At 43.5% G+C, this 68263-nt stretch overlaps 6 protein-coding genes and 1 pseudogene across 7 annotated transcripts; 3 read left to right on the top strand and 4 right to left on the bottom strand.

Annotated features, from left to right (window-relative positions):
* Positions 1–5369: 5369 nt before the first annotated feature.
* On the top strand, positions 5370–9025 carry LOC310787561 (uncharacterized protein). Its single transcript, XM_083649018.1, has 4 exons — positions 5370–5599; positions 6302–6895; positions 6994–7113; positions 7340–9025. The coding sequence occupies exons 1-4, from the start codon at positions 5535–5537 to the stop codon at positions 8358–8360; spliced, it is 1800 nt and encodes a 599-aa protein (XP_083505144.1). The 5' UTR covers positions 5370–5534; the 3' UTR covers positions 8361–9025.
* Positions 9026–12139: 3114 nt separating this feature from the next.
* LOC310788448 (uncharacterized protein) lies at positions 12140–16370 on the top strand (the record flags this gene model as incomplete). The annotated part of the gene is made up of 4 exons (XM_083650002.1): positions 12140–12198; positions 13615–14208; positions 14309–14428; positions 15470–16370. The coding sequence occupies 4 exons, from the start codon at positions 12140–12142 to the stop codon at positions 16368–16370; spliced, it is 1674 nt and encodes a 557-aa protein (XP_083506128.1).
* A 4372-nt stretch (positions 16371–20742) lies between these two features.
* sult3st1 (sulfotransferase family 3, cytosolic sulfotransferase 1) lies at positions 20743–25052 on the top strand. The gene is made up of 6 exons (XM_083649454.1): positions 20743–20915; positions 21611–21816; positions 22977–23103; positions 23753–23847; positions 23958–24129; positions 24203–25052. Exons 1-6 carry the CDS (start codon positions 20774–20776, stop codon positions 24334–24336), a joined length of 876 nt encoding a protein of 291 aa, XP_083505580.1. The 5' UTR covers positions 20743–20773; the 3' UTR covers positions 24337–25052.
* A 120-nt stretch (positions 25053–25172) lies between these two features.
* Positions 25173–40164, bottom strand: eif3d (eukaryotic translation initiation factor 3, subunit D). Its single transcript, XM_083649103.1, has 16 exons — positions 40063–40164; positions 39052–39177; positions 38905–38950; positions 37253–37389; positions 37053–37138; positions 33991–34063; positions 33629–33744; positions 33354–33486; positions 33074–33221; positions 32773–32903; positions 31427–31512; positions 28510–28639; positions 27911–28053; positions 26953–27145; positions 26359–26452; positions 25173–25279 (listed from the first exon to the last, which is right to left on the bottom strand). Exons 2-16 carry the CDS (start codon positions 39172–39174, stop codon positions 25266–25268), a joined length of 1653 nt encoding a protein of 550 aa, XP_083505229.1. The 5' UTR covers positions 39175–39177; positions 40063–40164; the 3' UTR covers positions 25173–25265.
* Positions 40165–40890: 726 nt separating this feature from the next.
* LOC310788449 (RNA guanine-N7 methyltransferase activating subunit-like) lies at positions 40891–41265 on the bottom strand (the record flags this gene model as incomplete). Its single annotated transcript, XM_083650003.1, has 1 exon — positions 40891–41265. The coding sequence occupies one exon, from the start codon at positions 41263–41265 to the stop codon at positions 40891–40893; it is 375 nt and encodes a 124-aa protein (XP_083506129.1).
* Positions 41266–53968: 12703 nt separating this feature from the next.
* On the bottom strand, positions 53969–55420 carry LOC310788450 (somatostatin receptor 3; the record flags this gene model as incomplete). The annotated part of the gene is made up of 1 exon (XM_083650004.1): positions 53969–55420. The coding sequence occupies one exon, from the start codon at positions 55418–55420 to the stop codon at positions 53969–53971; it is 1452 nt and encodes a 483-aa protein (XP_083506130.1).
* Positions 55421–58336: 2916 nt separating this feature from the next.
* Positions 58337–59440, bottom strand: LOC310788451 (somatostatin receptor type 5 pseudogene; annotated as a pseudogene). The gene has a single exon. The product of its transcript is annotated as a somatostatin receptor type 5 pseudogene (transcript).
* Positions 59441–68263: the final 8823 nt, after the last annotated feature.

Here is a 68263-nt window from a genome sequence, read left to right on the forward strand (position 1 = left end):
CATCTAGCTAGTGTTCATCCAACACATCCATTAAACACATTGCTCAGGAGGACACGATCAGCCTTGTCGCAGTGTCTGCTCTGGGCAATTCACAAAGACAAGTTGCGTTTGTTTTAGTCTGGGATGTGTGGTCTTAAAAATAAACCCAATTCAGCAAGACAGAGGAATTAATGGGTCTGGTTGGTTGGGTTTCGCTCATCTACTGTATCTTTGTTTCATTAACTGGAGGGAGCAGTGTCTTGCCCACAAGGACACATAAACTATTGCTGGGATTGAACCTGAAGCGTTCCACTTACAGAAAAGGCCCCTTAACCACTGGGCCACTGCCACATCAAACAGAAAAAGACGAATGACCTCAGTGTTTTTAAAATGTTTTGGTCAAAAAGGACACTTGAAGAGACACATGACAGTCCACACAGGAGAGAAACAATTTAATTGCTCAGTCTGTGGTAAAGGTTTTGGTCATAAAGGACAATTGAAGAAACACAATAGTCCACACAGGAGAGAAACAGTTTAGGTGCTCAGTCTGTGGTAAAGGTTTTTGCCATAAAAAAAACTTTGAATAGACACATGATAGTCCACACAGGAGAGAAGAAACAATTTAATTGTTCAGTCTGTGGTAAATGTTTTCGTCATCAAACAAGCTTGAAGTCACACATGATAGTCCACACAGGAGAGAAACAATTTAATTGTTTAGTCTGTGGTAAATGTTTTGGTCTTAAAAAAAGTTTGAAGACACACATGATGGTGCACACAGGAGAGAAACAATTTAATTGTTCACTCTGTGGTAAATGTTTTGGTTATAAAGGAGACTTGAAGAGACACATGATAGGCCACACAGGAGATAAACAATTTAATTGTTCAGTCTGTGGTAAAGGTTTTGCTCGTAAAGGATACTTGGAGTTACACATGAGAGTCCACACAGGAGAGAAACTATTTTTTTGCTCAGTCTGTGGTAAAGGTTTTGCTAATAAAGGAAACTTGAATAAACATGCGATAGTCCACACAGCAGAGAACCAATTTATTTGCTCAGTCTGTAGTAAAGGTTTTGGTCGTAAAGGACACTTGGAGTTACACATGATAGTCCACACAGGAGAGAAACAGTTTAATTGCTCAGTCTGTGGTAAAGGTTTTGGTCGTGAAACAAGCTTGAAGTCACACATGATAGTCCACACAGGAGAGAAACAATTTAATTGTTCAGTCTGTGGTAAATGTTTTGGTCAAAAAGGACACTTGAAGAGACACATGACAGTGCACACAAGATAGAAACAATTTAATTGCTCAGTCTGTGGTAAAGGTTTTGGTCATGAAGGACAACTGAAGGCACACATGAAAGTCCACACAGGAGAGTAAACATTGAATTGCTATCTGTGGTGGACGGGGGATTTTGAGTGTTTATGCATGCAAGTATGTACTGTGGATGTGTGTGTGTGTGTATATATATGTGTATGTATACACACTAGGGGTGGGGGGATTGATACAGCATATTGCGGTATTTTTGTGAAACATCGTATCACATGAATGCCAAGTATCGTGATATTTTATTATACAAATTGTCAAGTACATGCAACATTCATGACAGGATTTTATGACAGTGTTGGTCAGTCTGTCTGCTTGACAATCCCATTTGGCTGCAATAAAAATGATTGAAGTGAGATGAACAGACTGGAAACTTTATTTCATTAGATAAAACAGATGTTGACTTTTTTCCCCCTTTAGGGACATAATTTGGAGTTGAAAAAAGGTAATAAATCACAATATATCGCAATACGAGGGATCAGTGTTGGTCAACAAACGGCAGCTTATAATAGGACCCTATGGAGCCAGCCTTGAGTGTCTCGCGCTAGAAGGCTGTGCTTTTTATTAAATTCACTTCATTTTAAAAACTGCAACATTTCACACAACTTTAACACGACATACATATATTATATGTCAGCCCCTTGAGCTACTTCTGCTCTCACTCAGAATGTCAAAATATAACCGATGTGATGTAGGCTATAGTTTTTGAGATATTAACGTTTGGCACAACTCATAATACAAATTAAGTAACACTGCAGTTCCGTGTGGCATATTCGGGTATAGGGATGTCACGTTGATTCATCCTATCCTCAATATATCTATTAGCATATCGCAATACTATCGTATGGCGACTTAAGTATCAGAATCATCTTTATTGGCCAAGTATGTGCACATACAAGGAAATTGCCTCCGGTTCCCTTAACTCTCAATGTACTCACACACAAAAGAAAAATGTATGCTCAGGCTAAAACAAACAACAATAACAAACAAAAGATAATTAAACAATTTACATTAACTACTATATACAATTCAATAATAATAGGTGTAGGCTATGAAAAAAGCATCTATTTTGAATACGTATATGAAAGGAATGTATGTACAGTATATATAAATGTATATATGTAGGCCTATAAATAAGCTGTATACATGTATAAACAATCAGTATCTGGTATTGCAGTTATTTACCTTGAACGAGGCTTTGAGTCAGATATTGCACAGATATTACTCAGTAAAATGTATTTCAAATTGTATCATGATAAGATAATAATCGTGGGGCATCTGGTGCTTCCCACCCCTAATATATACTAGTCCGACCGACCGTAATCAGACCTCTTAGGATATAGAGAGCCAAAGTTGATGTCACTTCCTGCTTCAGCATGCATACCAAGGGATTTCATACGATTTCATATTATTACTTACTGGTCTGGACCACAATGCATTGCGCTGGCAAGCGCTCCTCACCTGCCCTTACGTCACGCGCCCCAGCCCTATAGGAATATTGCTGTTGTGGTCTTGTGGATAATGAGTGAGAACAAAGAATATGAACTTCGGTATCCCATTTTCTTTTCTAGTTCTTGTGGATTCACCCGCTATTAAACGCTCTGCCTCAACAATTAGATGACAAAACTGGCCTTAACACTATGAAAATGAACCCTCTCTCAACCAGAATCTGTTTCAAACACCAAGCCTGCTCCCTGAAGAGGGAACTTGAGCTCCGACTAAAGACTTCTGATTCTTCCCCTGTGCCAGGATTTGGAACCCCCATTGCTTTCATTAAACAATTAAACCTGACATGCAAGGGTGCACCAAGCAGGTCCCAGGCCTGCACCTGCACCGGTCCCATATGGACCACACCGGTCCCACATGGACTCTTCATGTCAATCTGACATGAACTCAGCTAGCTGCAAATCCAGCCCTAATTGGAGCCTTGTTAAAGCACCTGGGAGCATTGGCTGAAGGAACGCTTTGAGTCAATTGTGCTGGTGTAAAAGAGGTGGGAGGGAAGAAAAGATGGAGGCTCCCTTAAAGAAAGGTGGTAGGCCTTTGAACGCTCCTTTATATCCTCAGTAATTGAACCGGATTCGTCTCTGGGTGAGGATGCACCCGTGGGCCCTCTGGTCTCCGGGGTTGAATGTATTTTTCCCTCTGCTCTCTGAGAAGACTGGGAGAATAACTCACAGGAGTCTCTCGAGCATTTTACTGGGAAGGCAAGTTGGATTTGCACAATGCATGGAGTGGTTTTAACCAATATGGTTTTAACGATACAGAGATAACAATAACAATATTTTTGAAGCTGGTGATTGTGGATATTTTGCATTGGTATTCAGTATCTTTAATTCGGACCATTTTCATGCCAATTTTTTTTAAATCTGACAAAATCAGTAATTTGTGCTATGTTGGTGTGTGTTGTCGTGTTGTGCTGTGTTGGTGTGTGTTGTGCTGTGTCACTGTGTTGTGTTTTGTTGGTGTGTGTTGTGTTGTGCTGTGTTGGTGTGTGTTGTGTTGTGCTGTGTTGGTGTGTGTTGTGTTGTGCTGTGTTGGTGTGTTGTGTTGTGCTGTGTTGGTGTGTTTTGTGCAGATGTTCCGCTGCTGTCCTGCATGTGAGGCATGAGGCCCACACATTTCTTTATCCTGGGAAACTCCACCGAGTCGATCTGCAATATTTGGCATATATTATTGTACAATGTTTCATGTAGGCAGATTCGAAAATATTACAAGGGGGGGGGGGGGGGACAGGATGGGACAATAATATAATTCTCCACTGAAACCCACTGAAATGAAATAAGGTGGGTTAGCAGCTCCTTAAAGCAGGGAGAAGCAGATGCAAATGCAGCCAACTGAAATATGAGTCAAAGTTACAAGTCATGTTTTATTCCTGTTTAAATTTAGCAAAAGTTTGAGTTGTCTTTTGTTTCACATTCAGAGCATTTAGTGTATTTCGGAAAGTTGTTACTGTGCAGGTTTGTCTGTCTTTTTGGTCACAGATGAAAAGAGTCCTTCTGGTCTGAGTTTGTATTGACCACTGAACTACAAAATTGACCCATATTTTGGTTGACCACCGTCCTGAACCTAAAAACAGGGCTCGTCCGGGATTTGAACCCGGGACCTCTCGCACCCTAAGCGAGAATCATACCCCTAGACCAACGAGCCTTAGGCAATCTCCTCCTCTGTCTTCTACAGGCTGCAGTTGAACTGCTCAAACTGGTGATGTGGCAACTTGAAGCTTCAAAACTCATCTGGTCCAACAGCAGCACCCTCTGCTGGTCACATTTTCGATCACTACAGAAACTTTCTTCTGAACTGCAGTGTTCCCGAGCTGTGCTTCCATCCTTACTATTGTAACTTATTTTCAGGCCTCATATTCCAATAAAAGTAGGGATACATTTTCACCAGCTGCGACAGCGAGTTTTGAGTAGGCTACTTTGCCAGGTTTTTAAATATGTCTGTCTCAGTCTGTCTGTGGACAGATGTGAATGTGATAGCGTCACAACGGCAAAATGCTGTCACGAAACTTTCCAGGGACCAACGTTGGACCACCCCACCCCTCAGCCCTCTGGTGACCCCCTGCACTGCCCCAAAGACCGGCATGAAGCAAGTGTGTCCCCTGTCTCCAGACCCCATTTTGAGAACCACTGCTGTTGATGTAGCCGTTGAGTGCTCCTCGTAAACTCCAGCCTGATGTAGCCTTTGAGTGCTCCTCGTAAACTCCACCTTCTGCTTACAGAGTCGTAGCCAAGTCTTATATACCATAAGGTATAGGGTCGTAGCCGATACATTTAGTCTGCGCATTCAAGTGCTTTTCGGTAGGAAATAATAACAAAATAGGACGCTGTAACAAAAGTAACTTTTTGAGTGGCTGATGTTGCAATTTGTAAATCAAACGACACAGTTGTTTTGTGCTGCAGCGACAGAGTGGAGAGGCGGAAATGCGCCCCAGGCACAGCTCACAGCTGCTCCCTAAACGTCACATTTCCGCAACTCTGTACCGCTCACGAGTCGACCGTGCCATCAACATGACTGTGTGAGAGCTTTGAAGTTGAACGGGTTAGTTAGGTAACGTTTTAGACAGTCACAGGAGTAGGTGTGTTTAGAAGTTGACAAGAAACGAAACTCAATGCGCCTGTCGCCTGAGCTTTCACCCGTCAAGGTTTTCCCTGATACTTCTATGTTCAGTTCACTGTTCGTGTTTTGTAAGATTTCGAAACTCGATTAATTTGATCCACGCGGCTAATAAGATGAAGACACCACTAGAAGAAGACGACAGGAAACCAAATAGAGACGGACAGGTGTCTGCGGCGAGGTAAGCCATGTTTGACATTTTTAGACAGCTGTTGAGCCAGGATTAACAAGAAAATATGACGGAATTGGCAAATAAAGCCTATGTGGCTATGTTTTTGTTATGTTTAGCCTATTTGTTAGGTCTAGGTATGTGAACAGTGTCAGCACATTCAGTGTAGCATTTTTAAAACCACAAGTTTGTATCCAGTTGAGTTGACTCAATTTCCTAATTTCGCCTCAGAGATCAATAAAGTTATTCTGATTCTGATTCTAACCTTGGGCGCAACAATCTCTCATAATGGTAGCCTAATAATAAATCAATCAAGACAAAACATAAAACAATTGTTATAATAATATTAATAATCTAAATAAAATAAAGTATAAATCAATAAAATATGCAGTAATAAAGTAATGTAGAAGTGGACTTTATGCTCTCCCTCCCTCCCTCTCTCTCCCACACACACACACATGCACACACACACACACACACACACACACACACACACACAAACCTAGCTACCTTATGAGGCCGAAAAAATATGCAGTCCAAGTTAACTCATTGTTGAGCCGAGCAAGCAAGCAGCTCGAAGCAACTGGTGAGATTTTGGTCAGAATCAATCGGTTAGATAGAAAAACATGAGAAACAAGGCCCAGGTCAAAACTGGCCAGAGTCACATTTTAAAACTTAAAAAATGTAAATTCACAATGTTGTTTTGTGTTGCAGAGAGGAACTGCAGGAGGCTTTGTGCCGGTACGCCTCAGATACCCTCAGCCACATTGACACAGTGAGAGAATTCAGTGACATGCTCCCTAAATGGATTCTGCAGAGGGAGACAGAGGTGAACATGATGATGGACATCAAAGACAGGGATGACAGAATCGACCTGAGCTTCGACCATGTGAAGAAGTCTGAGAACACAGCTGAGGCCCTGTTAGAATACACAAAGAGCAAGCTGAGCCTGACTGCAGACAGCAGGCGAGAAGAGCTGGAGAAGGAGCTGGCTGTTGTGTTGAAGAATACTCTGGGAGGCTTGGAGAAGCTTGACTACTTCCTGGATGCTGTGGAGAGGCTGGCGGTCACCTCGCTGCATGTGTTTATGGAGAAGAACCAGGTCCTTCAGTTGCCCCGAAGGATCAGCCATGCCAGTGTTCAGGCTGTCATCACTGCTGCAAGGCTGATCTGCCCGCTGCTCCTCGAGTTTAAGAGAGATGCAAGTGTCTTCTTCCTGCCCAGCCTTCACAATGTGCAAGTGCTGGCATTTCAGTTGGACAAATACATATGCCTCACTCAGAAAATCTGTGACAAGATAGAGAAAAGGTAAGTTGACAGTTCATGCTTTGTTTTCCCTGAAATAATATACAAATTATACAAAAGAAACTACACAATATCTAGAAACGGTCTAATTCCATTCACAGCTCTATCAGTGACTTTTGGCAGAAGACGACTAATGAAACAGTGGTTCACCTAACTGAGGATTTGTCTGAAGATGACATGCAAAGTATGCTTTGTCATATCAATCAGCTTGTTGAAATCAGGTAAGCATTACTCATGTATGATCTGGTTGGGCCATCTTGTTCCAGCACAGTTATTCACAGTGCTATCATGCCTGCGCGAGGCAGCGAGGCATGCTAGGAATGAGTGCGCGAAGCATGCAATATTTCTAGTTTCAATAATGATATAAGTTTCTGTACATGTCAAAGCACTGGTATTGAATGAAATGAATGCCTGCCTTTCTCCTCCAATCTATTTTCTCTTTGTCAGGATGGACCAGGACTTTAGGCTTGTGTTCTTGTTCCAGGACGGGTCAGGTTCTGGCTTCATCAGTGAGTTCAGCCAGCGACAACCCAGGATGCTTGAGTTTCTAACCGACCTGGAGGAAAGCGCTGTCCAACTGGACAGGATGAAGATGGGGGCGAAGATCTCCAGTGTGGCAGGCAGCTCGGTGGGGGTGATTGGAGGTGTGCTTACCATCATTGGGCTGGCGTTAGCCCCCGTAACAGCTGGGGTGTCTTTAGCACTGACCATGACTGGGGTTGGACTGGGAATTACCAGCGGAGTCAACAGCGCAGTCACTGCAGGCACAGAGATTGGAGTCAATCGTAAACACCAAACGAAAGCCAGTGAAGTCTTTCAAAGCTTTATGGAGGATGTGCAGAGTCTCCAGGATCGTCTCGAGGAGGTGTCCAGTCAAACGGGCACCAGAGTGGAAGTGAGTAATGTGGATGTGGCCCTGGGTGTAGGCAAGGTGCTTACTAATGCTGGTGCTATTGGAAAAGGCATTGATGCCTTCGTTGATGGCGTCTCTGCTGTGAAGATGTTGAAAACTGAAGAGGTGATGATTACAAGTGCTAGCAAGGTGCTGGTCCAGGAAGGTAAAGCATTAAGTAACGTGCCCAAGGTAGCCTCAGACATCCCAGATATAGGACAGGCAGTGGCCAAAGGTCCTCTTGCCCTCTCCAAGTCAGCCAGAGTTGGTTTCATCACGCTCAATGCCCTTTTCATTGGCTTGGACATCTTCTTCATCTGCAAAGACAGCATCAGTCTGGCCAAAGGCAGCAAGAGTGATGTCTCACAGTGCATCAGAGCCAGAGCTGCACTTTGGCGCTCAGAGCTGGACTCATGGCAGAGGATCCATGACTCCCTGGGTGAAGGCGTGCTGACATCAGAGAAGAACCAAACTATTCTGGAGATGCCATTTTATCCAGAGGAGATGCAAAAACACAGCGTTAGGGGGTTAGGGTTAGGGTCTGATCCAGTGGAGGAGAAACTGAAAGAAAAATAGCTTTGCATTATACAGTAGCACAGTCGTTGATTAGATTATTGCTATCTCTGTTATTATTTGTGGCAACAATCACATTGTGCCTTTTTGCTACCTCTCAAATCATATTTAGACCAATCTGATGTTAACATGTGTGGCAATTCATTCATGCTTATACTTAGAAATCACTTAGGATAATCCGTTGTGGCATCAAAATGTCTCTGGGGAATTCTTCATTAACTTACCTGTGATTCTCATACATACCATAACCATTTTACTCAATTCACTCTAATGATCAAATGTCCATTGTATTTTTTCCTAATCTTATGTTATACTCCTTTTGTCATAATGAAGCTTGTTTCACTATATATGCCTTGTCATTCAATGATACAGTACATACTTTGACTGAGGATTGTACTCAGATGTGACAAATTGAAAAGTATTGGCTCTGAAACAGGTGAGCAACACAAAGTTGTAGCCTACATTAGCAGACTTTTGTATGTTTTTTGTACATATTTTATTCAAAGGTCATAATGTCGTAAAATTATGAGATCTCTCTTGATCATAAGTCACAGGAATAGGTACTACAGGTTATTATTGTGTACACTCACTCACTAGAGTTATACAGTACATGCCAATAGGGCTCACTATCACTGTCATTTTTATTTGAAACTATATGCCACATTAAATCAGCCACGTGCATCCTTGATATGATCCTTAATAAATTTCTTCAAGAGGTTATTAACACAGTTGGGGCACATTTTATCGGTTATTAGCTCTTTAGAGACATTTTTCCTATGTTTTTAAACATGTGATCCAACTTATTTTAAAGAAACCAAATCATCTCTCCATTCTTAACAATTTTAGGCCCATTTCTAAACTTCCATTTTTATCAAAGGTTTTGGAGCATGTATCAACCCTGCTTTTGTGTCAAAACATCTTTAAGAAATTTCAACTAGGTTTTAGAGCTTACATACAGAAGCTTCCCTCCTTAAAGGAACACTCGGCCGGTTTTCAAACCAGCTTTATATCATTAGATCATATCATTAGTAGTATATTATCAGAAAACTATAAACAGTTTTGAAGTCATTCATTTAGTTCGACAGTTATTGAGAGTTGATTTGAGTGAAGTTGTGGACTAGTGATGTCATTCATGCACAAATTATATCATTGGTCCACAACCTAACTCAAATCAACTCTCAACTGTATGACAGTTATACACTTTCTGTTATAAAACATCTAAAAGTAAAAATCCTATCAGATCGGGGACCCTGGGATAAAATCTGATCAAATCCTGGTCCATGGTCTTACTTTGTGTCAGTTTAGGGCTCCTTGACATGAAAAAGTTTGAGAGCCACTGCCCTAGGGTGCTCCTGGTCCTGTAAAATAACTCCCAGCAGATGGCGCCATACTGTACCATTACAGATCCACCACCATGTTTGGCAACAGACATTACATTATGGATTGATACCTTTGGCTTTCTCCAAACATAAACCTGATAAAAAGACCTATCTGGAAGTTATTAGTCTAGCATAGGTTCCCATGCACCGCGTGACAGTTTTTTTGTAACCTAGTTTTTTAGAACCAAATGGTGTATAGTTATGAATTTTTCATGTTGCCAAGGTCAAATAATGTCCCATGGGGGTCGTTTGGTGGCCATCTTGAATTGATGACGAAAAACGCAGATTTTCATAACTTCTGCACCAGACAACATATAAAGACAAATTAACCCACTTTTTCATATAATTTTGACACCAAAAATCAAATGGAAAGGTCATGGTACAACCACTCTTTATTGGTGAAAAACAGGAAAATAACAAATTTTAGGCTCATAATCTGATAATGCTAGCAAATTGAAAGCAAAGGTAATCAAAACCCGTTTCAATTATCATCATCGTCCATCTCATCATCAATCTCCACCTCATCATCTTCACTGATGACCCCAGCAGCCAGGGGCGGACTGGGATCCTAATTCAGGCCGGGCATTAGATACCAAGCAGGCCAGGCCGATACGGGTGGACGCGCGTGCCGGCATCCAAAGGGCGGCGGCGAAAAATTTGGGCCATTTGAAGCCCAATTTGGGCCGTTTCAAGCCCAATTTGGGCCATTTGAAGCCAGATTTGGGCCATTTGAAGCCCAATTTGGGTCGTTTGTAGCCAGATTTGGGCCGTTTGAAGCCCAATTTGGGCCGAGTCCAATTTTACAATGAGATGCACCCACTTTAACCCTGAATAAAGTAATAAAACCACTAGTAAACCAGTAGGCGGCGCCTGGCCTGCTGTTCAGTGAGTGGCCTGACTGCGAGCACCAATTTTTTTTTTTTTTTTTTTTTTTTTCAGGCCAGGCCAAGCCAGGCCACCGGGCATTTGCCCGACGTGCCCGATTATGCAGTCCGCGCCTGCCAGCAGCCAACAACACGTCAATGAGTGGGGCAGAATTGGACCACAAGACCAGACAGGCTCCAAAATCCTTCCTCCGTCTTCTCCCACCCCTCCCCTTTGTCAAAGGGTTTAGGCCTCCAAGATTGGCTCAGTAGCCCGCTTGTGGTCACTCTGTCTCACCTGCTGGATGTGGAGGGTGAGTGAACCTTGGCCTTGGCAGGCAGGCAGGTGATGAAAATCAACCCTTGACTTGTTGCTGAGTGTCTCGTCTCCTCCAACAATTTTTTTGAGCGTCTTGCTCCTGGCCAGGTTCATTGACGTCTCACATGCTTGCCCATACATACATCATACATGTGAAACCCTCCTGCTGTTCCTGCACTTCTGACTTCACCTTCCACTCAGTGCCCAGCTGACTGTAAAAAAACTGTTTGCTCTCTCAAAATCTTGCATTCTATTCAATATACATAACATGCCAACATATAGATTCAAATTCATCCACCAGTCTGAAAGCCTTTTGAAATGTCGGGTTCTTCTGCAGCTTTTTCAGCGGTGCTACCTTGCCCTTGAAGGCACTGGTACAATCCTCACCACTGAACACAGGGTGCTGGTCATACAGCTGCCCAACAGAGGTGGCCAGCTCTGTGACATTGACCAGCTGACGGTGCCTGCCCATGCCAGTGTCAAGGGAGATGACAAGGTTGATGGTGTCAGTGTGATGCAGTAGAATGAAGAATATGTCTGTGTCCGGGGTCCTCACTACTGCTGACTTGAATCCCAGCTTGACAGCATGATGTAGGGTGGCTGTGGCTCAGGAGGTAGAGCAGGTTCTCCACTAATCAGAAGGTTGGTGGTTCGATCCCCGGCTCCTCCAGTCCGCATGTCGAAGTGTCCTTGGGCAAGGCACTGAACCCCAAATTGCTCCCGATGGCTCTGCCAGCACCCTGCCTTCGGTGTGTGAATGGGTGAATGTAAGTACATTGTAAAGCGCTTTGGATAAAAGCGCTCTATAAATGCAGTCCATTTACCATGTAGGTAGTGCACAACTCGAGGGTTTGTCTCCTGGTCTGACTGGAGGGCACGGATCTCAGTGACCTCGCTCTGAAATGGCACAAAACACTCCAATGCATTGTAGCTTATATTCTTGGCAAACAACCTGCTAACACAAGACCTCATTGAGGTTTCCTAGGTAAGGGTCAATCAATTTCTCCATCTATGACATTAGCTGATGAGCTGTTCCCTCTACGATGAGAGCAGCTGTCTCGCACTCTGCCAGCCAGGATGCTACCTCCTTACTCCCCCAGAGCATCAACTGGCAGAGCTGCCGCCTCTTCTCCTCATTACCCAGATAGAGCTTAAAGTCCTGGGGTTTCCTGGTGGCCATGCCATGCACTAAGCACTAGCCTCAGCCTCTCCTGCGCCTTGATGGAGTCACTGAGGAATCAGTTCCAGATGATGAAAGAGTGCTTTCATGACTTAATGAGGTAAATTGAAGGCTATACAACTAATAAAAGATAAATGAACACAAAAACCTTACAGGGAAGATTTGCAACCGGTCTCCTGTCTGGTCTAAATCGATGTGAACCCACAGCAGCAGCATCCAGCCATAAGAATCAGCTGTGAAACGCCCGGCACCCGGCTACAAAACCTCAGACACAGAAACAACACAAAGGTAAAGGTGTGACAGTTTGCAACCTGTTATGCTGTTGCTATTGCTAGCAATCCATGTCATGTGACCAACAGCTGAAAATATTCAGTCCAGAATCCTTTTGGAGGAGGGACCTGATCTGAACTGGATTAATGATCTGAGCTTCAGGGTTCAGGCTCATTTCACAAACGTTTGTGTTGGCAGTGTTCCTCAAACCAGAAACTGACTGTTGACTTCACTGCTGCTCTCTAGAAACATGGAGACCACAGGAGAAGCACAGCGAAGCAGCGGAACACCCTCCAAGATGCAAAGGAGCTTTCAAGCTGGACCTGACAGTGAGGAGGAAGCTAGGTGAGTGAGTGTGTGTGAGTGTGAGTGTGTGTGGTGTGTGTGGTGTGTGTGTGTGTGTGTGTGTGTGTGTGTGTGTGTGTGTACAGGTCATCGAGAGTAAATAATATGGACAAAGCCATTTTTTGGAAGCCTATATGTGTGTGTGTGTGTGGTGTGTGTGTGTGTGTGTGTGTGTGTGTGTGTGTGTGTGTGTGTGTGTGTGTGTGTGTGTGTGTGTGTGTGTGTGTGTGTGTGTGTGTGTGTACAGGTCATCGAGAGTAAATAATATGGACAAAGCCATTTTTTGGAAGCCTATATGTTGGGGCGTTATAATGGGATGCATCCATTAATCCATCACATACCCTGCGTAGCACATTCTCTAATTGGGTGGGTGTCAACAGAAAGCATCTGTCAAGATGCAAGTCGTTTCTTTGACCTTATTCTACTCATAGATGGAACGATTCTTCAATAATGCAGACATTAAGGTAGATTAAGGTCATCCACATGTTTTGGAGTTTCCGTGCAGTCAGATGCATCCAAAGCATTGTGGGAATTATGCACAAATAAGGGATCTACTTAGGAACATAATGTGGCATCACACCAAACCAAGTTGGCATGTGCGGGGCCTATCAAACATTTGTGCCCACTGCCCAGGGGTCTCTAACTTGATGATTCGAGCCTGCCTCCAGATAGCCGGGAGTGCTGCTGTCCAACAGATGTGCTACGCAGCTACAGTATAAACAAACACCTACAGTATGACAAACACAATCTTCAACAGGTGAACCCAAAAGCAATTAAGACACTTCCTTTCAGCACCCACAAAGCAGTGCATGGGACCTGCCTACGAAAATGACCAGAGTCACGTTTTAAAACTTAGTTTTCAAAAGTTAATTCAATAATGTTGTTTTCGTTTGTGTTGCAGAGAGGAACTGCAGGAGGCTTTGTGCCGGTACGCCTCAGATACCCTCAGCCACATTGACACAGTGAGAGAATTCAGTGACATGCTCCCTAAATGGATTCTGCAGAGGGAGACAGAGGTGAACATGATGATGGACATCAAAGACAGGGATGACAGAATCGACCTGAGCTTCGACCATGTGAAGAAGTCTGAGAACACAGCTGAGGCCCTGTTAGAATACACAAAGAGCAAGCTGAGCCTGACTGCAGACAGCAGGCGAGAAGAGCTGGAGAAGGAGCTGGCTGTTGTGTTGAAGAATACTCTGGGAGGCTTGGAGAAGCTTGACTACTTCCTGGATGCTGTGGAGAGGCTGGCGGTCACCTCGCTGCATGTGTTTATGGAGAAGAACCAGGTCCTTCAGTTGCCCCGAAGGATCAGCCATGCCAGTGTTCAGGCTGTCATCACTGCTGCAAGGCTGATCTGCCCGCTGCTCCTCGAGTTTAAGAGAGATGCAAGTGTCTTCTTCCTGCCCAGCCTTCACAATGTGCAAGTGCTGGCATTTCAGTTGGACAAATACATATGCCTCACTCAGAAAATCTGTGACAAGATAGAGAAAAGGTAAGTTGACAGTTCATGCTTTCAGTTTTCCCTGAAATAAGATACAAATTATACAAAAGAAACTACACAATATCTAGAAACGGTCTAATTCCATTCACAGCTCTATCAGTGACTTTTGGCAGAAGACGACTAATGAAACAGTGGTTCACCTAACTGAGGATTTGTCTGAAGATGACATGCAAAGTATGCTTTGTCATATCAATCAGCTTGTTGAAATCAGGTAACCATTATTCATGTATGATCAATTATTGTTTATGCTAATCTGGTCACCATGATTGACTCCTTTGTTTATACCTCACTATATCTTTAAACATAAATACAAAAATATAAAATTGATTGAGCTGCATTTTAATGTTTAATCTGTTTCCATTAAAGGTATACTATGCAACTTTTTTAGGACCCTTCAAACGTAAACAAACATTTTCAAGTATCTTTTAGCTCTGGCAGAGCTCGGGCATGGGACCTACTGTAAATGAGGTACCTAAATCTGCATTGCAATTAGGTACCCAAACCTAATTCTAAATATAGCTGAATCGCTTGGTTTGACCAAGTAAAACTATTTATTTTTAGCATTTTACGAAATGTCTGTTAAAATAAATGGTGGATGAAATCGCTTGGTTTGTATGCCGGAAGTGGGCGTGACTTTGGCTCTCCATTAATCTGCATAACATCAAGGGCAAGTATGATTGGCCACCCCAGAATCCTGATTGGCTGATGAGATTACCATCAAGCCAGCAAAGGGAAGACCAAATTGCCCCCCCCCCCCCCCCCCCGCCCCCAAAAGAAAGAAAGAAAAAAGCCTGACTAAACTGAATGGCAAAGATAAATGCACCTGAAGGTAAAAACCAAGAGTAGCCTACATTTGTACATGCATACAGTAGACAGTGATGCCTTATAACTCATCTGTAGCCTTTTGCTCAAAATGTCATACCTCCAGATAGTGAGCGCTGCTGTCCAACAGGTCGGCTATAAACACATAAGGCAAAAACAATCCAACAGTTGAATCTAAAAAGCAATTCAAACAGTTCCTTTCAACACCCACACAGCAGTGCAGCCTGCCTGCCTACATCCTTCCTAAATGCCACTCAGTTCCACCCTTGCTTGAGTCTGTGCCCCACCTCGGCCACCCCAGTGTCCAACCTGGACACACCACTGCATAAAATAGCAGCTTGCCTAACATTTCAATAGTGATATAAGCATGTCGAAGCACTGGTATCGAATTTAATGAATGAAAATGATCCTCTTCTCTTCTCTTTGTCAGGATGGACCAGGACTTTAGGCTTGTGTTCTTGTTCCAGGACGGGTCAGGTTCTGGCTTCATCAGTGAGTTCAGCCAGCGACAACCCAGGATGCTTGAGTTTCTAACCGACCTGGAGGAAAGTGCTGTCCAACTGGACAGGATGAAGATGGGGGCGAAGATCTCCAGTGTGGCAGGCAGCTCGGTGGGGGTGATTGCAGGTGTGATTTCCATCGTTGGGCTGGTGTTAGTCCCTTTAACAGCTGGGGTGTCTTTAGCACTGACCATGACTGGAGTTGGACTGGGAATTACCAGCGCAGTCAACAGCGCAGTCACTGCAGGCACAGAGATTGGAGTCAATTATAAACACCAAAAGAAAGCCAGCGAAGTCTTCCAAAGCTTTATGGAGGATGTGCAGAGTCTCCAGGATCGTCTCGAGGAGGTGTTTACTAAAGCAGGTGCTATTGGAAAAGACATTGATTCCATTGTTGATGGCATCTCTGCTGTGAAGATGTTGAAACCTGAAGAGCTGATTACACGTGCTGGGAAGTTGGCGATTCAGGAAGGTAAAGCATTGCGTAATGTGCCCAAGGTGGCCTCAGCCTTGCCAGATGGACAGGCGGCAGCCAAAGGTCCTCTTGCCCTCTCCAAGTCAGCCAGAGCTGGTTTCATCACGCTCAATGCCCTTTTCATTGGCTGGGACATCTTCTTCATCTGCAAAGACAGCATCAGTCTGGCCAAAGGCAGCAAGAGTGATGTCTCACAGTGCATCAGAGCCAGAGCTGCACTTTGGCGCTCAGAGCTGGACTCATGGCAGAGGATCCATGACTCCCTGGGTGAAGGTGTGCTGACATCAGAGAAGAACCAAACTATTCTGGAGATGCCATTTTATCCAGAGAGGGAGATAAAGACCATAGAGCAATGAAATGTCCATCTGATCCAGTGGAGGAGAAAGAAAGAAAAACACGTAGTTGGTATAGTCAGCAATAGTCTCCGTTAGTTGTGGCAACAATCACATTGTGCCTTTTTGCCAACTCTAAAATCAGATTAATCTGATCTCAACACGTGTGGCAATTCATTCATGCTTGAAAGCTAGAAATAACTTAGTCCAGGAGCATTAGGCTGCTATTTTCGATTATCCTTATTTCACCGGCAGAAGTGTTTTTTTCTCTGCTCATTCTTGTAGCTTGGGGGTAGCTATTCAAAATACAGGAGGGTGCCCGGTGATATCCCGAGCATGTTCAGATATTAACCCCTTTATGCCCAAGATCCCAGAAAAATAGGGATTTATGAGATTTCATGCAAAATACTCAAAATCAAATGCATCATATTTGCGTTAACCATTGTTTAATCGTGTTCATTCATTCATGAAGGAGGTAATGTACAATGTATTTGATTCCAAATGATTGAATATTAACCCTTTCAGGGCTGTGTCTAGAGGGTGGCACCGGCCACATTTGTCTTACAGAGGCCGTAGCGGGATCATTTTTAAAGCCAGAGTGAAGAATTGTATATGAAACTTGAAGACCTAAGCATCCATTTCTTAGTGCTGTTGCACTGCACAAATGCGCCACATTTATAGTTGCCATTAGGAATAGGTTTTAACAGAGTTTGAGAAGAAGTAGGAGTAGGAGGAAGATCTGAGGCAGTGCACATATCACTTAAGTTGCGGCCTTGTTTAAAAACCACAAGAGGGGGCTCTTCATAAGTGTTTAATGTACTTATCAGAATTCAATATATGCCATGCTTCATAAGAACTCCTTTAAACTGTTCAGCACACTTGATGTACTTAGTGCTGAAAACAATTACATTGGATTTCTTTTTTGAACTAGGTTTTAGAAAGTCTCTCCTGTTTTTTGAGAAGTTTTTGATTTAGTCTCTTCAAGAGTCTTCCCTTTTACAACCTCTTGTTTCAAATTTCAACATAATTTTAGACACATTACGCTCAAAGTCAGTGTCTTTAGTGCAGATGTGTTTCACACAACATAATTGACTGTATGTTAAGCTATTTTTCAATGGGAGAAGGTGGCTGTCAGCACTCGATAATGTATTGCGGTCTGTCGGCTTAGTGTACAGATCCGTATACAGCTTGTTACCTTCCTTTATGATCCATAGATCAAGAAAACATTTTTTTCTCATCGAACTCACAGTAAAATGTAGGTGAGAAGATAACTCATTTAGCAGTATGTGAAATGTATTCAGTTGTTCAGCCGTGACTCCCCAAATGGCCAGTACATCATCAAAAAAAGTTTCCACAACAAGACATTTGAAAAAAGGGAATGAGTGCTTAACTCCTTCCCTCCATTGGCTCCCTGTTTAGTTTAAAATTGATTTAAAAAAATGTACTGATCACTTTTAAGCATGTTTGAGGGTGGATCCAAGCTAGCATGTTGACCCCATATGAGCCAGTACATAGCCTTAGATCTTCAGGCGGGGCCTTCTGGTCTCCCCTTTTCAGGGCTATGACATTTTGCTTAGAAAACTGCAAGAGAAAATCATAGAATAGCAATGCAATAAATGATAACCCACCTTTTGAAGAGTATAACATTACAGATAAGAAATTGAGTGAAAGAGTTGCAATTATTAGTGCCCCCTGAGCAGTTTTCATGATTTCATGACCCAAATGGAACAAGTGAGTGTCAACGTCTGGGTAGGGAGAATATTATCACATAATCTAAGTAAATAAATAAAGACATACGTGCATGAGTCCTTGAAATATAACCGGTTTATTACAGTAAACAGGCCAAAGGGCATCCTGGTAAACTTGAATAAAGCCATGGTAAAAGCTGTTTTTTCTATGTCTGTGAGAAAAACCTCCAGCTGCAAATATCCAGTGGCTAGATCAAGTGTGGAAAAAGAATCATCTTAACCCAAGCTTTCCAACAAAACTTCAATCATTGGGAGTGGATAAGCAATACGCATCATTGTGTGCAGGGTTGTGGAGTAACGGAATACCGGTACATGTATTCAGAATACAGTATTTAAAATGCAAAATATGAGTGATGATTTGATTGAATCAAATAACCACAGGCCCTATCTTTCATGCCCTTATGATCAAACAAAGGCCCCTTTTCTGACCCCTGATCAAAGAGGCCGGCAACCACCGGGGGGCCCAACCCTGCCTTTGGCATGGCCAACCGAAAACAAGTACCGGTAGTAGAGATAGTATTCCATTACAGTTACATTTAAATTGGTGGCATTCTGAATACAGTTACTTTATTTAAAAATAGAATACCTGAAGGGAATAATTTTATTTGTTTTGTTTTATTTGCTCTAAAATTCAAGTGTACCTGCCTCCCGGCAGCCCTGCTGCTATATCTGTGTGGCACAGATGAGTTTACATAGCCTACTTGCATAACCTTTCCTCTTAAGACAGTATACAAGGTCATTCCTAACTAAACACATTTCAGAGTGACACAGACAAACTCAGCAAGACTATTTTGAAGTATTCTAAAAGTAATCCTAAATATTCGGAGTAGGTTGTTTAACTTGAGTATTCTAAAACTATAGAATACGTTACAAATTACATTTTGATGTCAAGAAAAGTAAGGAAGTCTACTCTTTATTCTTTGTGTTAGGCGTGCCGTGTACACCTATTACAGTACGTGTCATTACCATATGAGTTGCCATCCAGCAACTAGTAGGTGGCACCTACTGAATCTCGAGTTCTATGGCTACCTCTGTGTTTCTTCAACTGCTGCCTGCCGGTTTCATTGCTGTGGGTTTGTGTTTTCTTGTCCAACAATGGCCTTGTGTCATCCAACACTCTCTCTCTCACACACACACACACACACACACACACACACACACACACACACACACACACACACACACACACACACACACACACACACACACACACACACACACACACACACACAATTCACAATGACTTTCATTATCTCACTCTCCTCTGTTTATTGACTTTGCATGATACTGGGGCTGAGGAGAAAGAACATGTGTTTTCTTCCCGCTGAACATTCACACAACAAGCTACGTTTGTCTAAAACGAAGACGGCTTTTCAACTTTTGTTTTTATGGACTCAGTGGACTTGACCTGTTGTTGATCACTACAGCTTCTTAATCTTGCGAGACAATGTTTGTAATGTCTGAAAATTCAGTTTGTCACAATGTCTGTCAAAAGGAAACAAATTGACATTGTTACACTTTTATGTATGAGTGAAAGTCATAAAAGTCCAGTCAGTGAGGTTATTTATACAACCCTTCATAACAAAAGCACATCTTACTATAAGCTTACTCTAATTAACAGATCAAAACCAAATTATGCAAGTGTACAAACAAAACAAAACAAAGCCGACCCTCTTGAGGACAGGGAAAACACACAAAAAGACAGAATTAAACCCTTGTGTGATATCCCGCAAAGAATAAACAAGCAAACAAACAAATAAACTGCAAAAATTATCTCTCTCCTACACACACCCACACACCATTACTATATTCCTTCTGCGGAGACCTCAAACACAGGTCTTTCCCCCTCCCCCTTGGATTTGAGGTAAAATCTGATTTCTCTCCCCATCTGAAAATAAACCTTATGGTATTCATTAAAGGAGAATTTCATTTTTTTTTTAACCTGCAGCCCTCTCCTCACATTAATTATGATCTGACGACTCACCCAGTGATCTCCGCAGCATTTTTGTCCGTCCTAGGCGTTGTTTTGAGATCAATACTGTCCAAGCCAGTCCTAGAATGGAGCTCCGTGGGGGCCAAGTGGCAGCGTGCTTTACCGCTGTAAAGAGCCCGGGGGACAATAGCAGTCTGCTGGTTCTTTAGGGATCCGAAAACGGGAATAAAACTGTCTATTTAGATGGAGGAAACGCACGCTGCCACTTGGCCCCCACGGAGCTCCATTCTAGGACTGGCTTGGACAGTATTGATCTCAAAACAACGCCTAGGACGGACAAAAACGCTGCGGAGATCACTGGGTGAGTCGTCAGATCATAATTAATGTGAGGAGGCTGCAGGTAAAAAAAACGAAATTCTCCTTTGTGAGAAATGTCATGCTTTTCGCAAAAAGTGCAACAAACAATTTTTGGAAATAATACCGTAAGAATGGTTTTAGAGCATGTCTTCAAAACACAGGATTGCAAGCATATAAGAACAATTTAACATAGCCGCCCTACCAGTTGGTGGCGATAATGCTCCTCATGGGTGCAATTCACCAAAAAGAAAGAAGAAGAAAAACAGGAACTGGACTGTTTACTAGCTCATAAAAGTTTCAAAGTCCGACTACTGTGCCTGTGTGCAGTTAGATTTTCTGATCCTCTTTGCATGGCAGCTTTGACATTCGGTGTCTGATTCAGAATACCGATGGAGAAGATCAGCGAAGACCTTTGCAGATATAAGAACTACACCTTTGCCATTGAACTCCTCAATGAAGAATATATTGATTCACTCCAGAGCTTTGAGATCCGTGACAGTGACACACTCCTTGTCACTTATCCAAAGTCAGGTGAGTGAAACAAATAGGCTATATCCATAATTTGTTCCACTCATTTTTTTTGTCCTAAATCCCATCACTTTTATTATCACTATTATCATTATTTGTACTGTGCACTGTAGGTAGGCTATATTCAGGGACCCCTTACAATGTTTTCAAAGTTTTTCATATATCCTGATCAGTGTTGGGAGTAACTAGTTACTGTAACTTAACTAGGCTACCTTTTGCAGTAACTAGTAATCTAATTACTTTTTCAAATTTAGTCAATTACAATTACTGAAATAGTAACTGGGCTGGATACTAGTTACGACATGAAAATAATAAAAAATAATCTTCAAAGGATTATCCAGGTTTCTAATCCTCACACCTAGTCTGGGGAGAGACACCGCCCTGCCTGGCAAGAATGATCCACACACAACAGCTGCAGTCAGAGACTAACCACCTTGAGTAGGCTATACGCTTCGTAAGCAAATGTTCAAATTTGACAGTATGTCTTGTCCCAGTGTGCCACAGCAACACTAAAATAATCTGTGTGACAATCGAAGCAGACTTTTAAAGTAATGCAAAAGTTCCTTTCCCTAGTAACTAATTACTTTGAAGTAGGTTAACTAGTAATTTTAAATTAAATTACTTTATGAGAGAAGTAACTAGCAACTGTAACTAATTACTAGTTTTCAGTAACTTGCCCAACACTGATCCTGACACAGGCACCATATGGACTCAAAACATCATCCTCTCCATCTGCGAGTTAGAGGGAGATCTTGTTGCTTATCCCAACAACTTGGAGCAGATGCCATGGCTGGAGTACAGGGAGGGTCGTGAAGACTACTCTCTCCGACCTTCCCCGCGGTTTTTCGCCTCTCACCTCACCCCGGCTCTCATGCCTCCAGGACTGAAGGACAAGAGGGCAAAGGTAACAGATTGTGATCTATGCTGGACATATGGTGAGAAGCACCACCAACTCATTTTGGCTATTGGCTCGCATACATACAGTAGTAATACATGGGTTCCCAACCTTTTTTGGCTTGTGACCCCACTTTGACAGAAGAATCTAGGGACATATCGGAAATATCATCAGTGGTCACATCCAACAGTATGCTGACTTTTTTCTGAGAATTCTGAATTTAATCTCAGGATTCTGACTTTTCCCCCTCAGAATTCTGACATTAAATCTGAATGGCTTTCCCCCCCTCAGATTTCTGACTTTAATCTGATAATTTTTACTTTAATCTCAGAGTTCTGACTGCCCCCTCTCAAAATTCAGACTTTAATCTCAGAATTCAGATTTATGACTTACATGAAGTAAGCGAAGGGCCACACATTGGACTGATAACTGCCAACACTCCTGATTTTTGTGGCGGTCTCTCTATTGTGTGATTGGTAATTTCTCCTGTTAATCTCCTGATATCATATCGATACAAATCAAATGGCTGTAGCGGATGAGATTTATTAACGTTAATGCTGTCTTTTATTGACTTTTTGTGGGTTGTTTTGTTTTCCTTTGAGGACGTTGGGGGCCGGATTGAGATGGTCCAGGGGCCGGGGCCGGCCCTGGGGCCGCATTTTCCCCATGTGTGGTATAGAGTATAGTATGTATATTTCAGGCAACCTCATTTGAATTCCAGGCAACCCCAAGTTTGAGAACCACTGCAGTAGTACATTATAGACCATGACTTTTTCTTTTGCAATTTTAGCAAGTTTATATGCAAATAATCAAGCAAGAATAGCTAAGTACAAAATGACCTCTCCTCAGATAAAGGTTGGAAAAAGTATTGTGCACTCTGCTCTCTACTTCTCCCATCTTTCCCATCTCTACTCCAACAGGTGGACTTGATTCCCAATTCTCATATTTATTCTTTCCATTGAATATATTTCATTTACCAGGTCTTTCCATTTACAGTTAATTAAGTCATCAGCCTTAAGCCAATTCCTACTTATTTTTTTGCATCACATCTGGTATTTTCCCTAGGAGAATGACAGGTGTTTTAATTGGTTAGGCTTACCTGGACATAATCGTATACAGTATTGGGTGTAGCTCTGTAGTGATTTCTTGTGTTTTTGTTTTTATGGCAGATCATCTATACGATGCGGAACCCAAAGGATGCAGTCGTCTCCTATTTTAATTTCGTCATGAAGTATGCCCCGATGAAGAAGCCGGCGAGTTTCGGGGACTATTTGGAGGAATTTCTAGTGGGGAAGGGTAAGGTGGCCTACGTCAGCCCTTCTTGATGGTTAACACTGTGATGCTCATGTTAATCGGAGTCAGGGTCAGAGTCCGTCCATATGGCACCGTGCAGCGCTCCACTACTCTGCTGTTACATAGACAAGCAGAGTAAGAGTCATTTATTTTTATTACCAGGTGTTGTCGAGCAGAATGGAAATGTGTTCAGAGCGTTCACACTGTTAACATCAGTTTTTGCCATGATTAATTTAATCTCGTTCATAGAACAGTGGAAATTTGCCCGTATTTCCTCCTCCACACTTATTTGTGTAGGGAGATACATGTACATATGTTTACCAAAACATCTGATGTCCTGTACCACAGCATTTATAGCCCAAGGCTAATTTGCAATGCCCGTCCCTAGATGTTATTAAAAGCACCTGTTAAAGGCAAAGTACAGTAAGATACAGCAAAACAAAGTGTGAAGGCATTTATTTGTTTGACTCTGGGAGTCACAAACATTTAGGCTATTCAATGTGATCTCCTTTTGCTAACTAATGTAATATTTCTTTTACTTCCATTCACTGAGCCTCCCCTGAAACTGGAGCCCACCTGGGGAAGCCCGCATCCCACTTTGAAAACCTGTGTGTTAAACCAAGGCATACGTGCATGCCATGTCATTATACAGTTGGTGGAGGATCCTGGTTTGATCACGTCAGAGAGTGGCATGCTAAGAGAGACCAGTACAACATCCTCTTCCTGAAATATGAAGACATGATCTTGGTAAGATTTAGCTTGTGCGGGCGAGGCAGGCATTTCAAATCCATTTGATGCTTTGTAGTGAAGTTAAAGGGCCATTTACCAGAGTAATTTCTTGGTGGTTTCTCTTTCAGGATCTGAAGACCGCTGTGATGAAGGTCTGCAATTTCTTGGGGAAAGACCTGAGCGAGGCAGCCATAGATCAAGTTGTTGAGAAATGTACATTCAACAACATGAAGAAAGACCCAAAGGCCAATTATCAGTTCCTCCCACCAGATGTGTTGACTGGAGATTTCATGCGCAAAGGTATGTAGCTAACCTCTTAACTGCAGGTGCAGAGCATTAACATATATGAGGTGGAACATTTTTCTTTTTGCAGGTAAGGTCGGTGACTGGAAGAACTACTTTACCGTGGCCCAGAGTGAGAGCTTCGATCGGATCTTTCAGGAGCGAATAGCCGATATGGATTTGAAGATCATCTGGGACACTGCAGAGTTGCCACAGCAACACTGATGTGTCAACATGTCTGAAGCCTAGAAACTTGCAACACTGACACTTTACGTCTACATATGTCTTAAACCTGCAATAAGCAATCTCAGACAGCTGCGCCCCCCCCCCCATCTTTATCTTTCTTTTTTCAAATATCTTCTTCTAAACATTTTAAACATCTTTATCCACTCTGAAGGACTTTTAATCATTCTTTTAACACATCTTTATCATAACTAGCAGGATACGTGCCCCGTGCAGTGTATTGAGTGCGTTCCCTGCATGTTCAACCCTTATGGACTGTGTGCGTGCTGCAGCCAGGCTGGCCAGCTAATCAGAAATAGCTTCCCAACAGATAAAAACATGAGCATGCGTGTTTGATATACATATAAAGAACTGCCGCGATCGGATTTGTGAAACACGCAGTTATAGAAAAATCGCGATTTCCTTCTCCCTGGTTTCTCCTCTGACAGCCTGAGCTCACCACCTCACTCGCCTCAACAGAGGCAGCCAGACTGTGGGTGCTCCGCCCCCAGCTGATTCGCACGGTGGAGGCTGCGCAGCCATTGTGCAGCATGGCCAATTGTCTGCGTGTTTTCTTTTCTCTGATTTTTCCCCGTCACGTCTCCCCTGAAGTTGTCTCGCACCTCCCCACTCTTTGAAAACCGCTGCCATACAGAATTTATCAACCCTAGAAACTTGCAACCCAGATATTTATGGGCACTGACACTTACATCTACATAATGTCTTAAGCTGTTCATGTGTATTGCAAAGTGCAGTTGAGTTTTGTAACTCATTTTCTGATTTGTGTATTGGAGAAATCAGCATACAAGAGCACAGAACAGTAATAAAAGCAATTTGGCCAATCTCTGATATCTTTATTGAATGTTGAAAGGAGTTACATTGTGTTTGTGTGTGGTGCTGCCCACTTTGGTCACTGGAGCCATCTCCACACCTCAGTTCTCTTCATCTAGAAAAAGAACGGAAAAAAGGAGAAACAGTTTAACCTGGGTTAACCTAAAATTAGAGATCTTTGACTTCAGACACTTTTCTGACAATGTAAAAAGGCCGTATGTAGAACCACACAGTATTGGTTAATCAAGAAAGTTCATTTCGTATTTTCTGCATTTTGTTTCGTTCTGCGTTCTGTCTGGCCTCCATGCAGGCGTTTTCAGAGATTACAAAGTGCACGGGCCAATCAGGGACTTGCCTCGTAGCTGACATCGTAATCTGCCAATCAGGGATTGGCAGATTAGTGGAGCCGTAATGAACAGTAATGCCTGCTCCCATGGCTCTCCGGCTCGCGAAGCAACAAGCAGTAATGTCAACGTTCGTCGAGTTTACACAGTTGGAAGTGCAGTTATTGCAGAAATAGAGCCAATAACAACAAGAACAGGAGTATGAACCAGTGGAGCTTCTTGGTGGAAAAGAGGTTTTCGCCATTCTTCCGAGTGGATTTGAATTTGACTAGATCCGATGCCGATTGGCTGAAGGACTGGTTTTGGCGACGCTGATTGGCTGAAGGAGTTGTCTATCAAAGCAAGTACTCCCATCCACTGAAATTACTGTGGACTGCTTGGAGTGCAGACTGATACGTAGAGCGAAACAGAATGTGAGATCACGAATCAGGATGGTTTCAACCACCCTATGCAGACACGGCCAAAGCAAAGAAGTGTAAAGTTGAATACTTTTTCACTGAAAGCTGAAACCGTTACTTTTGTCTCATTTGCCAAGAGACCGTCTCTGTTATGAAAGAGTTCAATGTGAAGAGACCTTATGAGACTAAGCATATTTCATACCAGCGATTGGCAGGCAGTGAATGGGTGGATAAAGTGAAACAGCCTATTGAACTATTGATTTAAGGACTAATATTATGGCACTGGGGGGGGAATCCTTAAGAGTACAATTGCACGTGGTTTATTTTTTATGCCCCTTTAATAGACATAAAATAGTGCAAATAGTAAACTTCATACCATGAATGTATACAGTATATTATCTACTGAATAGACATGGCTTAGGAAATGGCAGCAGTTGGCAATCCAGACTCACCTTCCTCCTCCTCATCCTCTTCATCCTCCTCTTCCTCCTCATCTTCATCGGAGCTGAACGTCCCATCAGGCAGGCTGTACACTCGGATCACTTGCTGTTGGCAAACACACACATTGCACAATGTTGAACCGTCAAGAGCTACAATTTACAACAAACGAACCAAATCCTTCTGACATCTTTCGGCACAACGCAGAAACAATGCAGAAACGATAGTCTGGAGTCGTTTCCACCGCTTCTGTACCTGGGGGCGTAAACCAAGGAACCGGAACCCGTTTACCGGATACATTTAGCTAGCTAGAGACTGATAACACGAGGTGACCAACGTTAAAAAGTTACATACAACAAAACGTTGATGCAATATGGCATCGCCTCCTGTTCGTGGTGACTAGTTATCCTACACAACTCGAACGGGGGAACGATAAAAATGTGGCTCGTATCCTGTTCACATGTTCCGTTTCCGGTGTTTAGGCCGGAACCAGCCGAGAGGTATAATTCAAGTATAGTGGGAACCAGGCTCTTCTACTCGGGAAGAGCCTGGTGACGCGAGGTTAAGAAACGGTGAGAAATTCGGTGTTTTCCTTTGTGCCGGCTCACCTTGTTTGGGTCCTTGAGGATGAGGTACTTGCCCTCATCCAGCTTGCGGCAGATATCGATGACACAGCGGAGGATGCCCCAGGCGTTCTCCATGCTCAGGTTGATCTGGCTGGCGAACTCATTGGGTTTGAACTGCTGGGTGCCCAGGATGACGTGGCGAGCAGAGTCCTTCGTGTGGTAACGAGACACGTACCTGGAGACAAGACAGGGATGCAACGCCATAGGTCAGAAAAGTGCAACAGTCGAAGCATCTCTACGGTTCAAGATTGTTCAAGATGTTCTGATAGAATCTGAGTGTATTCAGGGTGGGGAACCCCTACGTGGAAGACAGAGAAGCAGGTGTAAACAATGGCAAAGTCAACCAGTCTTTGAATGTAAAAAATAATGAATATGTGGCAAAATGATCCTTCAGTGTCATGGAGAGATGAGCAGAGCTTGAGATCAAATTACCCACAAAGTTCCACATTAAAGTCGACAGTAACTGAAGGGAATGGAACATCCATGATGTCAAAGGTAAGACCCTCCACCTGTTGATACCATTGATTTATATTAGCAGTCACTTACTACTAACTTCATGTTGTTTCCAAAACAATCAAATTATTGTCAGCATTAAAGCCTTTATCTTTAGCAATATGCTAACATGTTTCAGATCCTTGATGATGCATTTGAGTCTTAATTTTTTGTTTATTATGTATATTATGTTAGCTGCATCTGCTAGCTAACACTAGTTATCTTTAGCCAGCTAAAACCTGCTGTTAAAAGTGGGTCTTGACAGCTTACACAATTTATTTGGAGATAGAATAAAGTTAAGAATATAAAGTAGCTGACTGCTAACATTAAGCAATAGTATGGAAAGTTGAACCACTGGTCTGAGCAGGTATTTTCCTTAAATCAATTTGCTGTGGACTTTGATTTCGAGTGGACCTTCTTGGGTAATTTGGCCTCCTGTGTTCCTCACCCTAGCTTGAGGTACTCTGATCCACCCAGCATGGCACAGCAGGTCCAGCGGGCCAGTTTGTAGCTGTTATTCTTCAGCTCAGTGGCCAGGACGGCTCCTCTCTGGGAGTCCAGCTTCTGACGCCAGTCCACTCCATTACAATGCTGACGAGGAAAAGGGGGAACAAGAGATTTACAAAACATAAATCAATGAATTCAACCCTGGAAGTAAAGAGTTAGCGTAAGGTTCCTACACACTGAAACAATTATGAAATTACATGACCATGCACTTCCATGACCAGTATTTGTCAGGGCATGTTCAAATGGTACAACATAAAATCTGTTTAGATTATTATACTTAAAAAAAGGTGAGACCACATAGTAGCAGTCAAACTAGACATTTAGTGCATAAATGTTTGGGGGGGGGGGGGGGGGTTGAATCCATTTGCATTTACAGAACCATTAGGACATGTATACTTTTCTATATTTTTTAGGCCTGTAAAACACACTCTTTAAGTTCCATGACTCCATCAAGGTTTTCCCATGTCCTTAGTAGGAACCCTGTGAGGATGCACATAGCCCCGTGCTGTAATTTCCATTCCCCTCGTCCTTTCCTCTTACCCTGGAGTCCCACTCATTGAGGGTCTTGATGTTAATGAAGGAAACCTCTCCGTTGGCACCGGTCATCACTCCATCATGCTCACAGCGCACAATGAGGTCGATGTCCTCCCCGAGCTTCCAGCGACGGTACCTGCAGCACAAACACAACCCATCAGCCTATGAGGGGGAAATCTGCACAGTGACTCACCTGAGGGGTAGCCCAGACTTGAGGAGGAACAGATGACTACATCATGGACCCTTATCAACAACACCTGTCATTGCTGATGAAGGAGGTGGATGATCACCTGCTAATTTAATAGTCAAGTTATACTCAAACTAGTATCATGCAGGCTAAAGCACTTAAGTCATGCATTATTGATGTTAAAATAACCTTAACTTAAAGCCATGGGATAGAGTAAACTTTCTGGGTTTTCATCAAAATAAAGAAATACTAGAACGACCGCAACGCGGACTTATGCCTCCGCCATTAGTTCATTCTTGAGTCCAAGTGGATGTTGGAGCCAAATTGGAAGAAATTGCATCAAGGCGTTTCTTTGCAGAATTGGATATTTGAGCCAAATGTGAAGAAATTTAGTCAAGGTGTTACTGAGATATGGCGTTACCGAGCTTGAAAATGGCATTTGTTAGGTCATTGTGACCTTGACCTTTGACCTTTGATAACCAAAATGGAATCAGTTCATCCTTGAGCCTAAGTGAATGTTTAAGCGCGAATCTGATGAAATTCCGTCCAGGCGTTCCTCAGATATCGCGTTAACAAGCTTGAAAATGGCGTTTGAGAGGTCACAGTGACCTTGACCTTTGACCACCAAAATCTAATCAGATCATCCTTGAGCCTAATTGAATGTTTAAGGTGAATGTGATGAAATTCCGTCCAGGCGTTCCTCAGATATCGCGTTAACAAGCTTGAAAATGGCGTTGGAGAGGTCACAGTGACCTTGACCTTTGACCACCAAAATCTAATCAGATCATCCTTGAGCCTAAGTGAATGTTTAAGGCGAATCTGATGAAATTCCGTCCAGGCGTTCCTCAGATATCGCGTGAACAAGCTTGAAAATGGTGTTCGAGAGGTCACAGTGACCTTGACCTTTGACCTTTGACCACCAAAATCTAATCAGATCATCCTTGAGTCTAAGTGAATGTTTAAGGCGAATCTGATGAAATTCCGTCCAGGCGTTCCTCAGATATCGCGTTAACAAGCTTGAAAATGGCGTTCGAGAGGTCACAGTGACCTTGACCTTTGACCTTTGACCACCAAAATGTAATCAGATCATCCTTGAGCCTAAGTGAATGTTTAAGGCGAATCTGATGAAATTCCGTCCAGGCGTTCCTCAGATATCGCGTTAACAAGCTTGAAAATGGCGTTCGAGAGGTCACAGTGACCTTGACCTTTGACCACCAAAATCTAATCAGATCATCCTTGAGCCTAAGTGAATGTTTAAGGCGAATCTGATGAAATTGCGTCCAGGCGTTCCTCAGATATCGCGTTAACAAGCTTGAAAATGGTGTTCGAGAGGTCACAGTGACCTTGACCTTTGACCTTTGACCACCAAAATCTAATCAGATCATCCTTGAGTCTAAGTGAATGTTTAAGGCGAATCTGATGAAATTCCGTCCAGGCGTTCCTCAGATATCGCGTTAACAAGCTTGAAAATGGCGTTCGAGAGGTCACAGTGACCTTGACCTTTGACCTTTGACCACCAAAATGTAATCAGATCATCCTTGAGCCTAAGTGAATGTTTAAGGCGAATCTGATGAAATTCCGTCCAGGCGTTCCTCAGATATCGCGTTAACAAGCTTGAAAATGGCGTTCGAGAGGTCACAGTGACCTTGACCTTTGACCTTTGACCACCAAAATCTAATCAGATCATCCTTGAGCCTAAGTGAATGTTTAAGGCGAATCTGATGAAATTCCGTCAAGGCGTTCCTCAGATATCGCGTTAACAAGCTTGAAAATGGCGTTCGAGAGGTCACAGTGACCTTGACCTTTGACCTTTGACCACCAAAATCTAATCAGATCATCCTTGAGCCTAAGTGAATGTTTAAGGCGAATCTGATGAAATTCCGTCAAGGCGTTCCTCAGATATCGCGTTAACAAGCTTGAAAATGGCGTTCGAGAGGTCACAGTGACCTTGACCTTTGACCTTTGACCACCAAAATCTAATCAGATCATCCTTGAGCCTAAGTGAATGTTTAAGGCGAATCTGATGAAATTCCGTCAAGGCGTTCCTCAGATATCGCGTTAACAAACATCCGTACGGACGTACGTACGGACGGCTGGCCGTACGTACGTACGTACGGACGGACAACCCGGATCCATAATGCCTTCGGCCTGGCTTCCCCCGGCGGAGGCATAAAAAAGCCAGTATCCACTCTCAAGTGATTGTGCCTCACTGGGCTTAGATTTTAGACATAGTTTAGACATTTTTGTAACCGTTGACACCCCTACTTTAGACAAAAACATTCACCAGATGGCGTATGGTGAAGAGATATGGACAGTAGACAAGTACAGACACCTATCCAATTCTTAAATATTTTTTGTATGTGTAAAATATATACAACTACTGATAACTGTCTGCAGGTTTACAACAGATAAGACCATGTGCAGTAATTGCACTTTTCCCCTCAGAAGGCCACCTACTATAAGACTTTTTAAGACTGAGATAGATCAACGAGGATTTACACTGGTGTGATGTGGAGAACTAGCACGATTGAGAAATTACTTATCCTTGCTTCTTCTTGTGAAACGAATCAGCAATTCCCAACCTGTGGTCCGCGGGGGTATTGCAAGTGGGCCACCAAATCGTTTTGAGATTTTCAAGTGGGCCCTGACTGAGTCGGAAAAGGTTGGGAACCGCTGGACTCTACAGTCAAGGTTTGGGTGTTGTACTGAAAACAACCAGCAGGGGTCAGTACCTACCTGTAGGCAACAGAAGCCACCTCACTCTTATCGATGTCCTCCTCCACAAATGGATTGGGGTTGGGGAACTTGTGACGTTCTCCTCCCTGATTACACACACACACACACACACACACACACACACACACACACACACACACACACACAAAATAGAGATCAGACCCCAGAAATAGGTGTTATGACATTAGTCCAAAAATGCTTGATTTTACTGCAGCGTTTTGGGGGAAAATGCAGAAAAGTTGGCAGGGTTTTCTAAAATGGTCAACTTTCACAAATTGGGGAAGAGATTATTACCGTAAATTCCGGACTATAAGCCGCGGCTTTTTTCCCGTTTTTTGGCCTTTTTTGGCCCCTGCGGCTTATATAACGGTGCGGCTTATCTATGAATTTTTTCCAAAAAAAAAAAAAAAATCTCTCTTTTTTAGCACTCTTTCTAACTATAAATCCACTTGTTTTAATTTCCTCTCTTGCCCTCTTTTCACCACACCGCGGACACTGTGTGCACTGTAAAAAACAACACAGGTGGTGTTGTGTTATGTTGTTTTGTTGAAATGTTAATAAATGGGAGCTTCCTCAAACAGCCATCTCTTTCCCGACAATCCCCTCTGTGCATGAACCCTTACATATGGTAATTAAACATTAAAAAAAAGTAAGTAAAAAGTAAAAAAAAAAAAAAAAAAACATTAAAACACCCGCGGCTTATAGTCCGGTGCGGCTTATATATGTAAAAAACAGTCAACTTTGCAGGTGCGGCTTATACTCCGGTGCGGCTTATAGTGCGGAATTTACGGTAAGTTGTTTTTATGATTTATGAAAACTTTGCATTTGACATTTTCCCAGTTGTGATATCTTATTTCCGGGGTTGCACTCCAAACACTTTTGTAGGTAACCAACCACCTTCTGAAGGTTATTCTATTCTAAAAATCTAGTTGGCTGGTGAAAGAGTCAGAAGAGGTTGGTGAGTTATGTTTACAAACTATCCATGTATGAAACTTTCAATAAAAACACTGTGATAAAAAAAAATAGGTAGCTGAATTTTGGGATTACCAGTCACTATGCGGGTGCGAAGAGTTAGTTTCTTGCACTGCTCTTATGGACATTAACATTTTAGAACTATCCACAAAAACTCGAGTTGGACCATTTTCCCCCCAGTGGAAGACATTTTTGCTGTCGATATAATCCAAGAGCTTTAGGGGCCACCTGATATCTCAGCGTCCTAATGCCTATACCAGTGCCTTACAACCACTATAATATACAACAAATGCTTTAAAAAGTCTGCAAGTGAAATATATTTTAATGAAGGCCAAAAAAAAGCACTGGTAGAATGATGGTAAATGTGTACTTACCATGCGCAAACACTGCTGGCTAAAGTTGTGGTTGATGTATGTGGCCTCCATCGCCAGGTTACGGGGGGAGTTGAAGGAGTTGCCTTCATCCTGGGGGGGCTCATTAGCAGTCTCACTCACCGTTAACAAATCTGAGGAGAACAGTTAGAGACAGAGCGTCAGTTACAGACAGAGAACAGTTACAGTTACAGAGTGTTCGGTGCTAAAACAGCAAGTGACAACACAAATCTACTACAAGGCCAACAGTGATATGTTTAAGTGCGACCTTAGCATAATGCCAATGCATCTCATGAAGCCTCACCAAAGTCAGAGTTGTCTCTCTTGTCAAAAAAGAGCTTGTTGCCCACTCTCTGCACAATGATGTCCCAGGAGTTGACTGAGCGTGTGCAGCACATCAAGGTGGCCAAGATGGCATCAGTGGCAAACACGTTACCCTGGGTCTTAGCCAGCTGGAGAGAGAAGAGTGACCATCATCGTTGTAAAGAAAGCATTGACACACCACTTACAAGGGCACATTTAGAAAAGTTTTTATATGATTCAGATTCTTGCATCAGCACTGTAATAAGGGTGCATGCTTGTACCTTGCGGATGACAGGATCATCGGTGGTAGTGACAGTGTGGAAGATCCTCTTGATGCTCTTGAGTGACTTCTCATTGCGGGTGGTGACACGGTCGAAAGCCTTGTCATAGTACTCCAAGGCACCACAGCACTCACTGGAGGAGACATACTGTAAGTTCACCGACTGTATGTGAAGAGCAGGTGGGGCTAAGTGCCGAGTGTGTGTGTGTCAGTCAGAAGAGGTTGGGGTGTGTGTGTGTGTGTGTGTGTGTGTGTGTGTGTGTGTTTTACACTCACATGTCAGTCGGGTCATCCACCTCCATGTATCTCATTTTCATCAGCCTGGGGAAGTCCATCTCCTCCTTCACCTCCCAATCACTCCTCACCTCAACAGATGAATCTCTGGGTTTCAGCTGAGCCGTGAGGAAGCAGGATATGACGGGGGGATGGGGGTGGGGTGTGTGGTGATGGGGAGGATGGTAGCAAGGGAGGCAAGAGAGGAAGAGACTTAAACACATATGCATAATAAGCATGATCAAGTGTAAAAAGGATGGGGAAGGTTATTACCAACTAATCTATATTATTAAAAGCCTCACCAAAAGGATCAGTTGCACTCATTTATGCATTACGCATTCTATATACATTTAAGTGAGTCATACCTGAGATTTCTGGTCCCACTTCTGACGGACACCAAACTGCTTTTGGAACTTCTTCTGCAGGCGCATGCGATCCCTGGAAAGAGTACAACTTGGGTTAAAGCTAGTCTTCAACCCCTTACACCCAGAGTTTACTCTTAAAGTCCCTGGAAACCAAAATCCACAAAAACGTTCTAACTATGTTATTTAGGGTCTTATGTTAGTAATTTTGTGCCTCCGAAATTATTATACATTACTTTCAACCCAAAGCCTTAAAATCGCCACTTTTCTACAAGATTCTACAAAGTACTTCCTCATTGAAGACAGCAGTGCGCGAGGTGCTAAAACGCAGGAGCTTATGACGTCATAAGCTCTATATAACCTTTGTACACGCGCGCAATCCGCACCCACCTATGGCAAGTCCGTTCTTTGCCCCCAGTGACAGCGCTCCCTCGCTGTCCGTCTCCCTCACTCTGTGTGCCGTCTGCCAAGCGCTATGCTTGTGAGATTAGCAAGGTGTCGGGTTTCAGGCCATGTGCTTCTCTCTCTCTCTCTCTCTCTCTCTCTCTCTCTCTCTCTCTCTCTCTGGACTAGTGAGAGAGCGAGAGACACACAGGCTGGTGGCTCTCTCACTCACACACACACACACACACACACACACACACTCGCAAGTGCTGTGTAACTTGATCTCTTTCTCCGTTTCCCTCCCCCCTCTGTCTCGCGCTCTCTCTCTCTCGGAAAACCTGCTGTAGATGGGACACGCCCACACAGTCCGCGGGAGAAATACACTCTAAAAAATAATCATTTTCTCATGAGTTTTGCCAGACTGTCAAACCTAAATTTATATACCGGTACTTTGCGACGTTCATCATCGTTCAAATTTGGCTGGTGGCTTATTAACATAGGGTCCTGTGATGTGATGAACTCAAAATGCTAAATAATAAAGAAATATTTCTGGTTTCCAGGGACTTTAAAGGAGAATTCTGGTTTTTACCACATGCGTTTTATGAAAATTGCATTAAAAAACACACATTTATGCTTCAAAAGTGATAACAGTCATTGTCTTTTTGTTAGGCTGGGGTCGAGTGGGTTTACGTGCAGACACTCGATGGCCAATAAACACTTGGTAAACTGGGGTCTTGAAACACTTGATAACTGGAAACGCATTGGCACTTGATAAGCTGAATCTGCAAGGTTCGAAGTTGGGAACTGTTGCAGAAGGTTTGCAGTAAGATGAAACTACGAAAAACTGCAGAGGACTAGCAGAGCCAACTCTTATAGGTCCTGAACATGATATCACATTGAGTTATGACATCATCAGTGAGATATGACATCACTACTGTAGGCATCATCACCGAGGCACCATCCGAGATATGACATCATCAGAGCCAGAGCAAGTCGCCACTCAGCAAATGACATCAAGACCTCATCTAATGCCTGGTTCAGACTACACGAATTCAGCCCGATATTAGACCGATTTGGTCGTGGGCGACAGATTTTCAGCGTCGGGCCCGAATATGACCGTCGGGGACGACGATCGGCCGTCTTCACCTCTTGTAGTGTGACATAATCAAAGACCAGCGTCGGGACGTCTAGGACGCCTCACGACGACCCACGACGCCCTGACGAAAAGACTGGCATGTCAGTCTTTTGGACATGGTTTCGCCTAGTTTGACACCCCGGAAGACGGGTATCAGGTCCTGGGGAGACCGCTCCGCTCCAGACCGATCCCTGCTCGATACAGATTTCACCCGCTCGCACTCACCGCTCCGCTCAAAAGAATAAAAGAGATAAAAAGGCCAGGGTGTTTTCATTTGCGTTTAAACGCCTGGGCAATGGCATTGCTCACTACAAATAACATTAGCTCAGCAGAGTCGGCTGCATGCTCGTTTCTCTTCCTTCTCGTCTCGCAGCAGCTGGCAAGAAAATAGTGGGCGTGCACATGAAGTAAGCCAAGTCTTATTGGAGGCTGGAGCGGACATCACAGTGCATCACAGTAGAGGCTGTCACTTATCCAAATAACTTTAAATCTGCGAGGGATATATATAGCCCCTGGATTACATACATGTTTCACATAGGGTTGTGTTTGGATTTCGAATTTTTATTTTGTCCAATATTGAAATGTTCTACAATTGCATGTTGTAATTCATAAACATTATTTCTATCTACCACTTAGCCTATTTAGGCTGATTTGGTTGCTATTTCTTGTCAATGTATTAGCCTCAATGCGCCTCAATGCATTCTGGGAGATTTCGTTCACAGGTCCGCCTCCCCGACGACCTGTGAACTCGCTGACGACAGCAGACGACGTGATGACGGTGGCATACGATGCTCTGTCGGTGTTAAGCGAGAATACACTTGTAGTGTGGCCAGTCTCCCGACCAAGACATGTCACGAATTTATGGCAGTATGATGGCCTCGTCTGACATGGTGACATCGTGAAAGACAAAAAATATTGTGTAGTCTGATCCTGGCATAACACTTCGTATTCATGAGGTGATGTAGGTATGACTTCACCTAACACTTTTGTGAAGATTATCTTGCTGAAGACAACCTTTGCTGTTTCATAAACCTTTGTTAACCACAGAAATTATTTCATGCACTTAACCGAAATTCCCATAAAAAAATCCCATTGCGTTTTACACGTACTGTACAAACCAGCAGTGCAGGGACTTCCGGAGCAAGCTTACAAAAATACGTCATGCCTGCGCTACTCTATTTAATGATACACCCCCACCCACCAAGTTGATGAATGAAAATCGGCCCAGTAGTTTTTGCGTAATCCTGCTAACAAACAGACGGACAAACGGCACCGAAAACATAACCTCCTTAGCTGAGGTAATGAAGGAAGTTGCAAAAACTTAAATGACAATATTTCGAATTTGGATTTAAATTAATTTCGAATTCTTTTTAGATGCTTACTATTATGTACACAAGACCCTAAATTACATAGGTAGAAGGTTATTGTGGATTTGCGTTTCCAGAAGCAATTGACCAAGTAAATCCAGTCTCACCCTGGGACCTAGACAAATGCGGAGGGCTAGAACCTGTGTGAATCCACCCTAAATAGGACAACAATCTCTCACCTCTCCTTTTGCTTGGCGCTCTTAGGCAGCGTCTGCATGTTGAACTGGGTCATGTTCCTACGGTCCTTGTCCCTGCGCAGATTCCTCTGTTAAAAGAAACATTGTCCTGTTATTGGACTTTTGATCTCAAGACACATTTTAAATCAACACATTTAAAAAGGCAAAAGGTGACATTTCATTCCATTGTCAATTTGTGGTACCTGAGCAAACCTCATGCGGTTCCTCTGGTAGGCCGTCTTCTGCGTCTTGGCAGTGTCCACCAGCTGGAAGCTTGTCTCGTCTTCCTCATGAAAGTAAGCATACTGACTACCGCCTCCAAACTGAGAGGAATACTTGTCTGAAATGACACAATTTATCAAAAATAACAGAACATAAAACATTGGATGTGTATTCACTTTTTAACCAGCACACTTACTATGATTTATACTGACGATTTATTTATGAATTTATAGCATTATATATAGTGGTGTAAATTGTTGTTAAAATTAAAGCAGCTACGAGCAACTTTTTCAATTGTTATTAAACAGTATAAATTTAATATCAATGCATCACATCTTACCTCTAATAGTCGACGAGACCAAAGCCGTGTGTATCTGAGATTGCTCCCTTAGGTGATTATTAAGTCTATAGTCTGTCTAAACTCGCGCCAACAGGGGGCTCTCTAGAGCGACCGGACCGGGTAACCCGGAAGTGAAACGCGGAAATGAAACCAGGAAGTGAAACGCAGCTGCCTTTTTACGCCGTTTGCGCTGCCTAGCAACATAACATAAACAATGTGAACGCCACGCATACTCGCGGGAACATCTCTCGTTATATTCTAACAGGTTTTTTGGAAGTTATTTTGTGGTTATGGCCGAAGTGGCTGCTGCAAACCGTTTCATTTCAATTCCTGATCTGCCCTGGCTACAGACACACTAACACTGGCCGATTCACTCGGGGTTCAAGCGAGACTACTCTGCGTTGGTATCGTCGACTATTAGAGGTAAGATGTGATGCATTGATATTAAATTTATACTGTTTAATAACAATCGAAAAAGTTGCTCGTAGCTGCTTTAAGTTAATTGCATCTAAATAATATGCTATCTCTTTTTGTGTTGCTTCTTATTTTCAGTCACGATGGCCATCTGGTTGACTGTTATGTCTGATAATTGTATTAACAAGGTTGTAAGCGCCATTTATAAGTTATAATTTCTGCTTTTTTTGTTTTATGGTATGACTTGTCTTACAGTGAAGGAATACACTTCAGTTCAATTTTGATGAATATTATCCAATATCTATGTCATATGCATATATTTGACCACTGTGAGGTGGTCCTATTGCGGCTTCTGTACTCATCTAAGTTAACAGAGGAAGTGGGTTTGTTGTGAACTGTTAGTAGTGAATAAACGAGATGGCGGAGAAACACTGTTGTTTTTCCGTTGCGGGTTGATGTTGTCTTCTAACCGACTCAACACGTAAACAGTCTCACCTCATCATTATTATGTGGTAGAAGTATGTGTTGAAAGAAATCTTTATCTTTATTGTTTATTTAAGTAGGGACAGTACACAATAAATATATTGCACCAGAGATAGCTAAAAGTTAATTTGCATCTGTAGTCCCTGGGCACACAGAGTCCTGTGCGCACACAGTACATATCAAATACAGCAATTCAAGGAAAATCCTAATGTCTAAACAATCAAGATACATGACAAAAAATGATACTTACTATTAGCAAGATACTAATGCGCAACAGTAAAATAATAAGAAATAAGAAAACAAAGCCTAAAGATATCCACTACAAAGGTTATATATCTCATATGATACGTTTTGGTTTCAATTCTCCTGATTCTGATGTAAAACTGTTCCACTCACTTGTGTATCTCTTGTCTTGATAAGTCGCCCCAGTCCAGTCAGCAACCTGCAGGCAAAAAATACAATGTAATGGAAAAGATGGTAAACAAAACCTGCTACCACTTGGCAGTGTGGGTGAGGAAATCTGAAAGTGGGGAAGACACAAACCTTTCCCAGGCGGTCTCCTTTGCTGAAGGGCTGGTAGGGCATGTCTTTAAACTTCTCTGGGACGGCACAGGGACCCCATCCTGATGGATTGTCCTGGATCACAGGGGCGTTGAACTTCGCCATGGTCTGAGTCCGACAGAAAATACCAGACGTTGTCACCGAAGAGTTAGCTAATAGCTACCTACAAGTACACATCTAAGTAACCACGGTATAATGCAATGATGTACATGGTAGAGGTGGGACTTTCACACACATCCACAGGGTCTCAGGCTATGTGAGCAGCACTGATCTCTCCAGCAGTGCACTTAACAGGCACTGATCAGCTTGCGCAGTGGGCTAATCATTGACACATTGAACGTCCAACATAATCTCCATCTATCAACAATACATGCCATTCTCTCATATAAAGAGAACATAACGTCAATAATGCTATTTAACGAGCTGGCGCTTTAGTGCTGCCTCCTTATGACAAAGGAACATCTAACTGAACGTAGGGCTAACATTAATTGGTGGCTTGGTTGGATGCCCGAATTGAAGAATAAACGCTAACGAGTCATAAGGGCAATGCTAGGAGGATGTGTGTCTCCGAGGATAAGAAGGCATAGTTAAATTGCCAGATCTTTAAAAGCAGTCAGCCCGTCCAATACATCCATCTAGGAGTGGTGCTGCCAGCTGTTATCTGGTTTTGGCCAGCTGAGTCACGTTAGCTTTTGCGACAAACAGTCACATGCTAGCAGGCTATATACAAGGGCACTATGTAAACAATATCGAGTGGGGCACAAACGCAAAACTGAGTTAACGTACCAAGGATAACGATGTCTGAGAGTGAGAGGTAAGCTATCTGTGTTAGCTGCTGCTAAACGTTAGCTAAACTCGCTGCCAGGTGGCCGCGCTAGCAAGGCTAAGCTAACCGGGTCGCATGCTAAGACAAGTCTGGCTAGAGTTTAGCAACACACACGATTGAAAACAGTTACATTTCGTACATTTTCAGGTGTTTTATTTTAATCTCACCGTAAATATTGTGACACCCTTTCAAGCGGTTTATTCCAACCACTGATCAGAGGTACAACTCACTGTCAGACCGCCGCTGTGAAAGGAAGTGGTGAACTGTCGTAAAACGGAATGTTGCTACTGCCGTACAGCAAGAACAACTGTAGCGTTCCAGTCATGGACATTCCAATCCGCTAGTAGTTGCCAGCGAAGTGGACTGCAGTCACTTCACTGCACAGGAAAAGTGTCTTGTTTGATGTCATACAGTTCTAGACGGCTCGGACTTGTGCCAGGTCACTAGTGTCATATCAGCGATCATGTCTTAAATCACTGATAGTTTTTACATTTTACATAGTTTTTACATTTTTCTTATTTAAAGAAAATATACATTTATTGACGAGTTCAGATCAAGTGTCCTTTGTGACATAGGAAAATACAGCTGCATTACATACACGTACATTTGCTGTGAAAATTCATATTCACTGACTACAACAGTATATCCAGACCTGCTGAACATTTCTAGAATCATAAGTTAAATGTAGAATTTGCCACCATCTACCCATTAGGCCTACAACAAATATTTATGTAGGGCTCGGCGATATAGTAGGCTAAATGTAAATTCACGTAAAAATGTAGCGGCTAGATTGTTACTACCTGGAGACACTGAACTTGGATAGAACAGTGCAGCAATTCTAATTTGAGATGAACAAATTTGCATCTTCCACGTCAATGTTTGAAGCTCATCACTCTGGTCTAGAGGGACACACAAGGAAGACTACTGATGGCAAAAATTCTGCTGCATTACATGTTTGTGTATACTAGTGTAAATTCTGACATATTTCCAGCAGGTTAGTAGCGGTCCCGGTCATAATTGGACCTCTGATTGTAGGAGTTGTATGCCTGGTTGTAACCCGGGGGGCCTGACTGATGCCCACTGCCATGTCCCCAGCCCCTGTCTCGCTGCTCCCCTCCCCAGCTCCTGTCTCCTCCCCAGCCTCGGCCACCTCCTCCTCCTCCCCAACCTCTGCCTCTGTGTCCACGACGGTCCTGGAACCTGTTGTCCCTGCAGGAGTTTCCTCCTGAGCGCCCCCTCCAGTCCTCCACAATAGGAGGGGGATCGGCCGGCCGGATGACATACTCCTGATATTCACTGTCTTCTTTAGAAAATCTGTTGGCAAACTGCTCCTCATAGTCAAGCATGTTTTTTTCTGTGGTGTCCGCCATCCTGATTTGGAAAAAATATATTGGTCCCACTCCCAGGAAGAAAAGAAAGCTGGCACTGATAGTCACACAGACAGTGAGTGATGATGATGAGGTCATAAATCACAGATGATGACATCATCTGTCTGATTTATTACATCACAGTGACAAAAATGTATGACATCATACAGATGATGGCTCGACCTGTTGACCAGGTCACATATAGTGGTGGTCTCAGGTCGCTGATAGTTCTAGGCGGCTCTACCTGGTGGCCCCGTCTGATGATGTTATGTGGGGGGCATTATATTTTACGTTCACACTGTGATGTCACTCGAGCAATTGTAGGTCAGCGGTGATGATGTCATCATTGAGTGATGTCTTCAGTGATGTTATCAATGAGTGGTAAAATCACTGAGATGTCACAATGGCTTTGTGTGTAACTAGAGGATTTAGGCCTATGACATCACTGATGGTCACAACGGTCCTGTGCGTGAGGAGACGATGATGTCAATTATAACATCAGTGATGTCATAAATCACTGATTATGTGACTTGTGCAGACATTGACATCAGTGATTTCTTATGTGATGTCATCATTGATGTAATCGTCCCCTGAAACCCCCAAAACTTGAGTCGCTGGGACCCCGTTATTAGACTCCGCAGCTTGTGTGTACTATACTATACCATCTGTTCACTGAACTTGCAGTGAGTAAATTTAAGTACAATATACTATCTGGTCCTTGCAGTTATTTCATGACTTCATCCAAACACATCAATCAAGAAATAAGTCAAGGTGTTGATGTCCATGTCCCACACTCCAGGGGTGAGTTGCTGTACTTGCTCACGGACCCTGTCCAGGTGCCACACTCCAGGTGCTTGTTGTTCGAGTTGCTCGAGTAGCTGGAATAGCTGGCGTCGCTTGCGCAAGCGAAGTAGAAACAAGTGCCCGCAGTCTCCAACTTCGCTTGTGTATAGTGGAGGCACTTCTACAGGGTCAAAGTCCCTTGCCCAGTCACCTGCGGATGGCGGGGGGCCTAATTGAAGCGTTGCACTGTTGTACAATCGACCATGTGCCATATACTATCAAATAAACCAGTGGTTCTACTTATAGCCTCGGCAGGGAAGGATTTATGGTATCACTGATGATGTCATATAGACATTGTGACATCATAAATGTGACATCTGGGTGTACCTCTTCCCACACATCACCTGTGAACCAAACAGTGTGGGCGGAGTCACTATTGACATCATCGGTAATGTCATGAATCATTCGCAACCTGCCAGATATGCGTGATGTCATCCACTCCACACCAGTGATGTCACTGGCAGACAAATTGCAGAATTAAGATAAATGATGACATAATCACTGATGACATCACTGATTATGTCACAATGTCTATGACAATAATCAATGTCTGTGACAAATCACTTATGCAGAGCCACGTTCTCCCAATTCAGGCCGTGTGATTGGTTGAAATTCGCACACACATTTAATTTTTGTGTGTGCTTCATGCGCTCAATAAACATCGTTTTAACTTTGTTCGAGTGGCATCCCGAGTGACTTCACTCCACCAACTCGGGCGGTGTGTGTCATCAGGCCAAGCATACTCAGTTGACATCAACAGTTGTCTGCGACATCAGTGATGTCAGCAACGCGAGCAATTGTGTCACTCACTGATGACATCACTCAATGATGACATCACTTGGGCTGAGCATGCTCAGTAGAGCAGTTGTGCAATTTGAGCAGGGTGTCTGTGTGTTTGTATGTCAGTTGCCCGAGTTGCACCGGTCCTACTTATAGCCTCTGCAGCGAAGGAGTTGTGACATCACTAAAGATGTCAGAATGTCTATGCCTATGGCATCAATGATGACTGTCATAAGTCACTGATGACATAGCTATGGCATCACTGATGATGTCACAATGTCTATGACAACATGAGTGGGTATAACATAATTAGTGACCACTGCTGGCCACCACTCGAGAATGATGACGATGACATCATTGCTCTGGCCACCACTCGATGAATGTGGGGCATGACATCATCAATGGATATGACATCATCAGACGTCATCATCATATGACGTCATCAGTCACCACTGGCCACCACTCGACGATGATGACGATGATGTCGTCACTCTGACGACCACTTGACGATTGTGGGGCATGACATCATCAGTTCATGAAATAATCAGTGAGTATGACATGATCAGACACAACTGGCCAGCACTCGACGATGGTGGCATTTACTACTACTAGGGCGGCGTTCTGAGCATGCTGTTGAAGGATGGTGTATTGTGGGTCGTCGCCGCTCCAGCTGCATTATTACATCACAATAGGCTTTGGGTACATAGAACGTTCGTCCAACTGCATTATGATGTCATGACACTATGCCTAGGGTATATATAGTGGGAACTTTGCTCACTTCTTATGATTTACAGTCTACTTCTAGTTGCTTACCTGTCAACACAATGAGTTATCAGAAAAAAAATACTCGAAGAAAACGGAAGAGAGCTAACCTGAAATCAACAGAAGCCCTAAGAGGCAAGGTGGGGAGTCCGAGCACCCAGTCGCAGGTCTGTGGTGCAGTTGCAGGAGCAGAAGCAGAAGCAGCAATGTTCTCCCAACGTGGGGAGAAATTCCAAGGTCGTCTTGACCACGCACAAACTAAGCAAGAAGCGGGGTCCCATCAAAGCTTTGTGGACTTCCTAAACCCGCCATTTTCAGACACAGCCATGGATGAGTTTCTCTCCCCAGGACCTGTCAGTCATGTCGAAAGTGATTTTGATGGCAGGGACACTACAGTGCCAGCGCTTTACCCCTCACTTCTATCCAACCATCTGGGGCATACCACTCCAGTTGCAGGAGAAGCAGAAGAAGAAGCAAAGTCCTCCAAACTTTGTCGTGACACCTTCAAGGTTCCAACGCCACTTTCATGGCATTCAGGTGTCATGGAGGCACGCATGGAGGAGTTTTTCTATCCAGGACCTCTCGGTTATGTGGACAGTGGTTCTGATGGCTGGGGCACCACAGTGCCATGGCTTCACTCGGCTCAAGGGTGGTCAAGGAGGGTGGAAATGGAACCTGAGAGCCAGGGCAAGACAGTGGACGATTCCATGGAGATTCCCTGGTTATACCTGGATGTTACGGCTGCACCAAATCGCCGCACCTAGTACACTTATCTCACCCTTTTTCCTTTCTTCATTCAGTAGCATGTTAACGTTCATGCATGCTTTTTAGTAAAGCATGTTTCCATAATTTTGCTGTTAATTACTTTGCAATTTATACAACGAGATCTCCTTGCTGGTCTGCACGTGTTGTGAGCCATCCGGCACCTCATCCAAACCGGCAAAGCGTGAACAGCTCATTCTTGAGTGGGGTGGTGGACAACCATTTCCAGGAGACGAAAGGGGCCGATGTAGCCTAATGCCTAATTTATGCTTTGCGCTCAACACTTTTGGAACTGTTGCTGGACAGATATGACGTCTTTAGCGGTGTCTGACAGCCATCCTGACTGGGCCAGCAGCTGCCTTTTAAAATGGTGAGTGAGGGTGAGTCTTGAACGGGCTGGGGGGGAGGGAGTTCTACTCTAGAGAAGGCTTGATTGCCAACGCTGCAGAGTTTGGATGGTGGAATGGTGAGGCAGTCGATGAGGTCAGCCAGGTAGAGAGGCGCCAGTTTTGGAGGGATTTGAAGGTGAAGAGGGCTAATTTGAAGTTGATGCGTTGTTTGATGGGGAGCCAGAGGAGATAGTGGAGGACAGGTGATGTGGTGCCGGGACCGGGTTTTGTGAGCAGACTGGTGAGCTTTGAACCATCTGGAGTTTGGAGGGATCGGTGATCTCAGTGAGGAGGGAGTTGCAGTGGTCTAGGCGGGAGGAGATGGAGTCAGTTTTGTTGTTGAGTTGGAAGAAGTTGTGGGTCATACAGGTTTTTATTGCAGATAATGCATGTTTCGATGAGGGTGAGTGGTGTGGGTTAACACACCCACATCGAAACCTCCATCCATCCAATCCAATACACTGGGTGGATTTGGAGCTCATGTAAATATGTGTGTCGTTGGCATAGCAATGAAGAGCCCCTCTGCTCTCAGGTGCTGCTTAAATATGTTGACTGTCTGTTACGGGTGTGAGCACTATCCATGGTTCTGTTAGCCTGCTCTATGACCTCTATTTTCCCCATACATACTATGTGTGTGTGTGTGTGTGTGTGTGTGTGTGTGTGTGTGTGTGTGTGTGTGTGTGTGCGCGTGCGTGCGTGCGTGCATGCATGCACACACGGTCGCACGTGTGCACACGCGTGTGTGCGCGTGTGTGCACGCATGCCTATTAGGGGGCCCTGTCAAAATTGCTTGCACTGGGGTCTGTCATGACTACCCTACTACTTGCTGTCCTCCAGCAACTTGCTGTCCTGCAGCAGTCAGCTGCATTTTGCGGGCAGATGCGCAGAGAAGCCTGGTTCAGCCTATTAACGTGCCAAAGAAAGAAAGAAGGAAAGTAAGAACTTTGCCACTTATCTAAAGGTCATGTTATCTAAGTGCTGTGACAGAGAGGAACCTCTTTCAGGAGGAAGACGAAGGAGCAGCTTGACCTTCAGAGAAAATAATTTGTCCTGCCGTGTCATTCTTCCCCCCTTCCTGCGCCTTCTCTCCCTGCTACACAGCTTCCTCCATCCACCCACTTACCTGCCTTTCTCTCCAGGTGACTCACAAAACGTTCAATTTAGTCCTTTAGCCAAACTACTATGTTGCTAAGAGAGACCAATAGTATGGTCTCTCTTAGCAACATAGAGAGACCAATAGTATGGTCTCTCAGCAACATAGCCTTGGGTAAAGTGTTGCGTGCCATTGCCAGATAGAGGATCCTGAGATGCATTCCTACTGCATCCGTACATCTAAGAGATGTTTGCCTGACTGTGAGCATTTGACCTAATGTGTTGGTAGTTGCCTCTGCCACAGTGAAAATCACACTGTATCTCATGCGAGTTTATGCATTTTTCACATCTCCCTTAACATAACTCTTTAAATCAATGAGTCAGATTTACATAAGGGGCACGGTTGCGCAGTAGTAGTAGCGCTGCCGCCTCACAGCTAGAAAGTCCTGGGTTCGATTCCCGTCTGGGGTGCTGTGGGCGATGAGGGTGTGTCCCCCCCATGTCCCCAGTGTCTATCTCGTCAAAAGGGCCTTTCTGTGTGGAGTTTGCATGTTCTCCCCATGCTGCCTTGGGGTTCCTCCATACAACATCGTTATGGACCCTCATTAAAAAACATGCAGAAGATCATCATCTGACCAGTGACGACAACGTTTGAAGTTGGTTCCCGGCCGCTGTACACAAGAAAGCTGCTCACTGCGCCTGCCCCCCAGAGAAAGGACAAGCATGGATGCGTTAAAAGCAGAGACAATATTTCACCGGCCACCGTCAGCATGTGTGTGTGTGGCTGGCAGCATGTGTGTGTTGGTTTGTCATGTGATAATAAAGACGGGTTTGTCCGTCCGACTTTGACTTTGACTTTAAATAATACACCAGTAACAATTTGGGTAACACTTTAGAATACAGCCCACAACTAAGAAAATAAGAAGAAGGGTTATTTACGCCCAAAATATTCCTGCGGAAAAGAAAATGCACTTTTTGGTGACATGTGATGGTAGGATTATGAATTTCTCCCATTACTTTGACAATATCTTAAAGATTAAAGTGTAGCTCCAGCCATATGCTCCTCCGGCCATGTAATTGAGTGAATCCTGAAATGAGTCCGACGAGGCGCTCACACCGGCCACTGCTGATATGTTGTCTTTTCCATACTCTGAGATGGCAGGAATCATGGCACAGGCCTCCACAGGCCCTCAGATGTCTGGGCTGGCTTTGTCCTCACAGGCCACTTCTGTGAGCTCTTTTTGAAAGAGCCCATTATACCCCATGCAGGAGGGCAGTTGTGTTTCTGAGATGCTGGAACCAACAGTGACACGAGGGTCAAAGTCCTCGTAATCCTGCCCATTCAAATGTGTGGTCTAACAAAGGAGGAGCAGGCTATTTTGGCAACGAGAAGGTGTACCTAATTAAGTGGCCGGTGAGTGTATAATAAAGCACTTTCATCTAACGCGGGGGAAAGCACAAGAAGAACTCAAGATTTTAATCCTCGGATAATTATACAATATTGATAAGTAGGCAAGGTAAAAAGCAGAACTCTTGCACATAAGCACACACACACACACACACACACACACACACAAGATGTGTAAATCAGAGGCACACCATTTCTGATTGTGATCCTTGACTTTTCCAGAGGATAATTGCGCAGCTCATTTTGTGATGGAGGCTGAGATCAATGGGACAAATAGCCTGTTCTTCTTCTTCGCTGCTTTCCCGAGGGAGTCCTTGAGTGGGCCTTCACACTAATCCCTTATGATATGGGCCTACTACGTATGCACTCCAAAGGTCAGCACTCAGCATATCTCATTAACATACAGAAAGAGGGTCAGCTCTGGCACGGTTTTTCATGTCATTTGCCCGTCCCACAGCATCCGCACACATGGTGTTGTGGAGAAATAGACCAAAATTATAATGGAGGGGTTTTTAGAGTAGGCTCCACCTATAATTGATATTCAAACTCCACCCATTCCTCCCCCTGGCTCTTTAGTTAAAATGGTTGTTCGAAGTGTGTTCTGGGAGTCTTCTGTGTATAGAGATGTTGCTTACCAGATCTCCCACGCCTGTTTCAGAGTAAATCATAGATAATGAAGCAATCGTGTTGTTATATATTCAGTAAGATGTTTCTTACGACACTGTTCACGGACCAGTGATGCTGCCATCTTTACACATGCTCCAGCTCCATTAAACCTCCAGTCCAATCCGTCATTTTCACTGCCTTCCCCTAGATACACCTGCAGATAGTCTAACAGATAAAGGGGCTCATTATCGGCCAAACTCGGGAAGTGACGAGCTTTTACAATATTTCTCTTGAGCCATGAATCACAGATCCTGGTGTAATTGTTAAATGGAAGTTAAATGGAAGCTGTATCTCTACATCACACAGGAATAACACTGCTGTCTGCCAGGCTTCTTATAGCATCTTTACAGTGAGTCATATCCAACATGTCCTCTGGGCCTTTTGGAGCAGGGCTGAGAACAGATGGTGAGTGCAGTGTGGGCACGAGTCATTAATTATCTTAATGGTGATGAGAATGTGATTGGTTTTATGGCTAGACTATTGGTTCAATCCCAACATGAAAATTTGCTTTCACTGTGACAGGCAGTGGCAGCTGCTACGTGTAGCATTTTAACATCGGTAAGTTACCGCTACATCATTAACCCCTGATTACTTACAAGGCAATCGAAAGATTCACAGCCTTCTACCTGCCTCTAGCAATAAGCCCCAAGACACAGGGTTTATTGCTTTTATAAAGCGGTTATATACCTGGCAAGGTTTCATAACACACAAACAGCAACAAAAAAGGCAATAATTGATTGATAATAGACGAATAGTCATTATTCCACCAAGCAATGTACTAATTCAGCGACATTTAACAGAAAGGTTGCCAAGAAACACATAATGCAGCAACGCAGACACAGTGGAAAGCATGTTTGGCGCAGTAATACTGATGTGACGCAGTAACAGGTGTGTGTTTATAGAGTATTTTACAACGGCTCAGCCAATCAGAATCAAGGGCCGAAACTATGTTTTATAAACTGCATTGAATTGCAGTGCATCTGTGTGCTACTGGGCCAGATTTAGCAGGAAAACTGTTGTATTGTGTTGCAGCACAATTGGAATATTGCTTTACAGCACACACACACACAAAAAGAGAAATATGGTTGATGATTTTGAGAAACATGAACACAGTACCACTGGCATGAGATATCAATCAATGAATCTGTCTCAAGGTGCTTTACAAATAGAGCAGGTAGAAGACCAGGCTCTTTATTTTAGACCCAACAATTGAAACAATTTCCCAACAAGAGCAGCACTTGGTGACGACGGCAAGGAAAAAGAGCCCTTTAACGGGGAAGAAACCTTGAGCAGACCTGGCTCTTGGTGGGCGTTCATCTGCCATGAGCGGTTGGGTTGAGATAGAAAGAGAGAGAGAGAGAGAGAGAGAGAGAGATGCACAGTAGCGGTAGTAATAATACTATGATAATACTATAATAAGTAAGACCAGTAGTAATAGTAATGCACAGTAACATCCTGGATTCCTTAGGGATCATGATTATGTTATTTGATCCCATAGATGGAGTCAACATAGCCTGATATATTGCTGTTTGACATATTTCAGACTGCACCAAGTGCATAAAAAAGGTTTGAAGGCATTTATATGTTTCTGACTCTGGGAAAGTGGGGACAACAGTAACATATCCCCAAACTATTTTATCTCTGAGTCTGAATCCCTTGAACCAAATCACACACTTCAACTTCAACTTCAACTTTATTATGTCCCCGAGGGGCAATTAGTTTTGCAGCAAGAAACATATGAATACATTAAAAAGTACATAGACATACAGTACAATCAGGGTAGGCTATTCTGTGACCTCCTTTTGACAACTAATGTGATAACTAATGTAATATTGTATTTCACTTCCATTCACTGAGCCTCCCCTGAAAATCTTTGGAGTCCCCCAGGGGAGGCACGCCTCCCACTTTGAAAATCTCTGGTCTATAATTTGAACCAGCAAAAGGAAAAAAGGCCAATGTGTGCATCAATTCTTGAAAGATAGGACTCCTGTCTTCCATAAAGTCTTTTTGAATGTCTCATGTCACCATAATTAGTTACCACTATTTACAAATAATACAAACCTCTGTAACCTTTTCATAGTACCAAAACTGAGGCTTAGCTACTGCATTAACAGCTGTTTAAAAGCTTGTCCCATCAATCTGAGAATAAGGAAATGTCTTGATTCCCATGTTTAGTTATTTATTTATTTTATAGCTGCAAAATCCTTTTGTTTATACTTGGATGCTACAGAGACAACCAGTTATGAGTATGATCGATCCATGAGGGTCATAGGTCACAGAGAGAGGATACATAGTAAGACCTGCAAGCGGATGTTTTGCTGTGGCCCATCAGAAGATTAGGATTAAAGATGGTGGTGTGAATACATAACTGCTCAGTTGATGATGGACCTTAAAGGAGAATTTCGGTTTTTTACACCACGGTCCTCATTTCCAGTTTAGAATATGATGTTTTACTCACCGAAATAGTTTTGCGTCATTCGGATGCCCAGGGAAGATTTTGAGCTCCGAGTACACTCTTCAAACAGGCTAGAACCGCTAGAACGTGAGCCCACGGGGCATTCTGCACGGCAGTGCACGCGCTCTCTAAATTACACTTTTTCTGTCAGATCACGGTTCATTATGGTTGTAAATATAATTATCTAGCTAATAGCTACAAGCTAGGCTAACAACAACACCGGAGTCAGCGTTGATCTGCCCCGGTGGGGTTACAGTGCGTATCGTCCCCCTTCTGTGGTTTCTCTGAAGAAGTGGTTTCACAGAGGGGGACGATACGCACTGTAACCCCACCGGGGCAGATCAACGCTGACTCCGGTGTTGTTGTTAGCCTAGCTTGTAGCTATTAGCTAGATAATTATATTTACAACCATAATGAACCGTGATCTGACAGAAAAAGTGTCATTTAGAGAGCGCGTGCACTGCCGTGCAGAATGCCCCGTGGGCTCACGTTCTAGCGGTTCTAGCCTGTTTGAAGAGTGTACTCGGAGCTCAAAATCTTCCCTGGGCATCCGAATGACGCAAAACTATTTCGGTGAGTAAAACATCATATTCTAAACTGGAAATGAGGACCGTGGTGTAAAAAAACGAAATTCTCCTTTAAAGGCAGATAGTTTGCCCAAACTGAATACTGATTTGAGAAACATGATCAATGAATGATTACTATACACTGGCTGTCTGTAAATAATCAGATACTGTATTATGAAGAGATTCAAATATTACACAAAGTTGTGGTTTGACCTACAATAGCCTATAAACAGACACAAGAAAGTCAGCAGTTTCACTGAAACATATTCTTTAATTTTTCTCACAACTAAATGACTAAATTGTTTTTAGGGCACAAAACAAAACTGCAGTAAATGAAGAAAAGATCCACCAGGCAACGTACAAAATCTACAGCTCAAATTGTCACCTGCATCCAGCAGAAGTATGCACTACTGTACGTCTTCCCTTCATGACTCCATTGCCTTGATCCCAAACAACATGGTCAGAAGAGATGCAAAAAATGGATGATAGCTGTGAGATGGTTCTTTGAAGTGAGAGTAGTAGTTTATATCCCGGGGGAAACTGTGTATGTATGTACCAACTTAAATCAACACCAAAACATTGTTTGGATCTAAGGATGTTTTTGCACACACGCACAGGAAAAAATAAATAGAAAATAAATAGTTATTTCTTAAAGCATATAAGCAGGGGCTAAAATGTACTGATATTTACATGGCATCTTCCAGAAAGCCAAATCCTGCATTCTGATTGCACTGAGGGGGGGATGGGGGGGGGTATTATTCTACACGCATGGTCCTTTGGAATGTGTTGAATACAACATAATGAGCTAATTTAGAATGGCAGTAGATAGGATGTAATTTTCTGTAATGTGCTTTGCCATTTAATCCCAAACCAGAAGCTACACCTAGACGATGAGAGAGAGAGAACCACTAGTGTTTACTGGTTGTTAGTGTGTACAGTACAGTAGGCCTCCTTGTGTTCATGCTCTTGATGATGATCTACTGACAGTGTTTTCACAGGGTTTCCATAGTCGCTCCTGCCAAAAAAAAAGAAGGAAAAGAATTTGTATAATTGTTAACAGAGTTCTGTTTGCCTCTTTGTGTGTCCATATTGTAGGTGGGCGTGAGCTGGTAGGCAGAGAGTCACACCGACTCACACGCAGATAATGACTATCGGTCTTCTATCGCCTCTCCATGTACAGCCAGCACAGGTGGATCACTGAGGAGAGGGAGGAATCGCACCAGAAACAACCATATTTATAGCCTAAGGCACATGCACAAACACTAGTAAACAGCTTTGTCATAGAGAGAGGCAGAGGCACTTACCCTAAACACATCTCTGTTCTCATCAGACTGCACGCCCCGGGGGCCCAGCAAATCACATCTCTGTTCTCATCAGACTGCACGCCCCGGGGGCCCAGCACGCCCCGGGGGCCCAGCAAATCAACTATCTGGGGAGGCAAATCCCTTTTTAATGTGCCTATAATGATGGTCTTATACCTCGCAATGGATCTTTGTGAAAGGGTGTGCATGCGTGCGTGGGTGGGTGTTGTGGGCGAGACACCAGAAGAGAAACCGCACAGTATTATCGAGAAGATAGCATTGTTTGACTGTATTTACCACCATCTAAATATAGTATGGTTTGTATCAGTGTGTGGTGCAAGGGAACTCATGAATGTACAGTAGTGGGAAGGTGACTATGTGATGAATGGTGGGCATTGTCATTATTTAGACCTGCTGATGTATTTGGTAAATAGACTAGGCATTTACCACTCCTTATATGCCTACCGTTTATCCAAAGCGCCCTGGCTTTGGATAGGCATGTGGGCCTACATTCACCTATTCACACACATTCATACAGCAATGGTGGTAAGCTACCACTAGGGTGCTCGCGCAACCATCTGCAGGTTCAGTATCTTGCCCATGGATACTTCAACATGCGGATTGGAGGAGCCGGGTATCGGGTATCGAACCACGAACCTTGTGATTATTGGACGACCCGTTCAACCTCCTGAGCCACGCCCCCCGTACTTCATACAAGATGCACCTCTGTTTTTAGCATAGGGCATAGCCTATATCACTTGTGGACAAAGATCAAATGTAGCAGGGTCGCGGGTCTCGGGCACAGAAATCTGTCTGGAAATTATTTTTGATTCATTTGGAAAAATAATGCGTAGAAATTCACTTGGTAGATCTTAAGCTATCATTACATTATCTCAAAATAACTCCTCAGATATATTTGAATTGTATACAAAAATATACAAAAATAGACTGAAATAAGCCATATATTTTAATTCCCCCTTCTCTTGATCAACAAATACATTTGATTTCCCCCTTCTCTTGATTAACAAATATAATTTTCTGGAGAAGTTTGTCACTGCAATTTGGGCAGCTTATGGCCTTGTGTCTAGTTGGTATACACATATTTAAGCTGATGACTGATAGGATACAAACTAATTAACTTTTTCTTACATTCAGTTCCCTAGTTGGAGATGTGATCCATTTGTTGGCTTCAATACATAAAGACGGCTATCAAATAGACAGCTTGGCAATCCTCTCCTAATTAAGGTCATTAAGCCATTTCATCTCGTCTCCCAGCTAACGTGTAGATGGTTGCCTTGAATGCTGATTTAAGCTTCAGTAGATTTGAACAACTGATTGTCACATTATTATGGAGTAAAAAGCACAGTAGTACAAAGATCAACCAGATATTATATGATAAAAGTACAGAAAGGCACAACTTATACAAACAGCCATGCATCTTTACACATTATAAACATAGTCACACATAGCCTACTGCTGTTTTAACTTCAGCAACTCGTTCAAACTCTGTTTAAATTTGTACAATAACTGCAGCCTTATGTTCATCAATGACTTTATGTTGCTTTTAGTCCATTGATTAAACTTTTCCGGTGACTTTTTTTTAGTTGATTGGAGGCAGTCTGTCATGTGTTATAATACTGAGTTCACTTCAAGTAACATAAATGTACAACCAGTATTTTACATTATAAGTAACTTATCTCCAATGAGTTGCTCTGTTCCATAGGTTCCTCTGGCATGGTTTTGATACTCCCATTGGCTCCATTGACAAGCGATGGCACAGCCAGTGTGGGCCCATGGCCTGGGTTTTTCCCACTGGTGTCTCCAACTTTAGCTTTCTTTTCTGGGGCGGACAACTCTGTTGCTCCTCCTGGAGCTGCTCCTTTCTCTAAGAAGAGGGTCTGGGAACTCTGTTGCTGCAAGTTGCCATTGCCATTCTGGGAAATTCTATAGATCTCGGTCATTTCTGAGACATCTTCGTCTTCGTCGTCCTCTTCATCCTGGGTGTTCCTTCGCAGGCTCTCCCTGGGCATTAGTACCCTCCTCCGCTCCGCCTGCAGCTGCTGGCGCTCCATTGGCTCATGGTTCTCTACCTTCCTGGAGGAGCGGCAGAGGGCTTTACGGAAACCCCTCTTGAAGTTGTCTGACAAGAAGCCATAGACGATGGGGTTGGCACAGCTGTTAGCATAGCCAAGCACGACAACAAAGTAGTAAATGCCATGGTACTCTGGGGGCAGGAAGACCAGCAGGTTGATGATATTGAGGGCATAGAAGGGCAGCCAGCAGAAGACAAACACGGCCACCACAATGACCACCATGCGCGTCACTTTCCGCTCCGACTTCCTGCGCTTGGTCGAGGTGGCGTGGACCTTTTTTGCCGAGCTACGAATCTTGAAGACGATGAGCAGGTAGCAGAGGCAGATGATGAGGAGCGGGCAGAAAAATCCCACTGTGGAGGTGTAGATGATGAAGGCCGCCCGCCAGATGTCCGCCGGCTGTGGCCAGGCAATGTTGCAGGTGCCGCCCGCCGGCCCCTTCTCAATGTTGGCGAAGATGACCACGGGCAGAACAACTAGGAAGGACAGCGCCCACACTGTGCCGTTCACCACTTTGGCCATCAGAGGGCGGCGCCACTTGCAGGAGCGAATGGGATGGACCACAGCCAGGTAGCGGTCAATGCTCATCACCGTCAGGCAGAAGATGCTGGTGAACTGGTTGATAGAGTCAACAGTCATGACCAGACGGCACATGAAGGAGCCAAAGGGCCAAAAGTGTAGCGTGTTCTGGATGGCCAGGAAGGGCAGGCCGAGCATGAACAGCTCATCAGCTATGGCCAGGTTAAGGATGTAGATGTTGGTGACAGACTCTGTCTTAGAGTAGTGCAGCACAATGTGAATGACTAAACTGTTGCCGCCCAGGCCGATGATACAGACAATGATGTAGATGAGTGGCATGAGCACCCCCTCTACGCTGGGACCCGAGGAGACCTCCGGGCTGGTGGCGTTGGTGCAGTTCAGCAGCGTCTCGTTGAAGACGGTGTTGTTGAACATGAGCACACACAGCGGAAAGCCAGAGGAGGTGCTGTTCTCCCACAACTCATTCGTCATCTCCAAGACGGGAATCAAGGAGTCGGCCATGGCTACCCTCTTTCTATCTCTTTGTCTTTCTGTCCTCTCAGCTCCGTATCAGCTCATCTGTCCTATGGGAGAAAGAAATGATTGGTTATTGAACTGAATTGATCATTGATATGTTTCCATGTAACTCCGTTGCATGAGAGGCAAGGAGAAATGAAAAGCGAGGCAAAAAGAAAAAGGAAGAAACATCATTATTTTTCAAAGACACGAGAAAATGTCGAGATCTACCTAGAGAAAAAAAGTCAAAGGCTGACAACTGTTTAAGTAAAAACATTTAACTGCTTGACTTCGAAAGAAATTTGACCCCAAAAAAATCCTTTATCAGAAAAATACACAACACACTTGTGCATATCAGCTCTGAAAAGCTTTTTTCCTTTATCTTTTGCTCTCTTGATATTATTTGTTGGGGCATTTTCGGGGCCAATTTCTTTGTGCTATAAAATCATTTGAAAACAATTTGAAACGTTAAAAATTGTGATCAGGAGGAGAATGTAAGCTTTCTGGTTATATCAAAATTATCTTTGTGCTCCAAAGATTGAGATACACCCCTTCATGTCTTGAATGTTTCCAACCTATGCTTTTGAGAAAAAGACATTCATTCATTCATTCAAATAAATAAATCATTCAAACATAACATTTGCACTCTTGAGTAACCACACACACACACACACACACACACACACACACACACACACACACACACACACACACACACACACACGCACGCACACACACACACACACACACTGAGATGCTGTAACAACAATAATTTTGATTAGACAATAAAGTGAACGATGGTCAACCTGTTACTATGCAGATGTTCATTCGTAATTTTAAGCTACACGGGGAGACGTGTTGCCAGATTCTTAGTCAATTATGTTAATTACTGTAAACTCAACCCATAAGCCCAATAATCAATGAACGAAAGTATATTCCAAAATCACAAACCAATAACAAAGCTTTGTTACTTCCCATCTCTCAAGACTGCAACTATGGCAACGCAATGAAAAAAAAAAGTTTAATTGAGTTGCCATAGTTTCAGTCTCCTATGGGCCACTGTATAGTTTGCTCACTCATGTCTGATTTCACAGGCACTTCATGAATCTTTATAGGAAATTTGTGCCTGTTAATTTTGGACTCCGGTGTGAGTGAGCACATTTAGAGTGAAAAAGCAAGTATTAAAGGTAAAACAAAACAAAACAAGTTAAACATAATGTTGAGGGCAAGAGCAGCACTGACAAAGGACAAGGACATCAAATAAGGATAAGCAAGAATTGTTGAAAAAAATAAAAAAATAAAACCAGATGGGTTCCAATGGAATATGCATCTTGAGTCAGACAGGAAACAATTAAAGCAGGATGAAGATGGACGTTTGGGGTCAGATTGATTTGGCCATGCAGCTTTATTTGACCCTATTTGAAACCTCAGACAAATTAAACAGAGTGTGTTCCCACACATGGGGGCTGCTGAGGCAAATAATTGACATTTCATTAGCAACAGAGCACTCTGGGAAACGTGTTGTGACGCGGGAGCACAACGTGTGCCTCGATATGGGCTAGGTGTGCGTGAGGTGACAGCAGGCTCAGGAGAAGGTGAGACTCCTGTGGCTGGGCAGTCTGACACTTGGTAAACATCCACTGATTTCCCTGGGACTGACTACTGGAACAAAGTAACATGCGGCACTCTCCACCTCCCATACTGCACACATAGCTTTCAATTGGAAATGACAAAAAGAAGAAAGAAAAGAATTAGCCTTTATTCTTATTTTCTAACAAGTTTGATGTGAACGTTAGAGCTTTTTATGCATATAGTTGCAAAAACAATTGGCTTTCATTTTGAGGCTTTAATCAACAGAAGTTCAGTATGCAACTGGAGTGAAGTGAACCATCTCAGTCTCTTTCTGAATTGGTACTGTAGGAGAAGTGACCTGCTAATGTCTGAATTGGTATTGGATTATCGCATAATCTAAATTGAATGTTGCCTTTGTTGTCCCGTAGACATGTAGCAACCCCCCCCCCCATATACTTTTACAACTATATGTTTTACTCTTTTCTTCTCTTTTCTACTCTTTTATTTACTCTATGTTCTATGTCCTGCTTAAAAAAATGAACACATAAATACATAAAAAGATCTGATGGAATTAATCATTTAATTGTTTGGGACGTTCTAGCTGAACGTCTGAAACATCCTTCACTCCATGGTGTTTTTACTTTCACAGTGCAGAAAATGTTCCCATGGCGATAAAGGATTCAAAATATCCACAAAGATATATAGTAACACTTTATTTGAAGTGTATTCTAAGCAATTACAAGGAGAATATCACATAGAGGACATCATTATACCATTTTCAATCATCAGAAATGTCCATTTAATAGTTGTCCCATTCAGTATTCAATCTAATCTCCTACAGTATATCATGATAAAAATATAGCTATTGTCTATTTCCTCCCCTGAAATGAGATTTTGTTCATTGCATCTGAAATATTGCTATCAGAAAATCAACAGTGAGAATAAGCCCAGATGTGCCTGCCTGAGCTTATTGATAGGGTTCATCAAACAACTCCACTGAAAGGTTATTGTCACCTTAATGGAAGCAGCTGGAGAGTCTAAGAATAGCATTTGCTCTCGCTATCAGAGTTCAATTTGTGAGAAATCTGCATCGGAGAAGAAAAAAAAGAAACACCTATAGGCCTACGTTGGAAAAAGCATTAATAACAAAACAGAAACAATTATGAGGTGAGATTTGTCTATTAATGAGACATCTGAGATCCAAGTAATTTCTTCATGTCTTGGTTTCAGCACATAGCCGCCCCATGACTAATTTTTCAATCTTCAATTTCTTGTGATTATGAACATTTAATTTAATTTACCAATTCCAAGAGCCACAGACACCCAGTCTTGTCAGTGCCATAAATTAAACTAGTTGCCATTCTGGGAAATTCTATACATCTCGGTCATTTCTGAGACATCTTCGTCGTCCTCCTCCTCTTCATCCCGGATATTCCTCTGCTGCTGGCGCTCCAGGGGCTCATGGTTCTTTACCTTCCTGGAGGAGCAGCAGAGGGCTTTACGGAAACCCCTCTTGAAGTTGTCTGACAAGAAGCCATAGACGATGGGGTTGGCACAGCTGTTAGCATAGCCAAGCACGACAACAAAGTAGTAAATGGAATGGTACTCTGGGGGCAGGAAGACCAGCAGGTTGATGATATTGAGAGCGTTGAAGGGCAGCCAGCAGAGGACAAACAAAGCCACCACAATGACTACCATGCGGGTCACTTTCCGCTCTGACTTCCTGCGCTTGGTCGAGGTGGCATGGCCCATTTCTCCCGAGCTACGAATCTTTAAAACGATGAGCAGGTAGCAGAGGCAGATGATGAGGAGTGGGCAGAAAAATCCCACTGTGGAGGTGTAGATGATGAAGGCCGCCATCCAGATGTTTGCCGGCTGTGGCCAGGCAATGTTGCAGGTGTCGCCCAGCGGCCCCTCCTGGATGTTGGTGAAGATGACCACGGGCAGAACAACTAGGAAGGACAGCGCCCACACTGTGCCGTTCACCACTTTGGCCATAAGAGGGCGGCGCCACTTGGAGGTGCGAATGGGATGGACCACAGCCAGGTAGCGGTCAATGCTCATCACCGTCAGGCAGAAGATGCTGGTGAACTGGTTGATAGAGTCAACAGTCATGACCAGACGGCACATGAAGGAGCCAAAGGGCCAAAAGTGTAGCGTGTTCTGGATGGCCAGGAAGGGCAGGCCGAGCATGAACAGCTCATCAGCTATGGCCAGGTTAAGGATGTAGATGTTGGTCACAGACTCTGTCTTAGAGTAGTGCAGCACAATGTGAATGACTAAACTGTTGCCGCCCAGGCCGATGATACAGACAATGATGTAGATGAGTGGCATGAGCACCCCCTCTACGCTGGGACCCGAGGAGACCTCCGGGCTGGTGGCGTTGGCGGCAAAGCTGCTGTTCTCCCACAACTCATCTGTCATCTCCAAGACGGGAACCGAGAAGTCGGCCATGGATACGCTCTTTCTTTCTATCTCTTTGTCTTTCTGTCGGCTCAGCTCCGTATCAGCTCATCTGTCCTATGGGAGAAAAGATTTATTGGTTATTGAACTGAATTGATGATTGATATGTTTCCATGTAACTCCACTGCATGAGAGGCAAGGAGAAGTGAAAAGCGAGGCAAAAAGCAAACGGAAGAAACAGCATTATTTCTCAAAGACATGCGCGCATGTCTTTTTACTTTCACAGTGCAGAAAATGTTCCCATGGTGATAAAGGATGCAAAATATCCACACAAATATAGGCCTACAGTAGCACTTTATTTGAAGTGTATTCTAAGGAATTACAAGCAGAATATCACATAGAGGACATGAATATATAGTATTTTCAATCATAAGAAATTTCAATTTAATAGTTGTCCCATTCAGCATTCAATCTAATCTCCTATATCATGATAAAAATATAGCTATTGTCTATTTCCTCCGCTGAAATGAGATTTTGTTCATTGCATCTGAAATGTTGCTATCAGAAAATCAACAGTGAGAATAAGCCCAGATGTGCCTGCTTGAGCTTATTGATAGGGTTCATCAAACAACTCCACTGAAAGGTGATTTATTGTAGAGTCTAAGAATAGCATGTGCTCTCGCTCTGGGAGTTCAATTTGTGAGAAATCTGCATCAGAGAAAAACTACATCTGAAAAAGCATGAACAACAAAACAGAAACAATTATGAGGTGAGATTTGTCTATTAATGAGACATCTTAGGTGCAAGTAATTTCTTCGTGTCTTGGTTTATCAGCACATAGCCGGCCCACGACTAATTTTTCAATCTTCACTTTCTTGTGATTATGGACATTTCATTTCATTTACCAATTCCAAGAGCCACAGACACCCAGGAGAAAAGAAACATCGAGCTCAGTGCCATAAATCAAACAGAACCAAATAAAAGTCTAGCGGGAGACTTGCTTCTTTTATTTCTCTCAAAACAGTTGAAAATAGCCCTCTTGTTAAGGCTGAGCAAGGAGATCGATTTTATTTCACCTTCTAGTGTAAATGTGTGTAAAATCTTGCAGCAAGAGAGATATTCTGTCATTGAAAATCTTTAATTATATTTTTTGCATTCTGTTAAGTCTTTACAATCTCCTAAAACAGCATAGCAGGCTTTACCATGTGTCATAACTATCCAGCCTTAAGGTCTCATTATGCTTTCCGCATCAGCGAGGAACGCGAGTGTCCGCGCGGAAAAGTGACGTCAAATCATCAGACACGCCCCTCCGCAAGGCTCCGTGCGGACGGTTTTCGAGCGGCCGTGCGCACGCCGAAATTTGTAACTACGCGGACGCGGACGGGCGGACAAAGTGGAGTTTTCAAGACTCGCGCTCAATTCCGCCTGCAGAAACCCACACAGAGTATACAAGCTCCACACGTTTCCTCCTCGGATTCCGTGTCTCTCATTTCCGTGCGGCCGGCCAAAGCGTCAAGCATAATCCAGGCTTTAGAGCTGCTATTTTCTCAGTGGATATCTCAGTTGATAATGCTAATCGCCAGTGATTGCGTAATGTAGGCTATGTAGGCCTATGTGTAATCCTTTGAGTTTTTGCAATGAAAATGGACAAACGATATTTATCCCAAATATTGGCATTGGCTTTGAAAAGTCCATATCGGCCTACCCTAGCTGTAACATTAGCTTTATTTAAAAAAAATCTGTTTCTCCAAACTGCAATGCTTCCCAGCAATCTGATTCATTCAACAAGCTGTGAGTCTGAGCCTCTGATCCTGAACCCCCTGGAGGCTGTTTCAAATCTCCCCAATATCATATCTGGCTCTACCTCATTAATCTTCCCGTCTGTACTGAGCAGGACTTTCACACCTCGCTCTCCCCGAGGGGAAATCTATTCAGTTTGCAAATGAGGCTTCTGAACTGCTGACGGTGTCACATGGGAGAGAGAGACATCCTGCAATCAAAATGTCTCTTCATCCGTCTTCTCTTCTTCAAATAAGATGAGGAGAGGGAGCGTTTCTGCACACAACACTCTGTGTCGTGTAGGTCATGTTTCAAGCTGATCACACAGGGAGAAATCAGAGAGGATGAAGCCATAATGCCTAAGGGCCAGTTCATGTTTGCATCCATAGATAGATAGATAGATAGATAGATAGATAGATAGATAGATAGATAGATAGATAGATAGATAGATAGATAGATAGATAGATAGATAGATAGATAGATAGATAGATAGATAGATGGCCTCCTGTCATTTTGCAAAAGTGGCCCTCGGGCAAAGCAAGTTGATTATCCCTGCGGCATAGTCTTCCCCTGAGGAACCGAAGTGCTACTTCCGGACTCATAACTGCGGGACTCTGTTACGACTTGCTCATCTGATAACCAGCATTGCTTGTTTGTGTGTGTGTGTGTGTGTGTGTGTGTGTGTGTGTGTGGGGGTGGGTGGGGGTGGGTGGGGGGTTGGGGTGGTATCTTGAGATTAGACAGAAGCCGTTTTCCCACATGCGTACCGGAAAATTACCTGTAAGTCAATATCGGACATTTCCCGGAATTTCCCTTCACACCTGGGCGCTCGCATGTGGGAATATAGCAGCGAAATTGCCTGTATGTTGAGGGGCGGGGCGGGTAGAATCAACAACATCAATACAGCATGAAATATTAATCTGTGATTAATTAATAATTGATAATTAATTTGCTCTTTGACAGATCGTCCATATAAATATTGTACAATAAAGGAGACAAAATTCCGCCTTGGCGTACACCATTGTTCACATGGAATGGGGCAGATGTTGACTTTCCCCATTTTACCCTCATGGTCTGATGGGCATACCAATATACCAATATTCTAACAAGATATCTAGGAGCCCCTCTTATACACAGTTTGTTAAACATTTTTTCATGATTCACACGATCGAATGCCTTGGAGGCATCAATAAATCACAGGAACATTGACGTATTCTGTCTATTGTAATTATCCAAGATCTCCTTCAAAGCAAAAATACACAGGTCTGTGCTATGTTTATGTTTAAACCCAAATTGGTTGTCAGAAGTGAGGATGTACCTCTCCAATCTATACATCAGAATTCTCTCCAATACTTTAGACAGTATGCTGGCTAAGGCTATTGGTCTGTAATTATCAGAGCTGTTAAGCTCTGTGTGTGTGTGTGTGTGTGTGTGTGTGTGTGTGTGTGTGTGTGTGTGTGTGGGTAGCTGAATCTGCAATGTGAAGCGTGATGCAGGAGGTAACTAGAGAATTTTCGCAGTGGACTGCTTCATTCATCCCCACTCCCCGTTCAGACATCATCTGATGAATTGATGCCTCCTGTCCTGTGCTGTCGCGCTCCTTTAAACAGTTAGCTGTTTAAGTTAGCTTCACTTGAGTGAATTAACTTGTTAGCTGGCTTATTCATTCCATCCAATGGTAGACTGATAAACTTTCAACAAAGTTTTTCTTTCAATTCAGTTTGTGTTGATGTTTAATAATAATATGTTATTCTCATTGCAAGTTTATGCTAGCGGAGGCCGGTAACATTTACATGTAAATATCAACTGAACTTTTTCTTTCTTCACTGAGACAGAGATGAAAATGAAAAGACTCTGTTAATCAAAGCTTGGATTTGGGAAGGGAAGAGATACAGGACAAGATGAAGGGAAGAGACAGGGGCCAAGATGAAGGGAAGAGATAGGGGCCAAGATGAAGGGAAGAGATAGGGGCCAAGACGAAGGGAAAAGATAGGGACCAAGATGAAGCGAAGAGATAGGGGCCAAGACGAAGGGAAAAGATAGGGACCAAGATGAAGGGAAGAGATAGGGGACAAGATGAGGAGACCTAGAGATAGACAGTGATGGATGATGGAGATGAGGAGATGAGAGGAAGAGCAGGTAGACTGCCCACTGTAGGCTACATGATAGGATTAGCATTATGTCCTTGTGCTGTTCAATACAAACAAAAACTGAACGGATCCAATTCAAACATTGTAACCAGTCAGTGCAGATGCTGTATGCCATTTCTCCTTTTAAAATGTAGATTAACTTGCACTTACCCACATTCATGTTATTGACTGGAGTAGCCTAATACAATTTAACCTTACCTTTGTCTGACGATAAATCAGACTATGTTTTGGGCATGATTGACAGGTCGCCTGTCCAGTGATCTCGCAGCTCGCCGATCACAGACCAATAGCAGGCAGAGCTGCTCTGCATATTGCGCCATCTGTGAAAACCAAGATGGCAGCGGCCAAAACGCCAAACTAGAGGCTTCAAAACGTGAGTCCACAAACCAGTGGGTGACATCAGCCACACTGCATCCATCTCTTTCTACAGTCTATGGTTTATATTGACTCTATGGTGTGAATGTGTGGATGTAGGCGTTGTTGTAAAGCGCTGAGTAGACTAGAAAAGCAGTATATAAATGCAGTCCATTTACCATAAAGAGTAAATGGAGGCTGCAGTCTTTTGAGCTGAAATGCTTTCATCTTCGCTATAGAACAAACCCGCAGCTATCAGCTGCTGAAGGTGAAAGAGTCTTATCTGAAAGGGTGTGACGGTTTTCTAGAAGTGGCCGACAAATAAATAAGCACTACTAGACTGAAGGACATGTTTTTCCACTGTGAAGTCTGATCTTCCTGGAATAATTATTCAGTTACCGCCATACGCCTTCACAGTCAAACTATACTTGGTTGTCACCTAGTCTATTCCCAAGTGTCACTGGCCAGGGGGAGCCAGGGGTTTCGGTTCAAGTATACATACTACTGCATGCGCTGGGACGCGTCATCAGTGATGTTAACTGGGGTCGTGGGGTGTTTCGGGTCTGTCAACATCATACACCCTCGCCCAGTAGACCCAGCCGAGGCCGATTACGACCCCGACCCGCGTCCCAGAAGCAGCCGCTCACGGATCAGCCTTCCTACTCTGTCTGCAACGTTGCCCGCGGAAGGGTTGATCACGCCCAATCCGCTGCAATAGAGTTTAGTGCTACACCGCAGTATTGTGAGACCTTCGGTGCATGGAGGTCTAAGGCCCTGTGGGGTGATTCCAGGCCGGGCACCTCCTTCGTCTCACCAGAACCTCCTGTGGCAAAAGGCAATCCTACCATGCCGTACCATGGGCAGGGAGGATGCCTCAAGGAGGCCTGTGCGCTGCACGTCATACACCTGCGACGAGCACCTCGCTCTAGCCTGAACCACAGTAGATAGTGTTCTATGAGCTTGTACATGAGTCTGTACATATACAGTCAATGGTCTGTACACATTTTCTATTTCAAAACTCCATGTTTCTTTTTTACTGGATTTTGTTTGGTGTTCAATTTGATATAGGCTGATAGAGGCAGAGAGAAAATGTGCATTGTGCAGTATGTAACAGTACAGTGAGTTTACTACTACTTTTCTATACCTGGATGTTATCCAATTCATTTTCCATTTTTAGCACGCCTGGGTGGGAAGCCTACTTCACTCACTATCAGTTGATTTGCACAGGCATGAAGGAGCGGCATTAAATCGAGCATCTAGTTTCATTTACGAGCAAGGTTGTAACTAAAAGGCTGTAAAGTCGTTCCCATCACTTTCCCTCTCAAACCTATCATTGAGAAGAGGCATGCAGAACATATTCTGTGTTAACGGGAGGCCCATGTTCACATTACGACGGATCCTGCTCTGGATTTTAATGCAAAATAGGCTATGTGACTTTAAGCTAATTACAACGCTGTCAACTCATCATCTTTCTACAGGCTATTTTCTGACTTCTTCCAGAAGGAAATACTAAATATCACTCCTGATGAACAATACAAGGATCATTTATGTTATGCTGTTTTATCTTAGAAGCTGATATGGTTTTCGATATTATTGAAACCGTGGACATTTGGGTCATCATGCTGATCGCTGAGGCAGATGGATTTCACCTTGTCTGCAGACTGCAAAAGAAAAAACCTAAACGCACACAGTGGGAGGTTGAGGGTTTCTTGACACAGAAAGCCAAGGTGAGGGACTCTGTCTGACATACTTTACATACATTAACGCAGAAATGCCAGGATCATAGCTGTCAAGCGCCGCTGTACCAGCTTAGCATCATCCATCATAAAGGTCAGAGTCTCTAACAGCCTGGCCAAGCTCAAGCTTCACGCTGCCTGCCAGTCATCTGCTACAGCTGGAGCTGCATTCCAACACGCTCTCATAGCACTCTGTGAAACAAGCGTGAACCCTGAGGCGCTGTTATGAATTATGTGAACATTATATTCCTCTCCCACAAATTGGATTAGTGACAAAGGCATGAATTGGACACGCCATTTTGTCCCCCTGTCACATGGAAAGGTCAGCTAACAATTAAAGGTCTAGTGGTATCATTTGTGGAAATTTGATGCCCTTTGAAAACCTCTCCCTCTGATTATCAATATTCAAAAAGATTTAGAATCCGAGTCTACTTCCTTCCTGATGTAAATTATGTCACCTACACCCAGGCTTTAATGAATGCTCTGATTGGTCGACGGCATTAATAGTTAATCAGGTGCCCCAAATAGTCAGACAATATCCAGCCAGCTTCTTGCCAAACTACCCCAAATCTCTGTGCCTCCATTGTTGCTAGGTGGCGACGTTTCAACTGTGGAACATATTTGCTTTGTCTGCAGTGGAAGGTTCAGCTCTCTCTCAGTCCTATACAAGCTTTCCATCTGACCATCTGACCATCAGAGCCTGAATGAAAGTATGCTCATTGTGTTTGAAATCAAACTTTTCCTAAATGAGTTGAAATCACTGCACTGGATGTAAAACTACTTTTGGGAGGTCTGCCTCACTGATGTCATATTGTTGTGAGACAGATAGGGCAGAATGGAGTCTCTCCGTGGCACTAGTCTCTCCATGGCACTAGGGGTGAAAGAAAGCTTCACAAAGCCAATCAAGCCTTCATTCAGCACCAAGTCCAGGCCGGCCTCAGCAGTGTCAGCAAGGTGAGGGTCACAGCTCAGGACGTTCCTGGAGTTGTTTGAATAGCATATTTGCTCAGCTTTCTATTGTGTTTTCCCCTCTTGAGAACAGAGAGAGGTGCCTGGGCCCGCAGACCTACATTATACGAATCCGCCCACTCCACCGAGTTGACTGCTTCTGATCGGGCACCGTGACATGCAACAGCGATTTCCTAAGTTGATCAAATCACTTGTCCAATGAGTGCTGAGGGGACCTAACGATTAGCCAATCAGCGCCAATAAACATTGCAACGGGCAGGACAAACGCCATTGTCAAGCTGTTGTCAAGTGTGTCGGACCAAGGAGGAGTAATCCCCACATTGGCGACCATGATAGATGCAATCGAATCGGCCTTCATTTTGATGTCAATTACATAATAGTACAGTACATACAATGTTTTGTGACTGCATCGTGCACGGTTTTGATGCTATCACATTTGCTAAATCTGTCCACAGACAGACAGACAGACAGACAGACAGACAGACAGACAGACATATAAAAACCTGGCAAAGTAGCTATATGCAAAACCGCTTCTGTGGTACGTGTCTCCAGGATCACATTTTAACTTGATCTCTCTTTGTATCTGTCTGTCTAATATCAAGATACCACCCCCCCCCCCCCACCCACCCACCCACCCACCCACCCACACACACACACACACACACACACACACACACACACACACACACACACACACTCTCACACACACACACACACACACACACACACACACACACACACACACACACACACACACACACACACACACACACACACACACACTCCTCACAAGGTGAAAGCAATCGCAGCCATTGCTGTCGCAGCTGGTTTTTTACGTTTTTGCGCAACATCATCCCAGTTTACAGGAAAGATGATTAACGTGAATGTGCTATTAAATGTGTTTCTACTTATCTTACATAAACACTGTCAGACAAAGGGGTTAGACCGATGTATCAGGAGGCCCACATTGGCCTTTTAGTAAATACTGGCTATTAGCCAATCAGTGTCGTCCTCTGATATGAGAGCCCCCCCCCCCCCCCCCCGATCACAGCTACAGAAAACGGCAATGAAATCACATGATCTCTGCACAAATTATTTATTGATTATTCGTTCAGTTATGTTTTTTGTGTTAACCAATTCCTCATACAAAGTCCAAATGAATCCCAGAGTTTATCTTGCCATTGAATAGGTGTCATCCTGTCTTAAAGAGCTGCGGTATCAGCCTTAAAAAATTGAATACAAAATAAACACTCATTTCAGATTTTGACGCTAAACGTGGGTTTGCATGTGCGACTGCTCATTTCTACATCTGTGTGGGAAGCGCTGTTTCCAGCATCTACGCTAGTTGCATTATGTGTGTGGGCAAAGCATGCTGCTAGGGGACCTGTTACACAGCCATTATTAACCAAGCGGCTAGCCGTTGAATAAGGCAGCAACCCGCAGCCCAGCGTCTTCACAGATTAATATTTCATGCTGTATTGATGTTGTTGATTCTACCCTCCTCTCTCCTCAGCAGGTCTGTCCCGTGGGTGCTGCCTGCTCCTCCTCACCGCTCGGTGAGTCAAATCACACGGACTCATGATGCATTCCATTTGTATTGGGAACTGGGAATTTACAAGGTCAAAGGTCGGGAACGCCCCTTGTGACGTCACCTGACCTCAGATGTCCTACCCCGATCTAGGGTGAGCCTCACCAGCAGTAGTCTCACAGTAGCCAGCCGTGAACAACTTCTTGAAAAGTAGTTAAGGACCGCCCCCTAAAACCAGACCAAAATGCGTGACAGACATATGAATTGACCAACCAACCACGGACGGTGTGACGCAACTCGTGGGTCGTACATTTTGGTGGTGCACAGATTTCACCGCAAATGCCGACTTGTGTTTCAG

This window comes from Poromitra crassiceps (genome assembly GCF_964638095.1).
Source record: "Poromitra crassiceps genome assembly, chromosome: 13".
In the NCBI taxonomy this organism is placed as follows: domain Eukaryota; kingdom Metazoa; phylum Chordata; class Actinopteri; order Beryciformes; family Melamphaidae; genus Poromitra; species Poromitra crassiceps.

Bases quoted from the DNA above. Each gene is read 5' to 3' on its own strand.
- LOC310787561 (XM_083649018.1), top strand. From the start codon at position 5,535: ATGAAGACACCACTAGAAGAAGACGACAGGAAACCAAATAGAGACGGA. The intron at 5,600-6,301 runs GTAAGCCATGTT...TTTGTGTTGCAG, and splicing joins GGACAGGTGTCTGCGGCGAG to AGAGGAACTGCAGGAGGCTT. The intron at 6,896-6,993 runs GTAAGTTGACAG...TTCCATTCACAG, and splicing joins TGTGACAAGATAGAGAAAAG to CTCTATCAGTGACTTTTGGC.
- sult3st1 (XM_083649454.1), top strand. From the start codon at position 20,774: ATGGAGAAGATCAGCGAAGACCTTTGCAGATATAAGAACTACACCTTT. The intron at 20,916-21,610 runs GTGAGTGAAACA...ATCCTGACACAG, and splicing joins TGTCACTTATCCAAAGTCAG to GCACCATATGGACTCAAAAC. The intron at 21,817-22,976 runs GTAACAGATTGT...TTTTTATGGCAG, and splicing joins TGAAGGACAAGAGGGCAAAG to ATCATCTATACGATGCGGAA.
- eif3d (XM_083649103.1), bottom strand. From the start codon at position 39,174: ATGGCGAAGTTCAACGCCCCTGTGATCCAGGACAATCCATCAGGATGG. The intron at 33,487-33,628 runs GTGAGTGTAAAA...TGTCTCCTCCAG, and splicing joins GTGGATGACCCGACTGACAT to TGAGTGCTGTGGTGCCTTGG. The intron at 33,222-33,353 runs GTACAAGCATGC...TTCTCTCTCCAG, and splicing joins ATGATCCTGTCATCCGCAAG to CTGGCTAAGACCCAGGGTAA.